General features: G+C 37.8%; 2 protein-coding genes across 2 annotated transcripts; one reads left to right on the plus strand and one right to left on the minus strand.

The window, feature by feature from the left end:
* Nucleotides 1–27470: 27470 nt before the first annotated feature.
* On the plus strand, nucleotides 27471–37258 carry JCHAIN (joining chain of multimeric IgA and IgM). Its single transcript, XM_049886097.1, has 4 exons — nucleotides 27471–27610; nucleotides 30837–30963; nucleotides 35539–35619; nucleotides 36299–37258. Exons 1-4 carry the CDS (start codon nucleotides 27547–27549, stop codon nucleotides 36501–36503), a joined length of 477 nt encoding a protein of 158 aa, XP_049742054.1. The 5' UTR covers nucleotides 27471–27546; the 3' UTR covers nucleotides 36504–37258.
* A 10594-nt stretch (nucleotides 37259–47852) lies between these two features.
* On the minus strand, nucleotides 47853–62976 carry ENAM (enamelin). Its single transcript, XM_049886075.1, has 8 exons — nucleotides 62923–62976; nucleotides 60356–60424; nucleotides 60174–60218; nucleotides 59377–59418; nucleotides 58496–58771; nucleotides 56867–56929; nucleotides 55378–55428; nucleotides 47853–50678 (listed from the first exon to the last, which is right to left on the minus strand). The coding sequence occupies exons 1-8, from the start codon at nucleotides 62974–62976 to the stop codon at nucleotides 47853–47855; spliced, it is 3426 nt and encodes a 1141-aa protein (XP_049742032.1).
* Nucleotides 62977–72089: the final 9113 nt, after the last annotated feature.

Genomic DNA, 72089 nt, shown 5'->3' on the forward strand with positions numbered 1-72089 from the left:
CTATAGGAGGAGAAAGTTTAGTTCCGGAAAGTCCTTTCTGGATACGTCTGTTCTTATTCTCGCGAGCCTGGGCGTGACTAGGGAGTGGGATTACGGCCGAACCGCAAGGTGGGAACGCGGAGGCCTGTAGAGGGCGCGCTACGACTACGCCTAGGCCTTCCCGGGGAGAGGAGGAGGCGGCCAAGTGAGTTGTACTGCGTATGAGAGAGGATCTTCCGACTATCTTCAGTGTGCTGTGGTGTATATAATTTACCTGCTTATTGGATTTGTTTTATTTCCTCCCCTGTCAGTCTTGAATTAATCAGGTTATTCCCCCTCTCCCCCGCACCGTCCAAGTACCACATTTCTGGGCACCACAGTTTGAGGCAGGGCGGCGCCGCTGGACCTCAGAATCCAGGCTTTGGCGTCCAGTTGTGAGCGCGTGGGTGGTCTTGGGGTGGTGGTAGCACATTTCCATCTCCCTAATTTTACTAAAAAAAAAAATTTTTTTTACTCAGTGACTCCCGGGAATTTGTATTTCCTAGGTGTCCTTGAGGGACAGCAGGGGCGGATTATCCAATAGGCAAGGTGAGCACGGTGCTTACCTTGCTTACCAGATCATCTGTAGTGAACAATTTCACCTTTTTTTCACCACATCGAAGATTCTGCTTCTAGGTATGGCTGACATCTGTCACTCTCCCAGCTGCACTGCACCTTCCTACAGAATTAAAGCCTCTTTTCAAATTTACAATCCCTGACAAGGAGGGATGACCCAGTAAGCAAGGTTTCCTCACTAATCCCTAGTGAACAATTTCACATGGGTTTCACTGGTAAAACCTACACGGTAGGTTCAGAAATTTTAGAAAAGTGGTATATTTGAACCAAGCTATATTTTCAAGATGCAAAAGCTTATCTTAAGTGTTTTAAAGCCGTCACAAGGTATTTAGCAAATACAATTTAATGAATTAAAAAAGGTGTTGGTGAAAATTTTAGGTTCTAATGCTAAGCATGTGATTCACTTCTGAATGTAAATTTTAATAGATTTCTTCACTCAGCAAATATTAACTTCTTACTACCCTGGTGGTGTAGTGGTTAAGTGTTACGGCTGCTAACCAAAGAGTCGGCAGTTCGAATCCACCAGGCGCTTCTTGGAAACCTGTGGGGCAGTTCTACTCTGTCCTATAGGATTGCTGTGAGTCGGAATTGACTCCACGGCACTGGGTTTGGTTTTGGTTATCTGTAGCAGGAAGCCCCTGGGGATTGCAAACAGCTAAGTGCTCAAACTACTAGCCAAAAGGTTCAAATCCACCCAGAGGCACTTCAGAAGAAAGGCCTGGTAATGTGTTTCTGAAAGGTCACAGCCTTGAAAAGCCTATGGAGGGAAGTGGTACTCTGCACACATGGGGTTGCCATGAGTTGGGATTGACTTGACAGCAACTAGTATATATATACATATGGTCTGAAAATACAGATTTTCATTTCTAACACTATGTGTAAATGTAACTGTAATTTTGTACCTTTATGAACTAGAGAAGATCTGACAGTCAGCCTCAGATAATTCCTCTTCTTTTTGACTCAGCAACTAACAGCAACAAAATCTGTAGCAGAATAGTACATGCTGTGGCGGATCAAAAGCTCACATCATGAAGCTTATCATCAGGTGAAAAAGAGAAAAGGTGCATACAGAGTATGAAAATACAAGATATAAATCTGGTGCTGTGACATGAGAGGAATAAGAACTCACTTCTTTATTGTTATTCTGGGAATATTTCTTTTTATTATGGTACATTAGATGAAGGTTTACAGAACAAACTAGCTTCTCATTAAACAGTTACTACAGATACTATTTTGTGACATCGGTTACCAACCCCATAACATGTCAACATTTTCCCTTCTTGACCTTGAGTTCCCTGTTCCCAGCTTTCCTGTCCCCTCCTGCCTTCTAGTCTGTCCCTGGGCTGGCGTGCCCCTTTAGTCTCGTTTTATTTTATGGGCCTGTCTAATCTTTAGTTGAAGGGAAAACTTCAGGAGTGACTTCATTACTGAGCTAAACGAGTGTCTGTGCACCATACTCTTGGGGTTTCTCCAGTGTCTGTCAGGCCAATAAGTCAGGTCTTTTTTTGTGAGTTAGAATTTTGTTCTACATTTTTCTTCAACTGTGTCCGGGACCCTCTATTGTGATCCCTGTCAGAGCAGTTGATGGTGGTAGCTGGCCACCATCTAGTTGTACTGAACTCAGTCAGGTGGAGGCTGTGGTAGTTGTAGTCCATGAGATATTCTGGGAATATTTCTTGACAAATGTTTCATCTAAGCTGGTACTGTAATTATATCTTTGCTTTAAATGTATTGTGTTTTCAATATCTAAATACTAAGTTTTATTTAGGTACAAAGCAAACACCAGTTATTCTGTTTGTGTTGATTGCATATGATTTGAAAGTTTATAGTCATACATACATACAAAATGCATATATTATTATAGATATATGAACATAATAGATATTTTTCAATGGTAATGATCGCATTGGTCTAATATTATTTTGTCAGTTTATCCTGATCATTGTATTTCGTATGTTCCTCTACCCTATTCATAATAGAGTTTCAACAGCGTGTGTGTATTCAGAGAGGGTTGTATTCTAACATTCTCAGATCTTGTTGATAAAGAACAGTTCAGAAGTTAATTCTCCAGTTCTAGCTTAGGTAAGGAAAATTTTTTGTTGAAACTTTGCATTGCTAAAATGATGGAGTAATAGCTTTATTTTATCATAAGCCTAGGCCAATTAAAAGGAAAAATACTGAGTCCCCAGAAAAAAACAACTGTTGGATAATATTTGACATTTAACTATCATTTTTGTCGAAACTCCAATTTATCATAAATTTGAAGCCTTATTACATTATTGTTATGTCTGTATCAGGAGTTAGCAAGCTACACATAAAAATGGCCGATAGGTTCCTTTAAGAATGTCCTTTCTGCCTCACTCAAAGCCTAGGACTGTAGGGCTAAGGTGCCCCTGACCCAAGCCATGGTGTTTTCAGTTACCTCTTGTGCATATAAAAACTGGAAAATGAACAAGGAAGATTGAAGGAAAATTGATTCCTTTGAATGATAGTGTTGGTGAAGTATATTGAATATACCATGGACTTCCAGAAGAATGAACAAATCTGACTTGGAAAAAGTACAGCCAGAATGCTGCTTAGAAGCGAGGATGGCAAGACTTTGTCTCACATACTTTGGGTATGTTATCAGGAGGGATCAGTCCCTGGAGAAGGACATCATACTTGGTAAAGTTGAGGGTCAGTGAAAAAGAGGAAGCTCCTCAATGAAATGGATTGACACAGTGGCTGCAACAGTGGGCTCAAACACAGCAACAATTGTGAGGATGGCACAGGACCAGGCAAGTGTTTCCTCCTGTTGTATATAGGTTTGCTAAGAGTCAGAGCTGACTCGAAGGCATCTAACAACAAGAAGCCTTTTAGGGAGTTTTCTTACTGTGGAAGTAGGGGTCTGCGAATGACACTCTAGGTGTTCTTAGGATGCTTACCTCAGGACCTGTTCTGGGTGATGAAGGTATTCTACTGCCACATTAGCTTAAACTGATCTGTATTTCTTCCTGGATTATTGCAAAAACAACAATAATAGTAGCTAGCTCTGAGAGTGGTTATTATACGCCAGGCGCTGTGAAAAACTCCTGACGTATGAGGAAGGTACTATAGTGATCCCTAATTTAGAGATGAGGAAACTGAGGCACACAGAGCTTAAATGAGGGCATAAGGCTAGTAAGTCATAGAAATAGCTTTGAATCCAGATAGCCTGGCTCCAGAGTTCACACTGTATTATAACTAACCTCTGTATCATATTGGCTTTCGTATTGTATCATATTGGCTTTCAAATATTCAAATAGTGCTTCTAGTTCATCTGTAATACATTTGATCCGGCATCATCAGATCTATTTTCCTAAAATATGCTTTCATCAACCCACACACCCTGGCTCAGAAACCTTCAGTGGCTCTTAGTTGAGTGAACTGTTAAGATAAAGTTCACAGCATACATGACTTCCCACTGTCTTGCCTCAAACAGTCTTTCCATCCATACGTTTCATTATTCATCTATTAAAACCTTTCCTTCTAACCTAAGCAGTGTACTACTCTTTATTGTCCAAACATTGCTTTGCAAATTCCTGCTCTGTCTCTTTGTTCATCTTTTCAGTGTTCACATAATTAACCTGTGTTGAAAAACTGCAAATCATTATAGATATCTTTTTTGGTAAACAGGCTTGCCGGTTCTACAAATATGGTTTAAGTCTATCCATTTTTTTCCATTTCTAGTACCCTTCATCAGTTTTCACCTGAACAATTGCAAGAGTCCAAAAATAGTCAATTTTTTCCTCCAGTCTTCTCCAACTCTCCCCTCAAGCTGATCTATAATATTTCAGCAAGAGTGGTGTTTTTAAAATACAAATGTGGTAATGTTGGATAAAGCCAAATGTTTTATGTGAGGCATTGGAACCTTCCTCTTGCTTGTGGGAGTATAGTTTAGTGCAACTATTCTTGAAAACATTCTGATACTAGTTAGGCAAATTAAGCATAACTTATGAACCAGGAATTTTGCTCCTGTGTATGTATCCAAAAGAAATTCTCACACAGGTTCTATAAGGGAATCTGTATGGAGGATGTTTGAAGAGTTACTTTTGGTGGTATGGGGTTGGAGAGAACCTGGATGCCCATCCCTGGAAGAGCAGATCGATAAAATGTAATGGGTAAACAGCATGGAGCTTAGGAGCACGGGGTGACCCACGGTGTCCTGTTTAACCTGTTATTTCAATGTAGTTATAAATAGGGCCTTTCACTCTTAAGATCCTGATTTAGATGATAAATTACATGATCATCTTAATTACACAGTAATTGAAAGCAGTGGATTGTATATACATATAAGGACATGAATGGATCTTAAAAACATTATGCTTAGGGAAAAAAGTAAAAAATAGAATGAGGTATGTAATACAATACCATTCACATAAAAATGCATGCACACAACACAACAAGACACATTTTGTAAGAACGTAAATGAAATAATATACATTAAATATAACAGCTGACTAGAGAGGGGAGAAACACTGGTGGCATAGTGGTTAGGAGCTACGGCTGCTAACCCAAAGGTCGGCAGTTCAGATCCACCGGGCGGTCCTTGGAAACCCCACGGGGCAGTTCTACTATGTCCTGTAGGGTTGTTATGAGTCAGAAATGACTCGATGGCAATGGGTTTTGTAGAGGGGAGGGGAATGGGATGAGGTTTGGAGATTAGAGGGAATAAGAGACCAATGATAACGTGTAGGGAAATGAGGAGAGTAATTAATTCTCTGTATCAGAGGTTCAGTTAAAGAACAAATACGCAACCAAAAGTGACTATATAAATCCCTGACTTAAAATCCTTCAAAAGATTCCCAACATCTAAAGAATCAAGTTCATATTCACTATAGTTTGTTTTATAAGGTCCATCAAGATCCTACCCTGCATGTACCTGGACCTTCATCTCTTACCACACTCTCACTCCCGCCATGTGAAGTAGCTGTGATAAAATATATAGTGACTGGTGCAGGCTGTGCTCTTTCTTGTTGCATTTTCTTTGCACATGACATTTCTTCTATACTTTCTCTTAAAGGGGGACCCTTATTCCTTAACACTAAATTTACATGTCACCTTAAAAGTCTTTCCTGGACCTTCCAGACAAGGTGAAGAACTTCTTTCTTTGCATTCCCATACACATCTCTATTATACTTAGCTACTTTCCTTCCACTAATTCTGTTGTGTGCTGTCCAGTTGATTCTGAGTCATAGCAACCCTATAGGACAGAGTAGAAATGCCCCATAGGGTTTCCTAGGCTGAAATTTTTATGGGAGCAGATCACCATGTACGTCTTTTTTCCTGTGAACTGGCTGGTGGGTTTGAACTGCTGATCTTTCAGTTAGTAGCCAAGCGCTTAACCAATGTGCCACCAGGGTTCTTTCGACTAAGTCCATAGACCTCAATAAGATTGGGTCATGTAGTCATTTTTTAAATCTCAGTATCTAGATCAGTACTTAAGGAATAAAGTATATACATCTTCTCTCTCCAAACAGGTTGTATACTTTTAGAATTTAGGGACCAAGTCATGTTAATTTATAAAATCGTTATATTACTTAGTGTTCTGTTAACTGCAGGTAATAGACAATCAATAACAATTTGTTTATCAAAGGTTTTCCTTATTCATTGTCCAGCTTTTGCAAGTGTATGAGGTGATTGAAAATACCATGGCTTGGGTCAGGTGCATCTTAGTCCTCAAAGTGACATCTTTGCTTTTTAATGCTTTAAAGAGGTCTTTTGCAGCAGATTGGCCCAATGCAATACGTTGTTTGATTTCTTGACTCCTTCTTCCATGGGTGTTGATTGTGGATCCAAGCAGAATGAAATCCTTGACAACCTCAATATTTTCTCCATTTATCATGATTTTTGTTATAATAGGACATCAGTTTTAAGCATTTTCTTGACATTTCTCTTTAAGAGACATCAATTCTTTTTTTTAAAAAAATTTTTATTGTACTTTAAGATTACAAGTCAAGTCAGTCTCTCATACAAAAATTTATGTATACCTTGCTATATACTCCTAGTCGCTGTCTCCCTAATGAGACAGCACACACCTTCTCTCCACCCTGTGTCCATTCAGCCAGCTTCTGACTGCCTCTGCCCTCTCATCTCCCTTCTAGACAGGAGTTGCCCACATAGTCTCATGTGTCTACTTGATCAAAGAAGTGCACTCCTTACCAGTATCATTTTCTATCCCATAGTCCAGTCCAATCCCTGTCTGAAGAGTTGGCTTTGAGAATGGTTCCTGTCTTGGGCTAACAGAAGGTCTGGGCACCATGACCTCCAGGGTTCTTCTAGCCTCAGTCAGACCATGAAGTCTGGTCTTTTTATGAGAATTTGAGGAAGAGACATCAATTCTTCCTGGTTATGTTTAAACATTAAAAAAATGGACAAATTATTTGTTGATTTATACCACTTCAGTTATTATATTAAGAAAAAAAAAAACTGTGTGTGGACAATCTGATTGACTACACAGAAAAACAAGAACCAAACAGTTGGTTCTGTTACCGTGTAATATAGGGTCACCCAACATACATTCACAGCACTTCCTGCCTGAATTATGTTGGTCAGGTGGACAGTGACTTTTTCCTGTGGTGTCTTTCCCAAGTTGAAGAGTGAGTCCATAGCCAAGTTCAAATTTGGACTCCAAAAGCTGTGATTTCTAAGATACACAGTATATATAATAATCTTTTTTTTTGGTGGGGGAATGGAGGTAGAAGATGCAACCAATCCAAGTAATAGGTTTCTATATTTAGCGTCAGCATCTCCCAACAGTAGCCTTTAAGAAATTACAATATCTTTTGTGCTAGAGTGGCATCAATGTGGATTTTTTTTTTAATTTAAAAGTAATAAACTTTTAAAAGAGAAAATATTTAATTTATAGCTTTTGTGAACTTAAGCTAATAGCTGAATGCATATTTGCTTTTTATCTTGGGCATTACAAACTAGGTTGGGTAACTGAAAATGTGAAAAAAAAAACTTTTCTATTGCTTCATGGCCTTTTGGATAAATAAGATCAAGTAAAGAAATAGCTTTTTTCTTTTTATGTTCAGAGAAGTGGTAAGTATAAGAATTATGAGAGTAATAGTGGGAAAGCGTATTTTTGGTATTGATAGCTATCAACTTATTTAGATGACTTAATATAATCACACAAACTTCCTGAACTATTTTGGGGTCCAGAAAGAAAGATTATTTTTAGATACAAGAAAGAAAATGGAAGCAATATAGTTGCCATCTGCTTTCATTTCTGTCAGAAACCACTTACTTTGATACCATTCAACGTGCTATTTTTATAAATAAGGTCAGTATCTAAAGTCACAAGACTTCTAAAAGTGATTTGGAAGTGAAATACAGAACTTTGCTATGAGTCAGAATCGACTCGACAGCCACAGGTTTGGTTTTGGTTTTATTGAAATATGGGGTGAATATATTAACTTTTCCAAGCTTTTAGTTACAAATGACTTGGTTTGGTAGCCTTAACTGCAAAAATGGAATGAAATTGTGACACTGCTTTCCCTTATATACTCTGATCCAATTGAAAGCTGTAATTATTTTCTAAGCATTATTTTAATCCTTTTTATTTTTCTTTGTTATGGGGAATCTTGTAGATACAATTGTTTATGTATTAACACTTGATGTGTTTGATTAAATGATAATTATAGCTTTGATGGTGAAAGTCTTTTGGAAAACAGCTTATGTAAGATATTTTTCGTTAGTCATTCATCATAGTCCTAACCTCTTAGCCTAATATTCAGGGCCTGCCTTAATTTGGCCCAGCATATTTTTCCAACTTCTTTCCTACTGTTTCTCTTCATAAATTCTACTTTCTAGCAAACTAAAATTCTCATTGTTCTTACTCTGTTTTTGAGATTTATTTCACTAGGTTTTCGCTTATGTTGCCTCACATCTCAGTTCTTGCATGTTCTTTAAAGCCTAGTTAAAATCATATCTTCTGTAGGTTATCTTCTCTGATAAGCTTCTTTCCATTAACATAAATAGTAGCTTTTTAACTCTTCCTATCGTAGGATTTCTAAACATCTTCTCCAGTGTGTTAAAAAAATTTATGTACCTGTCTTATCTATCCTGTCAGATATATTACCATTCATCTTTGTAACCCTTAAAATGTCTAATGCAGCTACTTATACATATTAAATGTTGATAAATTCCTGATCAAATAGTGAGAGTAAATTGAACTTTTGATTTTGATAAGGTGTTTGAAGTTATTAAAAATAACCAAAGAATTTAATAAGATGTTTACAAATGTGACATTGATATATATCTAGTTTTGGTTATGAAGAAATAATTTAGACTTAATGCTAAGAACAAAGGGAAGCATTGGAGGATTTGAGGGAAGGAACAAAGGGAAGCCATTGGTGAATTGAGGGAAGGAAGGAAGGGTACAGGTAGGGAGTTAGTATGAAGCTGTCACCATTATCTAGGTGATGCATTTTCAGAACCTAAACTAGGGCCGTGGGAGGAAGGATATAAAAAGTAGACAGATTCAGGAACTATTTAGGAGATGGTATTAATAGGACTTCCAGTTGCCGTCAAGTTGACTTCAACTCATGGTGACCTCTTGTGTGGTCAGAAGCTTGGGAGACAAATAGGTACTAGAGAGAAAAATTGGGGAAGGAGTCTTCCACATTAAGTTGGAACATGAGCCCATATTTTAACTAAAAACAAACAAAGTAAGTCTTTTTTTTACTGAAGTAGCTAGCACACATGAGCCTACTAGTTGTAGGCAGGTAGACTAGTACCTCCTGCCACTAGCGTTATGGTGCTTGTGGTGAAATGGGTTCCTTTATGTGGTCTTTGCCTTGGTTTTTGGAAAAACAATTTGAGAGATTTTCCCCCTAAGCCCTGAGGAGCTACTTTTGCCCTAGTTTTCTACCCCAAAAGGTCTGTTACTTTTGCCAGGTTGATTGACATTTCCTGAATAAGCTTTAAATAACTTGGTTTGATACTTTTGTCTAGTCCTGGGCTGCAGCTTGCACTGTGATTGGTATGTACCTTGCAGGGATTGGTCAATAGACTATGCAGATGAGGTGAGTTGTAGTCTACTATGCAAATGAAGTATCTGTAGCCTACTGAGAGGAGATTGGTCAGTTTGTGGCCCCTGCTAGAAGGGGCCATGCCTTGAAATTGATAAGGAGTTTCTGTATTTAAGCAGCCAGCCCCACAGAGGTTTTCTGGAGACAGAAGTTGGAAGAGAACCAGCAGGAAGAAGCAGAAGGAAGAAAGAAGAAGCAGAGAGAGTGAAAGAGAGAAGAGGCAAGGAGACTCCTAAAAGAGCTGTCACATGGGTCAAGGGCTATAACACTGAAGGCGGCGATAGGCCCAGAAGGGATCCTGTGGCAGAGTTGGTGGTGGCAGATGGCAGGGCCTAGAGGAGCCTGTCCTCAGGGGCCAAGAGGAGGCCTGCAAGGCCAAGAGGAGCGAGAGAGTTGTCCTGCATTGCAGAAGAGAGACTTTGCCTACGTGCTTCCTGATACTGATCCTGAGTTGTACTCTGTTCCTTAATAAACCACTTAACTGTAAGTGTGGTCTGTGAGTTCTGTGTGGCCATTGCAATGGATTATGAACCCAGAAGAGAAATAGAGCTGTGGGAGGCACAGCTGGTATCAGAATTGGTAAAAAGCTGGAGAGTGGAGGTATGTCTTAGGCTGATCTTGATTTGTATTATCCCCCTTGAAGTTAGACAAGTTCTTATTCTACTTCTGATGCTACTACTACTTCTGCCCTTTTACAGGGCTGCTGTTGTTAGGTGCGGTCAAGTCTATTTTCGATGAATAGTAACCCCATGTGACAAAGCACAACTGCCCCATAGGGTTTTCTGGGCTGTAATCTCTATGGGAGAGGATTACCAAATTTTTCTTCCACAGGGCTCCTGGGTGGGTTTGAAGTGCCAATCTTGGGTTAGCAGCGAAGCACTTTAACTGTTGCACTACCAGGGTTCCTTGTTATGAGGCGCTGTCTCTCTCCAAATGTCAAATGATAAAAAGGTTTGAATCAATAAATGAGCTGTATCTAATTAAATGTTTAACTTAAACCTATTTAAGTTTAAAATTATTCTAGGGAACTAAATCATGAAATCTTACTGCTAAAAACAATAGGATTGAATAAAGCATCCATGTGCACTTGACTCACATTTTCTTCATGTCCAATAGTTTTAATGTCTCTCTGGGCTTGTTATTGTGTCTGTCTCTACTTGTTAATAACATTTAACATTTAATAACATTTAATATTCTGGGAGTTACTAATTATGTATCAGGCACTGTGCTAGGTACTTTAAGTATATTATTCTTAGGACATACGTATGAGAAGGTTGCCATTATTATCTTCTTTTTTATAGATGAGGCTCAGAAATGTGAAGTAATTTGCTCAAGGTTATTTAACGGGTGATTGAACCTGTGCCTGTCTCACTCTGAAGTTGATTCTCTGAACCATTGTATTATATTGTTTCCTTATCTCTCTTTGTCATCAATGAGAAACTTATAAGGCCTATGTATTTCTGTTTCAAGGTCTATTGAAAAAATTTGAACTCTCATATTTACAGACTAAGAATACTCAGAGACATGGTATCAGTTTCAACCAACATAATGGCAGAAAAATAGGAGAATGAGGAAGTACCCAGAATATTACAGCTTTCTAGTTTTCTTTCGGAGCCTGAGAAAGCATGACCGTATTAGATATGTTTAGAGTACAGGCAAATAAAAAATATAATTAGAGATACCATTTAGAGATTGGTATGTTGTTCCTTCGTTGATTAATCTTGAGCAGATTTATTCTTGTTTGTATGTATGTGCTTCTGTGATTTAGATAAAATTGTGTGTTCTCTATAAATTATTTTTTAACTTACTTTTGTCTATGCTCTCTTCCATATCAGAACATTACTTCACACTGTGATTACTACTACAATTAATAGTTCTGTTATATTTAAAATAATAGCAAATGTATTAGGTGTTTCCTTTCAGATAAATGTAAATCATAAATAATATTTGATATTATATTTGAAAGCTTATCTCGTGTTGCTGAGAAACTGAAATGGATGAAGATATTCAGTAATCAAGTATAGCATAGCTATCTATACAAAATCACAACTGTACTGCAATATCATGTAATAATACCAAATTTATCCTCCATGTAAAATATTTTAATTTTTGCATAGCATACAGTACTGTATTAGGTACTTAAGGGTAGGTGTGTTGAAACATGTAAAATATATGGTCTCCAGACTCATGTTGCCATACTGAACTTTGATTTCTTCAAATGGTCATGTTTTTTCTCAACTCCAAAAATTCAGTGATGTTATATTTTCTACCTAGAATACATTTCACCCTTCTTTGCCTGACTTCTGCTCATTCTACAGTCTCAGTTTAGATATGACTTCTTTTGGTAAGCTTTCCTCAACCTTTTCTGCCCACCCCATCCCCCATGTCTGTGCTCCTGTGGCACACTGTACTTTACCATCATATAAATGCATGTTTTCATCTTCCACTAGACTGTAAACTCATCTGACTAAGTGAACCTACATAGTTCACTTGTATCTCTGCCATGTAGAGTATTGCAATTTATTGAAAGAAAGAATAAATGAATGAATGGCCATTTGAATTAAGGCCCATATAAGCAGCATTTACCTTGCAGGCCACACATGTGTAAATACTCTCTATAATGGAAATGTTATTTCAGTGAGCCTTAAAGAGAAATTCTTTTAAGTAAAATGCATGGTTGCTCCATGTATACAAGGAAATTATGAGCCAAAAAGATAGCTGTATTAGTTTCCTGTTGCTCCTGTAACAAATTATGTATCAATTAGTTTAAAACAACACAAATATATTATCTTTGTAGCTCTGTAGATTAGACAGCCCTACATGGTCTCACTAAACAAAGTGTCAGCAGGGCTGTGTTCCTTCTGGAGACTTTAGGGAAGACTCGTTCCCTTGCCTTTTTTAACTTCTAGAGAAAGCAGCATTCCTTGGCTTGTGGGCTCTTCATTCATCTTCAAAGCCAAAGGATAGGATCTTCAAATGACTGTGATTTTCACACTTAGTTTCCCATCTCACAGTTTCGATCGTAAGGAACCTTGTGATTATGTTAGACCCATCTGGATAATCCAGAATAATCTCTCCATCTGAGAGTCAGCTGATTAGCAATTTAATTCCAACTGCAATTTTAATTGTTCCCTGCCATATTACAACATATTCACAGGTTCTGGAGATTAGGAGCCGACATCTTTGGAGCTCATTATTTTGCCTAATAGCTTAACATTTATATCAGTCTGAAAGAAGATGCTTTGTCTCAATATACAATAATGATAATAAGGACTAGAAATAATTGAGTGTTTAGATGTTGCAACCATGTTCTAGGTGCTTTACATTTGTTAGTTTAATCCTCATCAGCCTTACGAAGTAAGTACTATGATCATGGCCATTTTACAGAGAAGGAAACTGAGGCACAGAAAGGTTAAATAACTTGCCAAAGTCCCATTTGGACCCAGACAACCTGCCTCTAGAGCCGTTGTTATTTACTCAGTAGAAAGACAGTAGATATGTCTGTCTTACGGTTCATCTTTAGAGTGTAAAGTATTATGTCGTTTGAGGTATTGTAAATTATTAGAATAGAAGACGCATTTATAACTATAATGTTGCAAAGTTGGTTGTGAAATAAGCAATTATTGGCCATCTTTTGGGGCAAAGCAACTTCTCTGAAACTCTGAGAGGGATGCCAGAGAATTGCTCTGATTGTATTAAAAGAATGCACCAGCTGATTTTAAAAATAATTCACTAGATACTCTCCACCATGGATTTATGTTTCTTCTTCTTGTTAGGGAAAACAGACTTAGTGTGGCAGTACATATGAAAATTGAATGGAAGAGTTAGAACAAGGAAAATTTTATTTTCTTACCCATTCTCCTAACTGTGTCTTTATAGTCCTGTTTTGGTGTCTCCACATAACCTTTTCTCTAGTGCCATTTGGTACTGCTCTTCATGAACGTCTCTCTGCATCTAGCATAGTGTAGGAGATCAATTATAACATATGCAGAAAAGCAATACAAATTGTCAAGTAATATGTCACCCAGTAAAAAATGATATATGGAGATGTAACATGAATTTATTAGCAATGAAGAAGTATAAAGGAATGAATGGAATAGAATGAATTAATGAGGGACAAGTTACTAGAATTTAGAGTTAGTTTTAAAGATTTTAGGATTGTTGACAAGGAATGGCAGGAAGGAAAGAGAAAGAAATTTATGGTGAGGAAAATGACAGAATAAAAAAAGATTCTGAAACAGGAATTAGCAAGTCCTTTTTTATACAGGAAGAGAAAAGCAGACATATTTGACTAGAGCAGAGACCTCCCTCTGAAAATAGATTAGAAGTTTTCTTAAAGCAGAGACGGGACAGACCATTCAAATTCATGAATTGAAAGGATCATATTGTTAGGTTTCCTAGGAACCTTGCTCTCATTTATTTTTGTGTTCCTAGAAAAATTATTATGAAATCTAAACAGTTGTTTTTCAAATGAATTTTTGGAAAGAGGATGTTTGTAAATTAGGTCCTGCCTAGAGGGTAGCATGATGAGGGGAAGAGTTCTGCATAAGGGTAAACAGCTGACATGTCATATCCCAAATAGCGTTTCTGTGAAAAGCCACTGCAGGTGCAGGTTTATTTAAAAACAGACCACAACACAGGTGCAATTCTCCTGACAAACATTTAACCACAAAAACTACCCTAAAAGTCTATGTGGAAAGCCGTTGGGGGCGGGGGGAGAGGAAGAGTTCAGTTTTTAATTTGTCTTAATTTATAATTTTTAAAAAGAATTTAGGATGAATTTTCTTCCTCATGTTCTCAGTTCTTTTTAAATTTAGTTTTTGCCTCCTGATACCTAAGTATAAATTTTGCACATACTGTGCCTGGATAGAAGTCAATATTTGAAGAAATTCCGCATGTACGGGCCAAAAAATTTAGGGTTAAATATGTCAGTTAGAAGAAGTGTCTCCATATAGATTTGAAAAATAATATTCATGGCTGTTTGATACAAGAGGAGGTGAAATGGACTGGAAGTTAGAAGGCCTATGTTCTACCGTTAGCTTTAGAATGAGTAAGATTGATTCTAAAATTTGAAATAGATTCTCAACTTCTACACTTCATCTGGGAAAAAAGTTACTCTTATAAAGAAGTGCATAGTGGTGTCATCTACTGTGGTTCTCCCCCTCGCTCTGATGTAGCCACAGAGGCCTTCCTTCTGCCCCTTGTGCTGTGCAGGCCAAGCTTTTTCCCATCTTGGGCCTTTGCACTTGCCATTTCCTTTCTGCCTGGAACAACCCTTGCCTGACTCTGAGATAGGCAGAATAATACTCCCCCAGCCCTAAATATCCATATTCTAATCCCTGAAACCTGTGAATATGTTGACTATTACATGCCAAAAAGGACTTTGCAGATGATTAAGGATATGGGCCTTATAATAGGTATATTATCCTGGATTGGAGCCCCTGAGTGGCACACATGGTTAAATACTGGGCTACTAACTGAAACACGTTGGTGGTTTGAATCCACCCAGAGGCACCTTGGAAGAAGGGCCTGGCAATTTGCTTCTGAAAGGTCACGACCATGAAACTCTATGGAGCACAGTTCTACCCTGAAACATATGGGGTCGCCATGAGTTGGAATTGACCTGATGGCAACTAGTTTTTATCCTGGATTATCTGGATGGGCCCCAAGTAATCCTTTGAGCCCTTAAAAGCAGAGAACTTTCTCTGGCTGGAAGCAGGAGAAATGAAGCAGAAGGAAGGGTCAGAGAGATTTGAAGCATGAGAAGGACATTACTGGCTTTGAAGATGAAGGGGGGTACTAGCCAGGGAATGTTTGCAGCCTCTGGAAGCTGAGTACCCCTACCTGACAACCAGCAAGGAGATGGAGACCTCAAACCAACAACCACAAAGAACTGAATTTTGCCAACAACCTGGATGATCTTGGAAGTGGATTCTTCCCCAGAGCCAGGCAGGCTAACACTTTGATTTCAGCCTTGTGAAACCTGAGCAGAGGAATTAACCTAGCCCACCTGGACTTCTGACTTACTGAACTGTGAGATAATAAATTTGTGTTGTGTCAAGCCAGTGAGTTTGTGGTAATTTGTTACGGCAGCATAGAAAACTAATAAAGGCTCTCTCTTATTTTTTCTGTTTTATCTTAGATGTTACCTCCTCAGAAAGGCCTTTCTAAAGTAGGTCTTTTAAAGTAGACTACCCCCCACCTTACAACAAATGGTGTCTGTCACATAATTGTTTATTTTCTTTGTAGCATTTAACACAAACTATAATTTTTTTGTTTATTTTTATCTTTTTTTTTTTCTTCCTTACCCACTGGAGTATAAGCTCGGGGAACGCAGGGCCTGGTTGTTCATGTCCATCACTGTATCTTAACATCAAGGGCATAAAATAACAGACATGTATTAGATCTTCAGTAAGTATTTGCTGAAAAATAGTTTTTGATATAATAGTAAAAAGTTGGAAATAACTTTAAAGTCCCCAAATGAAATAAAAGAGGCTCTGTGACAGACTATGATATATCAAAATGATGGACTACTGCATAATTACTTCAAAGGTTAACACGTATTCTGTAACAGTTTTTGAAAATTGGTATATAAAATATATAAGTGACAATGAACACAAAACAGTTTGCATGAAAGTATAATTGTGCAAAATTCATTTTCATTTTAAAGATTAAAAGTTAATTTCAGAAATAAAGTTTAGTATTCTTAATTATGAACTTAATTCAGAGCATTTGCTTGATCCGTTATACATCCTCTCCTCACTTATCGGCATGGCTAGGTTCCAAAGACCAAGTTGTTATGTGAAATTGGTGTTATGCAAAAATGCAGGATGACTACATTGTTGTTGTTAGGTGTGGTCGAGTCGGTTCCGACTCATAGCAACCCCATGCACAACAGAACGAAACACTGCCCACACCTGAGCCATCCTTACAATCATTGTTATGCTTGAGCTCATTGTTGCAGCCACTGTGTCAGTCCACCTCGTTGAGGGTCTTCCTCTTCTCCGCTGACCCTGTACTCTGCCAAGCATGATGTCCTTCTCCAGGGACTGATCCCTGGAGACTATATTGTTGCATAACTCCAAATTACATCATTATATAACTGCCAAGTTACATGCATACCTCATATTGTGCTTTGCTTTATTGCGCTTCACAGACACTGCACTTTTTTTTTTTTTTTTACAAATTGAAGGTTTGTGGCAACCCTGCATTGAACAAGCCTGTCAGCACCATTTTTCCAACAGTGTGCTCACTTCATGTCTCTGTCACATTTTGGTAATTCTCGCAATATTTCAGACTTTTTCATAATTATATCTGTTATGGTGATCTGTGATCAGTGATGTTTGATGTTACTGTTGTCAATGTTTTGGGGTGCCACACACCACACCCGTGTAAGACAGCAAGCTTAACAAATGTTATATGTGTCCTGGATGCCCCAACAACCAGCCGTTCCACCGTCTCTCTTCCTCTCCTCAGGCCTACCTATTCCCTGAAACACAATATTGAAATTAGGCCAATTAATAACCCTACAGCGGCCTCTAAGTGTTAAAGTGAAAGGAAGAGTCACATGTCTCTCACTTTAAATTAAAAGCTAGAAATGATTAAGGTTAGTGAGAAAGGCATGTTGATAGCTGAGTTAGGCCAAAAGCTAGGCCTGTTGTGCCAAACAGTTAGCCAAGTTGTGAATGCAAAGGAAAAGTTCTTAAATGAAATTAAAAGTTCTATTCCAGTGAAAACACTAATGATAAGAAAGTGAAAAAGCCTTATTGCTGATATGAAGAGTTTTAGTGGTCGGGATAGAAGATCAAACCAGCCACAACGTTCCCTTAAGCTGAAGCCCAATCCAGAGCAAAGCCCTAACTCCCTTCAATTCTGTGAAGGCTGAGAGGTGAGGAAGCTGCAGAAGAAAAGTTTGAAGCTAGCAGAGGTTGGTTCATGAGGTTTGTAGAAAAGAAGTCTCTATAACATAAAAGTGCAAGGTGAAGCAGCAAATGCTGATACAGAAGCTGCAGCAAGTTATCCAGACGATCTAGTTAAGATAACTGATGGAGAGGGCTTCACTAAAAAATACATTTTCAGTGTAGATGAAACAGCCTTATATTGAAGAAGATGCCATCTAGGACTTTCATAGTTAGAGAAAAGAAATCAATGCCTGGCTTCAAAGCTTCAAAGGACAGGCAGACTCTCTTGTTAGGGGCTAGTGCAGCTATTGACTTTAAGTTGAAGCGAATGTTCATTTACCATTCTGAAAATCCTACGGCCCTTAAGAATTATGCTAAATCTACTCTGCCTGTGCTCTATAAATGGAACAACAAAGCCTGGATGACAGCACATCAGTTTACAACATGGTTTACCAAATATTTTAAGCCCACTGTTGATACCTACTGCTCAGAATAAAAGATTCCTTTCAAAATATTACTGCTTATTGACAAATGCACCTGGTTACCCAAGAGCTCTGATGGAGATGTACAAGATTTGTATTGTTTTCATGCCTGCTAACACAACATCCATTCTGCTGTCCATGGATCAAGGAATAATTTCGACTTTCAAGTCTTACTGTGTAAGAAATACATTTCATAAGGCTGTAGTTGCCATAGTTCTGGACAGAGTAAATTGAAAACTTCCTGGAAAGATTCACTGTTGTAGATGCCATGAAGAACGTTGATTCATGGAAGGAGGTCAAAATATCAGCATTAACAGGAGTTTGGAAGACGTTGATTCCAGCCCTCATGGATGACTTTGAGGGGTTAAAGACTTGAGTGGAAGAAGTAACTGCAAATGTGGTGGAAATAGCAAGAAAATTAGAATTAAAAGGGGTGCTCCTGAAGATGTGACTGAATTGCTGCAATTTTAACGGATGAGGAGTTGCTTCTTATGGATGAGCAAAGAAAGTCGTTTTTTGAGATAGAATCTACTCCTGGTAAAGATGCCGTGAACACTGTTAAAATGACAACAAAGGATTTAGAATATTTCATAAACTTAGCTGATAAAGCAATGGCAGGGTTTGAGAGGAGTGACTCCAGTTTTGAGAGAATTTCTATCGTGGGTAAAATGCTATCAGACAGCATTGCATGCTACTGAGAAACCTTTCATGAACGGAAGAGGCAGTCTACGTGGCAAACTTCATTGTTGTCTTATCTTAAGAAATTGCCACAGCCACCCCAATCTTCAGCAACCACCACCCGGATCTGTCAGCAGCCATTAACATTGATTCAAAACCCTCCACCAGCAAAAAGATTATTACAACTCACTGAAGGCTCACTTGATGGTTAACACTTTTTAGCAATAAAGTATTTTTTAATTAAGTTATGTACATTTTGTTAAGACATAATGCTGTTGCACAGTTAATAGACTACTGTATAGTATAAACATAGCTTTTATAGGCACTGGGAAGCAAAAAAATCATGTGACTCACTTCATTGCAATATTCACTTTATTGCAGTGGTCTGGAGCCAAACTCTCAATATCTCCAAGGTATGCCTGTACATCATTACATGACTGCCAAATTACATCATTACATAACTGCCGAACCACTGAGGATCATGGCCTAGCCAAGTTGACACGTAACCTTAACCATCAAAGCCAGCTTTACATTGCCTCACACCTCAGCTTTTGTTAATGCCAGACCTACGTCTTAATGCACAAAATAATCCAATAGTAGATTTTTTACTATTGAATGAGAAATATCAGATAACGAGATAGTGGGTAAGTGAGGAGAATGTGTAATATGCAAACTATAGGGACATTATTGAATTCTTAAAATAGATCCAGGGTTAAGATTCTGAAAGAGAAAGGATAGGAGTGCTTTGTTTAATAATTTTTTTAGTAGTGATTCTTAATCATTTTTAATTTATTATGCATATACAAGTCATAAGGGGTAATAGCCCTGGTGGCACAGTGGTTAAGAGTTTGGCTGCTAATCAAGGTCGGCAGTTCAAATTCACAAGCTGCTCCTTAAAAACTCTACGGGGCAGTCCTGTAGGGTCACTATGAGTTGGAATTGACTTGACACCAGTGGATTTGGTTTGGTTTTTTGGTGAAGGATAATAATACAACAAACACCTATGTACTACTACTTAGTTTAAGAAATAAAATACCACAATATAGTTGTAGTTGCTTGTGTGTACCTTAACATTATGAAGCATACCTTTAGGCTCTTATTAATAATGATTCTTGATAAGCTATGTCTCTTCTTGTGGGTTTAGATGGAGAGTGCCCTACAAAGGGGGCACCAGAGAAATCCAGCAGGGATCTTGGTGGGAAGAACAGATTGCCAGTCAGATCAGGGGCTATGGCTCAATTTTGTCCTAGAAAAACTCTCTTTATCCTTTTTTAGTAACTTTATGTACAACAGAATTGTGGAACTTTGAGTGATTGTGAGATATTTGGGACTTGTAGAATGTTTAATATTAAAACGATAACAGTTGTAATATGTATCTGTATAGGTATGTGTATATTTATTATATATGTATATATACACATAGTAAATTCTCCACTTTTGAATGCTTTATCTTGCTTCATTTCTCTTCAAGATTTTTTTCAGTTGACCTGTCTTGGCAAAGAGTGTTCCTCCAGTGTTAGTAAGATCTTCCCTCTTTTTATTTTTCTGGGTTGATACAAAAATTATTTTTGTGCCGTCTAGTGCCTCAAAGGTATAGAAGGCAGAGAGATGGTATAGATGAAGAAGGTATAAAGGTGGTGTTTCTGATGACCCTATAGCATATTTTAGAAGTTGTGTTTTCAGAAAGGAAATCCGTATATCATTTCCCCCCGTGTATCTTCCTTGCAAGGGTGTCAGTTAATTCTGGGTTTCTGAGGTTGTGTAAGCAACCTAGTTGTATAAGCAGACATAGAGTTTCTTTATAATGGAATTTGTGAATTTGTCAGATAAAAAATCATTTTCTAAAGCATGGATGTTATAGTCTTATTTTAAAATTACTTATTTCCCTTCAGGAGCCTCTAGAATCTATTGATGAGATCACTGAGGAAATGAAAGAAGATAATTTTTAGGGGGATTCCAGACTGAAGATTCTCTTTCATTTTACTTATCCCTTATAATAACACTAAAGATGTTGCCAAATATGTTTAGAACATCATGAACAAAAATATATTTCCCATTTTCTTGGGCTTTGGGAGCCCTAAGAAATTATAATTTACAAATTGACGTTTAATTCAAGGTTGAGTATAGACTTCATTTTTCCTGATTTTTAGAGCTGATTTACACAATCCAAACTGTTTTTCATATAGTGTTCAAGGACCAATAGAAACTCTAAGTTATTATACTAAATGTGTGACTTAATCCATTAAAAAGAAATTTCACCTGTATCTTGGATTTAAAGCAAAAAAGGCAATTAAAAAATATCATCATCTCTTTTTAAGCGGCAAAATGCCAGGCTGCTATCAAAGAGCCTTTTCTATTCGGAAGGACGCTCAGAGGGAGGAATCAGATGGTATTAAAGATGGAGGTGAAGGAGAGATTTATCTTTTATGATAAGTATGCATGCTATTTTTATGGATAAAATGGAGAATTACAGTCTGTGTGATAGTGTGGTTTAAGAGTTAATTTAAAATAGACTACTGTACCCGCAATGTACTTATTAGTGGATTAGTGTTAGCTTAGAGGCAGGACTCTAGATATATGCCACAGAAATCTATTTTTACCACTATTCCACTGGACATTTTTCTTAATGAATTTAATGAGGATTCTGAAGACATACACATCAAGTTTGTAGATGCTGTGAAACTGAGAGAAGTAGCTAATGATTTAGGCTTCAGAATCTGGATTCATAAAGAATTTCACAGGTGGTAATATTGGCCTGAGTTTAGCAAAATAAAACTTAGGTAATAATGTTAAATCTTAGACCCAGATCCCAACTGTTTAAATATTAGATGTGGTGGAAGTTATTACTGTACAGGAACATTTAAAAAGGGGAGATTTTAGTTGTCTGTATGCTTAATAGGAGCCAATACTATAGCACAGCTTCCAGGAAGAGATGCTATAATCTTCAATGCCATGCACTGAAAAATGTTAAACTGTGTTTTGTACTGATCAGTTAACACTTGGACTGTTGTATACATATGTGGATATTGCATTTAAAAATGGACATGGACAATATGGTGCAGGTCTAACAAAGAGACTAATATTGTTAGAGGACTGAAACTTGGAGACAGATTTCAACTCCTCTTAAAAATGTTCTCTATTCATTAATACTTAATTCAATCAATATAACTGTACATTGCTGTGTTAGGTTCTTGAAACAGAAGAGCAAAAAGACAATGCTGCTTTCAAGGAGCTTTTATTCTAATAAGGAGGAGACAGATACTAAATAAACTAAATAAGAATTCCAAACATTGGTAAGTACTGTGAAGAAAATGAAACAGGATAATATGACAGTGACTGATGATTAATTAGGAGTATTAGCAATTAGAGAAGTTCTCTTTGAGTCAATGACATTTTACTTGAGACTTGAATGATGATAAGGGGCCAGGCATGCAAGGATATGGGAAGTGTTTCAGGCAAAGGGACCAGAAAATGGAAAGGCACTGAGCTGAAGTAGCCAACGAGTGATGAGTGAAAGGGAGAGTGATGGAAAATCAGGCAGGGTAGTGAGTTTGAGTTGGTCTAAGTGTAATGAAAAGCACATGGAGGGTTTTATGTCAGATATGATCTGATTTACCTTTTAAAAAATCATTGTGTCTGCTGAGTGGACAATGAGCTATGGGGGCAAGACTGATATAGAGAAACTTTGGAGCCGTGAACAGTTTAAGTATAAACATGAAACCATTTTCTTTTTTTTTTCGCTTATTGTTTCTCACTTACTATATTTAAATTTTTCTTTGTCCTCCCTTGACAATGTTTTGAGAAGGTTCCATAATATTCTCATAGTTTTCTACTATTAAAAACCTAGTTCAGCCTAAAAACTTATATCTCAAACTTTCTTTTAGTTTTTAACCTCTGACCTCCATTTCTGGACAAGATGGAATGACAGACCAGATTTACCCTCTTACATGAAACAACTGAAAAAACCTGACAAAATACATGAAACGGGTTTTTGAGATATTAGGCAATGAAGGACTGTGATCCCTGAGAAATGAGAAACAATGAGGAGAGCCCTACAATTGCTCCAGTTTATTGCTTTGAGCTTCCTGGCACAGGTAGGGGGAAAGTAGGTTGAGGCCAGAGAACTTCTTGGGTTGAAGAGAAAGAGCAGAGAGCCTGGGGAGACCAAAGATGCTAGAGTTCTTAGGGCCAAGTACTGGAGAGGAGACTGCTGTACAGAGAGAAAGTCCAAAGATTTGCAGAGGGTCTCTCTTGAATACTCAGGAGAGTATACTGATCAGTGCCTGTGAGTGAGGAAACTACTTGAAACCAGGGGAAGAACCACCTGAAAGGATTAGAGGAAATAGTGCATAGAGCTCACATAGGACTGGAAGTAGTGTCTGTTCCCACAAGCCACACTGGAAATCCTCGCAAATCCACATTAGGTAGTGTACTTAGTAGTGAGGAATAATTACCCTCGCGTAGTGGTTAAGCGCTACGGTTGCTAACCAAAGGGTTGGCAGTTTGAATCCGCCAGGCGCTCCTTGGAAACTCTATGGGGCAGTTCTACTCTGTCCTATAGGGTCTCTATGAGTCAGAATGGACTGGATGGCAGCTAACAACAGCAACACTACCAGGGATCCATAAACCATAAACCAGCCATTAAAATAACAAAAATAGTTATGGCTAATAAACCAACAAAAGAGTTAAAATTATAAAAATTTGAGTTGATTACTGGTTACTGAGTTAGTCTAAAAGAAAGCTGAAAAGAAGAGAAAGAGAAGAACAGATGGAACAAACAGAAAACAGTGGCAAGGTGGTAGATTTATACCTAACTAGGCAAAAAAAAAAAAAAAAAATAGTCACATTAAATGTAAGTGAAATATAAGTGGTCATTCAATAATGATAGAGGGAAGTTCATCAAGAGGGCATAGCAATCGTAAATGTTTATGTATCTAATAACAGAGCTTCAAAATTCATGAAGCAAAAACTGATAAAATGGCAGGGAGAAATGGACAAATCCACAATTATAGCTGGAGATTTCAATATCCTTCTCAATGTTTGATAAAACAAGTAGAATATCAGGAAGGATTTAGAAGAGTTGAACAGCACTAACCAAAAAAACCAAACCAAACCCATTGCCATCAAATCGATTCTGACTCATAGCGGCCCAGTAGGACAGAGTAGAACTGCCCCATAATTTCTAAGGCTATGAATCTTTATGGAAGTAGACTGCCATGTCTTTCTCCCAAGGAGCAGCTGGTGGATTCAAATTGCTCACCTTTCGGTTAGCAGCTGAACGCATTAACCACTGTGTCACCAGGACTCTTAGAAGAGCACTATCAAACAGTATAACCTAATTGACATTCATAGAACTCTCCACTTAATAGCAGAAGACATATATTTTGAAGTACATATACAACATATATCGTATTCTGTGTCATAAAACAAATCTTAAAAAATTCTGAAGGATGCAAGTCATACAAAAGTATGATTTCTGACCAAAAGGGAATTAAATTAGATATCAATATCAGATATTTGGAAAATCCCCAAATATTTGGAAACTAAATAACACACTTTTAAATGTTATTAACAGTTTTATGCCAATAAATTTGACAACTTAGATGAAATGGGCAAATTTCTTGAGAGACAAAAACTACTAAAACTTGCTCAAGAAGAAATATGTAACCCAAATAGCCCTATATCTATTAAAGAAATCAAATTTGTAGTTCAAAAATTTCTCACAAAGAGACTCCAGGCTCAGATGGCTTTACTGCTGAGATACACAATATTTAAGCAAAGAATAATACCAATTCTACATAAACTCTTCCAGAAAATTGGAGAGGAGGACTTCCAAACTCATTCTATTAGGCTAGCATTATCCTGACACCAAATCCAGACAAAGACATTAGAAGAAAATAGCATTTCACATCAGTATCTCTCAAGAACATAAATGCAGAATTTCTAAGCAAAATCGAATCCAACAGGATATTATATCCAATAGGATATTATATCATGATTAAGTGGGGTTTATGCCAGGAATGCAAGTTTAGTTTAACTTTAAAAAATAAATGTTCATCATATTAACACACTAAAAAAGGAAAACCATTGTTATCATCTCCATAGACAAAGAAAAAGCATTTGAAAAAGTCCAACATCCGTTCCTGATAAAAACTCCCAGCCAACAAGAAATAGAAGGGAACTTCCTCAACTTGATAAAGGGCATCCAAGAAAAACCTAACATCACACTTAAAAATTGAATGCTATGGATATTTTTTTTTTTTTTTGGATATAACATTTTATGGGTATAACATTTTTTAACCTATTTATTGTGGTGTAATTGACGTATAATGAACCTTACACATTTAAAATACACAATTTGATAAGTTTTGACATATACACACATCCATGAATTTATTACCACCAAGATAATGTATCCACCACCCCTGAAAGTTTCTTCATGTCCTTTTATAACCCCTCCATCCCTCCTCTCTCCATCCCCCTTCCCAGGCAAATGCTGATCTGTTTTCTGTCTCCATAGATTTGCTTGCATTTTCTAATGGTTTTCTTGATACTTTTTCTTGCTTGATTTTGGGGAGAGGAAAGTGCTCTTTCTTTCCCTCTTCCAAAGGCTGTTGTTAGGTGCCTTAAAGTTGGTTCCGACTCATAGTGACATTGTGCATACCTTGTGTACAACAGAATGAAACGTTGCCTGGTTCTGTGCCGTCCTCACAATTGTTACTATATTTGTGCCTATTGGTGTAGCCACTGTGTTAATCTATCTCACTGAGGATCTTCCTCTTTTTCACTGACCCTCTACTTTACCAAGCATGATGTCCTTCTCAAGGGATTGGTCCCTCCTGATAACATGTCCATCTTGCTTATAAGGAGCATTCTGGCTATACTTCTTCCAAGACAGGTTTGTTCATTTTCTGGCAGCCCATGGCATAGTCAGTATTCTTTGCCAACACTATGATTCAAATATATCAATTCTTCCTTGGTTTTCCTTATTCATTGTCCAACTTTTGCATGCATATAAGGTGATTGAAAATATTATGGCTTGGGTCAGGTGCACCTTGGTCATCAAAGTGACATCTTTGCTTTTTAACACTTTAAAGAGATCTTTTGCAACAGATTTGCTTAATTCAATACGCTGTTTGATTTCTTGACTGCTGCTTCCATGGGTGTTGATTGTTGGATCAACAATCCCAAGGGTAAAAGGGGGAAAAGTATCTTATCACGAACACTACTATTTCCACAAGGCCAACAGCTCCTATGATGACACCACACCACACCTTTCCCCTCCGTAATCCTTTAAAGACTGAAGGAGAAGTATGGCAGTGGTGGGGTGTGGCTGATGGCAGTAATTTGAGTTCTGTTGCCTCTTGTTAAGCCTTGGAGAATGTTATCTGGCCTTTTTTTTTTTTTTGGATTTTGGAGTAACTGTTCCTGTTTGTTAGCTGTGAGCACTAGTCATCAACCCTGGGGCAAAGAAAAAATTTCATTTTATTACAGAGGCTGTTCTAGTAGTCCAAGAAAGAGGATGGGGGCTTGGAATAGGGTGGTAGTAAAAATGAAAAGAATTAGATGAATTTGAGATACATTTTGGAGATAAAGCCAATAGGACATGGCAGTAGACTGGATGTGAGGGAGAAGAAAAGAAAGGAAATCCTAGCATGTTGGAGAGGGGATAGAATGATGCTCTGTCCAAATACTCAGATTTAAAAAAAAAAAAATTGACACCAATTAAATGAAAAAAAAATTGCAAGAAATATGTAATGCAACATAAAAAAAAAAACAGTTTTATGTTGAGGCATCTGAAATGAAAATCATCTCATGGGTTTACGTTTCTGAATAGTGTTAATGGATTGGCAAACACAAGGTCTGCCTTAATTAAGGTTGCCATCAAATTAAAAGGTGGCAACTGATACATTTAATATTTATCAATTTCTAATTCCAGTTCCATGTTGTTGTTGTCAGGTGCTGTGGAGTCACTTCTGACTCACAGGAACCGTATGTACAACAGAACAAACACTGCCCGGTCCTGCCATTCTCAAAATCGTTCTGCTTGAGCTCACTGTTGCAGCCACTGTGTCAGTCCATCTCGTTGAGGGTCTTCCTCTTTTTTGCTGACCCTCAACTTTACCAAACATGATGTCCTCCACCAGGGACTGATTCCTCCTGATAACACGTCCCAAGTATGTGAAACGAAGTTGCCATTTCCATATTGAACTTATAAATTAAAATAAAATAAAATAATTGAAAGTAATATTCTGATTACGTTTATTGAAAGTAATCAGAACATTAGAATACATACACACACACATATATACACGCCTTCATTCATCTGTCAGCTCGGTTAATTAAGGAGTAGTAGAAAAAAAATGATGTAAGATACAATTAAGACCTTAAAGGATTTTAATTCATTCTTCCTCCTTCCCTCCCCTTCATTTATTGTTCCAGGCATGACAAGCCTCAGACATTTGATTTGAAGATAGGTATGAATCTATCTAGGTAATAAAGTTGATTTTTTTTTTTTAGTGAACTCCTGCTTTGAAATTATTATTAGCTTCTGATTTAATTATATAGAGTAAATGCAAAATAAAGAAGGATTACATCAAAGCATAGGTTATCGGGGGTTGCTTTGGAAGAAAATACTGAAATGTAAGCAATGCATTTCTTTCCAAAGCAGCATTTAAATTTCAGACTTCAACCGCAGTTGTGATTGTTTTTAGTTTGTTAGTTGCCTGGAGCGTTATTTTAAGAAAGCAGAAGCACCATCATTTGCACATTCCTTATAGATCGCACACCTTAACCCTGACCTCTCAGCTCCAGTGTTTCAAAAGAAGTGAAGGCAAGATGAAGAATCGTTTGCTTTTCTGGGGAGTCCTGGCCATTTTTGTTAAAGCTGTTCTTGTGACAGGTATGTGGTATTTAGAAAATGAACCTAGAAAAAAGGAAAAATATAGTACAGATTCTTCAGATTCAAGCATTTATGTTTATGCTTTGCTTGACCAGCTAGTCAGCCACTGTTTTCTAGCATGTCTTAATCTTTATATGGGCAGTGATCTTTATACAAACATGACTCAGTGTGATTCTTTTTTTATTCCTTTTTTCTCTTATTTGCCTACTACATCCTGGAGAATAAGGAAATAGGTATTTCTGGATAACTATATAAAAAAAAATAGATAGCCATATTTATAAGTCTCCATCTTGAGTCTTGAAAATCAGTAATTCTCCCCTGGGGTCTCTTAAATTAGTACTCTGGAGAAATGAATAATTACAGTAGATAAGATATAATGCATTGAGATTTTATATCCCCAGAGAGACTGACATTAATTCTAACAATTTTCCTGGATCTGAGCCTACAGATTTATTATGTCCCTTTAACATTGTTTGATGTTATACAAGTTGTCTATAACGTGATGGCTGAATTTTGCTTTTTTTGTGTACAAAACTTTCAAACAACTATAGAAAGTAGTATACACCCTGAATATAGAGGTACCGTATTAAATAATTTCTATTTAGAAGACACATAAGTTAGAGGAGATATAATTTGGCTGGATTAACCATTTCTAATACTGAGGTTATAGTTCTTATTCAAACATCCCCAAACCACCACCAGGATTTCCTATTTAAACATAGAACATGAAAAGAATGTAATTTAGAATAGTTATTATACATTTTTATTATACATATATATTTATATTAGCTTAGCATTAAGTCATAGCTTTCTAATAAGATTTAAAAAGTATTAGTAGTAGAACATGTATATATTCATATATAAACATATATTATAAATCTGCTTATAGTATATAAATATATTTGTTAGGAAAAAGTATGTAACTGCATATATAATAGCCAGCATTCATCGAATACATATTATATTCTAGGCACTGTGCTAACTGTTCTACATATACTATTCCATTTAATTCTCACAGTAGCTATGTGAGGATAGGTACTTTTACTATGTCCGGCGTATAGCTGAGCCAGTTAAGAGACTTCTTGACTTAACAAAGGTCACATAGCAAGGAAGTGGTAGGTAGAACTGAAGCAAGCTGAGTTTATCGCACCTATTCCTAACCACTATCCTGTTCTGCCTACCTAAGAGAATCATCTTTCAATAAATTCATTACAGTCATATCTAGCATGTGTTAAGTCTATTTTCTTATTTGACCTGAATGAAATATTTATTGAGCACCTACTATGTCTGAGGTTCTCTGGGAATAAAGTAAGGCACAGTCCATAATAATAGGTTTATTAGGGAAAATACTGGCCATCTGTGAGAGAGAATGTCAGAGTCCTATAAATCCTGGTGAATTGAAAGCAGTTGTACATTTTCCAGGAGCTATATTAGGCCACCTAATTTTATATAATATCAGTAATGATAGTTTCTCTCTAGGGTCCTGGTAAGGAAGTACATTATGTGTCATAATAAACAGAGACATTTTCTGTTTAAGACTTTATAGTCAAGTCACTTACTCAGCTATTAATATCAGGTTTTGGTTAGATAGTATATATTCATTTCTATTTTATTGAGAAAAATATTTAATAAGAGTCATGGATACAGGAGGAAGAAGACACATTTAAGTCATCTTACTGCTTTCAGAACATTAATAAGATTTATATCATTATCTTGAATTGACTTTATAGTATTTCTTCTCCAATACCATAAGGACTTTTGTCAGAAGATTTATTAAGAACTTATGAATAATGGCATAGTAATGCTTTATAAAGTTCTTTATAAGCACAATAACAGTGGTTTTAAAATGTCTTTGTAATGGCTGTTATCATTAAGACGGAAATATTGCAATTAGTTTCTCTCTGCTTTGGGAATCATCTCAGGAATAATTGGACTTCCAGTTAAGAACAATTTTTCCTATCCTGACTATTTAACCTTTATAACTTGAATGTATGTGCTAAATCTTTATTTTATTAGTTGAGGCTTGATGAGAGAAATTTTTAAAGGTCATTTAGCTAAAGCTATAAGAACAGATAAAGATATTTAACATCAGTATAATTGTTTAATTAATACTATTATTGTAAAGGTATTATTAACTTCAAATATCTAAGTATTAACTGATCTAAGTCAGATAATAAGGAATTTTGTTTGTTTATTCTTTGATAATCAAATTTGTCAATAAAAAGACACTCAAAGTTAAGGTTTTAAATGGTCATCTATATATTCTTTCACTTATTAATTTTTTCTGTATACAGGCATATTATATTAAATAGAGCTTGTTCCTCACAATGTTTTCTAAGTTTTCTTTTGCAAATTTATAATACTTTACATCTATATATACTACATCTTTTAAAATAATTCTCATAAGCATTATTAATAAATATAGCACTTATTTTTTATTTGATTGAATGATTATACCATGATAACCTGATTGGTACTATGAAAAAGAAGAATATAATTCAGTTTAGGAAAATTGTGTTGGAGACTATTTAAGTCATATAAAAAATAAGGTTATCTTTTGAAACTGGGTTTATAAAGGCTAAAGCTATTTTTGTTTACTTTTTAATGAATTTGCTTTGGTATGGGAGAAATCAATGTAGATTTCTGTTTTCTCTCTCACTTTGGTATTTGGAAGTGATTTTTACAGGGCTACATTAATCAGAAGCTATACCTCAATTAGAAACATCAGGTGAAAAGCAGAATTCACCCAGCCTAGGTTTCCATAGACTACATAAAAGGGGTGGGGGCGGGGGCCGGGGGTGCGAAGAAAATTCTTGGTAGAGTTCATTTGGATTTCTTTCACTATGAGATCCCACTTTATTTTTTTATTGTGGTGAGATATGTTAACAAGATAATTCCCATTTAAACCATTTTTACATGTACAATTCAAGTGACATTATTTACGTTCCTCATCACCCTTTAACAGAAACTCAGTACCCCTTAAGAAATACCTCCCCATTTCCTCCTCCCGCCTGCCTGCCCCTTGTAATCACTAATGAACTTTTGGTCTCTATGCATTTGAAATTCCACTTTTAGCTATTTTAGATTAGGAAAGAGAACATGAGAAGAAAGCTGAGACTGAACAACTGTATAACCTTCTTTTTCTGAAGGCAAGAAAGAAATTAATACAGATTTATATAAATAAAGTTTTGTTTCCCTTTCTTCTTAATATGTTTTACCTTTCAAGCCCAAGACAAAGATGAAAGGACCCTTCTTGTTGACAACAAGTGTAAGTGTGTCCGGATTACTTCCAGGATCATCCCTTCTAAAGAAGATCCTAGCCAGGATATTGTGGAAAGAAACATCCGAATTATGTATGTGGCATTCCATAGTTCCCTTTTTTCATGCTGTAAGCAGGGATACTTTATAATATTAAGCATTGAATGTAATATCTATATTTTTCCTACCTTTCTGGGGGTGTTGTACTTTATATGAGGTTGAGTCATGTTAATGGAGGTGAGACAACTCTACAGAAGTTGGGGGTGGGGGTGGGGCAGGCATTGGGTGGTGGTGCCAGGAACAAAGTTTCCTAGACCAGGGACTTTCAGGCAGTCTCAAATCAGCCAGCCAGATCAGTAATAACTGAAGGTTCTGATCTAGCCGTTGACATGTCCTATTTATATGGAGTGATTTTAATTTGAATCAGAACTTTCAGTTGCCCTTGATCAGTTCAAACTGAAATTTCTGATAACCCTAAAAGCGTTATTTTGTACCATATATGGTATACACTGTACTGAATTCTACACTGTACTTAAATGTCTGCATAAAGATAAGGTAGGCTGTTCAAATTGACTAATTTGATTCAGTCTTCACTTTTAGATTGAACTTCAGATATTCATTTCATTTCACACATAGACCAGAGTTATATGCTATGTGATTCGTATTCAGTGTTAATAATATTTGAGAAATGAAATTTCTGTTGTATCCAGTCTGTAATGTCTTCCTTATGAACCACTCCTACCATGAATAGTTTTCCTACAGTCAAATACTTCCAATAGCAAAAGAATCTAGCATTCAATCCCCTTCAGTCAGTAGGATAAATATGTGGTTAAGAATCTTGTTTCAAGTCCTCACCGGTTCGCTTAATATCTGTGTGATCTTGTATGCAAGTTACTTATCCATTCTAAACTTCAACTTTCTCATCTCTGGATGGGGGAAAAATAATGTCTACCTCAGAGAGTTATTGTAAATATAAATTGATAATATCTATTCCTTTGAGAGCTTGGCATAGTTCTTGACACAGAGCCAACAAAATATTGACATTTATTTATTCACTTAACCTGTGTGCCTGTGTAGCCTATCATTATCACTGTCCTGCTTAAAACTGCTTTGATGGTATTCCCAACATTGTTCTTAGGATAAATTACAAATGCCTCAACTAACCTACAAAGCTCAGCATAAGGCTCGAGCTCATCTACTGCCACTGTTCTTTCACTTTAAGTTTGAAAATCCAGCAATATTTCAGTACCTTTATTTCCTCAAACTCACAGTACTCTCTTCCTCTTCTGTTTTTATACATACTAGTCCTGCTTGAAGTACTCTTCCTTTCACCCATCTTAGCCTGCTTCACTCCTGCTCAACCTACATGTCCTAGTTTAGACATAACTTCCTCTAGCAGGTTTTCTTTGACTAAGCCTTTCTCCACAACAACTTCCTATTGTTGGCTGCCACTGAGTTAGCCCCTGACTCATGAAGGCCCCATTCACAACCACTTTTGTACCATCCCCATGATTGGTTGGGGATCACACTGTTGTGATGCATCGGGTTTTCACTGGCTGATTTTCAGAAGTAGACCTCCAGGCCTTTCTTCCTAGTCAGTCTCAGCCTTAGTCTGGTAGCTCTGCAGAAACCTGATGCTTCCTTGGTCTCATTTCTAAAAATTCTATTAGTATTGAAGTTTACATCTGCTGCTATGTCATTATGGCAGCTCTTCTGACTCCATTACTCAACATGACTCCTAGGGTAAAATAGTGTATACTAAATAAAATATAATGTGAATATATGCATGCAAATACTTTATAGGATTGTGAGGCTTAAATACAAAAATGTATTAAAGCATCTAGAGCAGTGTCTGGCCCACAATAAGCCAAAAAGACCAAACCTGTTGCTATGGAGTTGATTCTGACTCATCATGACCCTATAGAACAGGGTAGAACTGCTTCACAGGGTTTCCAAGGCTGTAATCCTTACAGAAGCAGAATTCCACATCTTTGTCCCATGGAGCGGCAGGTGGGTTCAAACCACTGACCTTTCTGTTAGCAGCCAAGCACTTAACCACTGTATCACCAGGGCTTCTTTTTGGCTCACAGTGTTGTTGTTGTTAGGTGCCATTGAGTTGGTTCTGATTCATAGTGACCCTAGGTACAACAGAATGAAACACCGTCTGGTCCTATGCCATCCTCACAATCATTGTTATGCTTAAGTCCATTGTTGCAGCCACTGTGTCAGTCCATCTCATTGAGGGTCCTCCTCTTTTTTGCTGTCCCTCTACTTTACCAAACATGATTTCCTTCTCCAGGAACTGATCCCTCCTGACAACACGTCCAAAGTATGTGAGACGTAGTCTCGCCATCCTGGCTTCTAAGGAGCATTGTACTTCTTCCGAGACAGATTTGTCCGTTCTTTGGGCAGTCCATGGTATAGTCAATATTCTTCTCCAACATCATAATTCAAAGGTGTCAGTTCTTTGGTCTTCCTTTTTCATCGTCCAGCTTTCACATGCATAGGAGGTGATTGAAAGCACCGTGGCTTGGGTCAGGTGCACCTTAGCCTTCAAAGTGACATCTTTGCTTTTCAACACTTTAAAGAGGTCTTTTGCAGCACATTTGCCCAATGCAATGCCTCATAGTAGGCACACATAAATGTTTTCACTTATCTTTCTCACCATTTAAAGCCTTCATGGTATTATTAGATCCTTTACAGTTTATAAGGAATAGATTCATTCCTTCAACAAATATTTATTTTGTACTAATGAATGCCAAATACTGAGGGTTAGAGTTGAGTGTGCAGTAATTTATATAAAACACAGCCCATGTCCTCAAAGAGTCTACACTCTAGTAGGGAACTTTAAACAAGTAAAAAGGCAATTACAATACAGTATTTTAAGTGCTATGATGGATAAAAACCAAACCCCTTGCCGTCTAGTTGATTGTGACACATAGTGACTCATACAGAGTAAAACTGCCCGATAGGATTTCCAGAGAGCAGCTGGTAGATTTGAACTGCTGACCTTTTGATTAGCAGCCAAGCTCTTAACCATTGTGCCACCAGGGGTCCATGACAGGAATAGGCACAGGATACTGGAGAAGCGTGGAAACCCTGGTGGTGCAGTGGTTAAGAGTTCGACTGCTAACGAAAAAGTTGGGAGTTCGAATCCACGATGTACTCTTTGGAAACCCTATGGGGTAGTTCTGCTCTGTCCTGTAGGCTCGCTATCAGTTGGAATCAATTCAAGGGCAACGGGTATTGTAGGAGCACTGTGGAAGGGTACCCAATCCAATCCTGGATGGAGTGGCAGTGGGAGGCAGGAAAGGTGTTTGGAGTAAATGATGGACATGAAGGATAATGGCTATTGCTGGGTGAATGGTAGTTAACTGTATAAATATGTGTGTGATGAGTGACAGGATTGATAGGTGGGGCAAGTCGTTCCAAGGAAAGGAAACAGGCTTATTGTGAGAATTACATGAAATCATCATGTAACATGCTGTACATAGTACCACACCCACAGTAAGTACTTAGTAAATGTTAGAACTGTTATTATTTTTAAGAATTGGAGGTGAAAAAAGCATTGCAAGTGTGTGGAGTGGCAAAAAGTTGTTTACAGATGGCATGTAGTGTGAAGAGGATGGTGTGGTGAGAGATGAGGCTGGAGAGTTGGGGGCATATGATGAAGTGCATTCTATCCCATGTTAAGGACACCCTGTTATCTGGGGAGACACTAGTTTTTAAGCAGAGGAGGAAATTAGATTTGTATTTTAGAAAGGCTATTTTGACTACAATGTGACTAATGTGTTGGAAGGGTCAGAGAGGGAAGATTCAGGGATGATATCCAGGTTTTGGCTGGATGCCTTTGTGGGTGATATTGCTACATATGGAGTTAGGAAACACATTTTTTGTTTGATTCTTTCTTTCTTTTGGTAGGGAGGGGTGCATAGGGGGAGAACAGCATCATAAATGAAAGCATTTAAAAGATAATGAAATCACCTGAATTGGTTGATAAGTGTTATCTAATTTTTCATGGGATATCACCAAATCAAGAGATTCTAGTTATAGCTTTGCTGCTTATTAGTTGTATGAACTTGGATAGGTCACCTAGTCTCTTTGATTTCTAATCTCAGTGTCCCTAAAATAATATGTCTGTCCATTCATTCAACAAATATTGAACATATTACATATGTCACACATCCAGCGAGGCGCTGAGAAAACATTAATGAAAAGATTTTTTTTTTTTTTTGCCTCAAGGAATGTATACTCTGGAGAAACAGTCATTCTATAGGCAAGAAATTATGACATGACATTTATTGTAATAAAGATACATAAGCTTCAATGAGACTACAGAAGAAGGAGTTTATTGGTGAGGTTGAGGTAATCACAGAGGACGCATAACTTGACCTGATTCTTAAAGGAAAAGTAGGGATTGGCCAAGTAAGCAGGTGGTTGACGGAGGAGGTGCCTGAGTTTTATTTTGAAAGGGAAATGTTTAAAATGCAGCAAATTACCGTGAAAATCTGAGTTATAGCATTACTATAGAGTGTTCATAGTGTGCTAACGTAATGGTAAGTACTGTTCTAATGAAATATTAAGTTCAGTTCTGGCAATACAGCTATTACCAAACCTATTAATATCTGCTAGTTTAATTATTTTGCTTTATTTTCTTTCTTTTTTTTTAGTGTTCCTCTGAACAACAGGGAGAATATCTCTGATCCCACCTCGCCACTGAGAACCAAATTTGTGTACCATTTGTCTGACCTGTAAGAAATTTTCCTTCATAGTAGTATAGACATGGAAGTTAATAACTTTTGATGAACCTCATTAGTAAGAATGTTTCTGAAAATATGTTGATGTATCAACATTACAGATATAATTGGAACTTTCGAATAATTCATTCCTGTTTTAATTATTAAAAAAATTATCAGGTATTATAAATTCATAAATTTTTATCACAGGTTTATTCTAAAGAAGAAATTGTTGTCATTAGTATAGAAAGGGCCAATTTATCTTAATCGTTCAGTAAGTGGATTTCAGATATATGCACATGCAGGTGTTTCTTTGGCAACTATACAAGCAAGCCAGCATCGAACAGTTTTTTTTTTTTTTTAATTCTGCCTGCCTTGTCACTATAAATTTTACTATGTATACAGTTGTGAATAAAACTAACACAATAGAAGTTGCTGTGTATGTATAGACAAATCAGTATCATATTACTAGTTATATTGCTTACTTTTTAGCTAAGTGTTACATATTAAAGTTTGAAAAATCTTATAAATGATTCTGTATCGTAGAGCTGCTGAGGTCTGAAAGGAGTCACCTTTTGTCAGTTGTCAGGTCAGAGCTGGAAGAGCTAATTGATTTTAGGTAGAAATGTGTAGTCACTCAGATTTTGAGACAGCATTTGACAGGGAGTGTCTAATGCAGATACTTGTTTTTCAGCTGTAAAAAATGTGATCCCGTAGAAGTGGAGCTGGACAATCAGGTGGTTACTGCCACCCAGAGCAATATCTGTGATGAAGACAGTGAGACCTGCTATACTTACGACAGAAACAAGTGCTACACTAATACGGTCCCACTGATCTATGGTGGTAAGACCAAAATGGTGACAACGGCCCTGACACCGGATTCCTGCTATCGTGATTAATTTACGCCATTGCTGACTGCACAGCTCCTTATGTTGAAAGGCTCTCCATTTCAATCCAGAAAGCTAATACGTTTACTACCAAGGAAATAAAATCAGGTTTTTGGATAATGTGAAACTACCTTTTCCCCAAAGTAATTGACATAGTAACATTATTCTTATGTTTGTTGGTTAATTCTTTCTTCATAGTATATTCACACTTATCAAGCTTGCCTGAAGGGGTACACTTCCTTAAAAATGGAATTTCTACCATTTAAAAAAACAGACAAGGGGAGAAAATAAAACTCAAAGAGTGAAAATAAGGCGACATAATTAAATTTTGCCTTTTTTTTTTTTTTGGCTTTGACTTGGAGAGCCACCGCTTTTACACATTCTTTTCTCTTTTAAAATAGTATTACTGTGTAGAGAAAATTTATGTATAAAACATAGATTAGCCTATGTCTTCATTAGAAAGATAATAATTGGAGAACATATTTGGAACTACTTATAAAAATAATTTAAAATAGGGGCTCTAATATTTATGAAACTGATCAGAAATTGACATCTTTAAATGCATAATTGAAAAATATATTTTGCTGTGACACAGACTGGGCAGCAGATGATACAGATTTTTCTTTTTTTTTGATAAAAATTTAATTTTGATAATCAGGCTAGTATAAGAAAAACCATCCATGTTGTGACTGAATCTAATGAAATCTGTATTCCAAAATATGTATTCTCTAGCACAGTTTGACCAATTAAATAGATTCATAAGCATATACCTGTGTGGAATAGTTCATTCGAAAAGAGTTTGTGTTAACTTTCTTGTATGTAAGTTAAAATATAATTTATTATTGGTGAACAGTTTGAAGTATGTACAAGTATATATATGAGGTGCATTTGTCATTTTAGACCTAAAATTAAATAAAAAGGCAAGGCCCCTCCTGATAAACACAGTATCAATCATGGCAGGTAAAATTTTTTCTTGGCAGGACTCAAGTGCAGTTGATAACACATATCTGTGGGCAGTAAATGCTGACTCTGGGTTTAAAGTAGAGAGTAAAAGTTGGTTTCTTGAGGCATTGTTCTATGTTTTCTTTTTTTAATGGTAATAATCATTTTGAATAACTTCCACTGTGTTTATATGGATTAATTCAGTGTTTCTTGAGGAATAATCATAGGATATTCTGGGACTTTAGTAGGAATCATAACTTTGACATACCAAGGATACATCCATTCTTAAATGGTCTTCAGTCTAGCGTGTGGTTTTGGCCAAGTCTTTGACTTCTACTTAATCTGTAGACATTCATTGAATTTTTACCATGCACAAAGAACTATGCTGGATTCTTTAGTGATTAAGTTGTCTCATAAAAAAGTCACTATCACACCTCACACCCTATAACTCTGCTTAGTTGTCATCTTCTCCGTGAGTTCTATCCTGACCACTTAAAAAAAACTGCAAACCTCATTTGCTTGTCTTGTTCCCCCCTCCCAAGTACCTATCACCGTCTAGCAGACTATATATTTTACTTATTTATTATGTTTATGATCGGTCTTCCCCACAAGAATGTAAGCTCCACAAGGGCAGATGTCTTTCAGTCTACTAATGTATCCCCAGGACTGAGAACAGTGCCTGGCATATAACCAAACCAATTGCTCTTGAGTTGATTCTGACTCGTGGTAACCCCACTGTGCTCCACAGGATTTTCAGTGGCTGAAAATAGAAGTAGATTGCCAGGCCTTTCTTCTGAGGCACCTGTGGGTAGACTCAAACCACTAACCTTTTGATTGGGACCTGAGTATATTAACTGTTTGTACCACCCAGGGACTCTACCTGGCACACACAAAAAAAAAAAAATAGAGGCATTAAATATTTGACCAAATGAACATGAGGAGACAGATATATGTATAAATAATTATAATTATTTGGTAGAATGTGTTAAAGGCCAAGAAAGTTACAAAGTGTTACAAGAATTTATGAGAGGCTGCTTCTGAACAGAACCCTCTCTCTCCCCATCTTTGCCCTAGTTTCTCTGTGAACCCAATAGAGAGAAATGCAGGTCTTTTTCCAAAAGTTCAGTTAAATTCTGAGCTCATCATGGTAATAATAGTAAAAAAAAAAAAAAAAAACCCAAACCCATTGTCATTGAGTAAATTCCAACTCATGGTGACCCCGTGTGTTACTGAGTAGAACTGCTCCATAGGGTTTTCTTGGCTGTAATCTTTACAGAAGCAGATCACCAAGCCTTTCTTCTGCAGAGTTGTTGGGTGGGTTTGAACCACCAACCCTGAGCTTATTGGTCAAGTGCAAACCATATGCACCACCCAGGGACCTTATAACTTAGTTGCCATTGAGTTCATTCTGACTCATGGCGACCCCATACGTTTCAGAGTAGAATTGTGCTCCACAGGGTTTTCAAGGCTTTGACCTTTCAGAAGTAGATTGCCAAAACTTCCTTCTTTCAAGGCACCCCCTAGGTGGGTTCAGACTGCCAACATTTTGGGTTAGTAGCCCAGCACTTAACTGTTTGTGCACACAAGGACTTCTTTTATCAATAATAATAATTGAAACTATTGTACAGCCAGCACTTACTGAGCACTTATTATGTGCTAGGCACCAACATAAGGGTTTTTGTAAGTGTGCATTTAATATAAATCCAGAGTAGTCGATTGCTGTTAAATGAGGACCTTCCAGTTAGTTTCATTCATACATTTGCTTATATTATTGGAGAGTTTATCAGATACAGTAAGAATTTAGGGATACAATAGGATTCTGTGGCAGCCATGAAAGGGGGCCTTTCAGATGCCTACAGGGAGTGTAATTGACCTATGGCTCTGATAATCAACACTGAGGTCTCGATTCCCATGGGCCATTCCCAGCCAGCAGTGACTGAGTATGGGAGAGTTATGAAGACAGACCTGTTCCTAGAGACACAGGACTCCTCTGATGGATGACTGGCTTGAGGACTGCCTGTTGGCTTTGCTGAAAATTTCTTAGCACTGCACTACATCAGACATCACTACCCAGCCTTCCTTCCCTCTCTCCTTGGAGGGTTCAGACCTGCAACGCGGTCTCCTGGTTCTCCCAGCCTCCTTCAGTTCCCACCCCGTTTTCCCTTAATAAATCTTAATAAATCTCTTGCACCTTTACTCTCAGCTTATGCTTCTGGAGAACCCGAATCCACACAGTAGCCAATTATATTCTATCTGATTTAATGATGATGATGATAAATTGAATACCTTTCACGTGCCAGGTGACTTACCTCTGCCATTGCATTTAATCTTTAACTCTTTGGGCATTACTGTCATATTATAAATGAGAAAACCAACTCAGTGGGTAATTAGCAATTTGACTGATGCACTCCTGTAGCAAATGGCAGTGAAAACCCTTAACCATTCTGCTGTAGTCTTAACATATATGTAAAAATGGTATGGGGGCAGTGTCTTACCTTCTCTAACTTCTCAGGGGGAAAGGAGAATCAAGATCAACAGCCCAGGGCTTATTCTTATAAGGTGGTGGTCAGATGGCCTTCCCCTTTTGCCATCTTTACCAACTCTGACACCAATCATCCCTCCCAAAACACTCTGTACTTCTTTACTGGGTTTGATAATTCATTACAATGGCCATACAGAACTCGTAAACCGTATTTAGGATTATGGTGTTTATTAGGAAAATAACAGGTTACAATTCAGGCTCACAGTTCTTCCACCGGGCCAGCCTCTTCCCAGTCGTGCTCACAGGCACCCTTCTCCTTGGTCCTAGATCTCTGCCCAAAGGCCCTCAGCTTTCTCTCTTTGTGTTCTGGGAAGCCCACCGCACCCTCTCCTGCTGCTGGATCTCTGCTGCCACTTCTCGAGCTCTCTCTTGCTCTCTTTCTGTCTCCTGTTTCCAGAAGCTTTTCAGTGCAGGGACCCTGGATCCAAAGGATGCTCTGGCTCTTCTTCTGTGGCGGTGGTGGGGGCCTTTTTTTTTTTTTTGCCTCTGGCGTGGCTCGTTTCAAGCCCAGTGGGATGGCAAACTGACCAATCTTGTAGTGTTTTTGTCTGGTTTTGGTATCAGGGTTATGTTTGCTTCATAGAATGAATTAGGGAGTATTCCTTCTTTCTCTATCTTTTGTAAGATTTTAAATTGTATTGGTGTCAATTCTTCTCTAAATGGTAGAGTTTCCCAGGGAAGCCATCTAGGCCAGGACTTTTTCTTGTGGGGAGGTTTTTGATCACTGATTTGATGTCTTCACTTTTTGTGGGTCTGTTGAAACTTTCTATTTTCTTTTGAGTCAGTTTAGGTAGATTGTGTGCTTCCGAGAATTTGTTCATTTCATCTAGGTTATCCAGTTTGTTGCCATATAACTGTTAATAATATTCTGTCATATTCTCTTTATTTCTATTGGGTCAGTTGTAATGTCCCCACTTTCATTTTTATTTTGATTATTTGTATCTTTTTTCTTTTATCCTTTGTCAATCTGGTTAAAGGTTTGTCAATTTTATTTTTTGATCTTTTCAAAGAACTAACTTTTGGTTTTATTGATTCTATTGTTTTTCTGTTTTCAATTTTATTTATTTCTGCTTTGATCTTTGTTATTTCCTTCTTCTGTAAGGTTTAGGCTTAGTTTACTCTTCTCTTTCTAGTTCCTGGAGTTGTCAAGTAAGGCTGTTGATTTGAGATCTTTCATCTTTTTTCATGTAGGCACTTATTAGTATATAAGTTTCCCTCTGAGTACTACCTTCACTGCATCCTATTTTGATATGTTACGCTTTTTATTTGACTCTAGGAAATTTATGATTTCTTTCTTTGACTTATTGATAATAGTGTTATTTAATTTTCCATATGTTTGTGTATTTTCTAGTTTTTTTTTTTTCTGTTATTGATTTCTAGCTTCACTCCATTGTGGTCAGAGAAAATACTTTGTATGATTTCAATATTTTTAAACTTATCAAGACTTGCTTTGTGACCTAACATGTGGTTTATATCCTAGAGAATGATTCATATGCACTGGAGTAAAATATATATTGTGCTAAGACTATTGTCATTTTTAATGGCTTTACACAATTTGATATTCAAAATGAACCATAATTACACTTCTGCAATCACAAATGAACAGATACATGCACACTTATAAACAGATACGCACACACTCCCTCACCTGGGAGCAGTGGGATGTGACAATTACCCTTTAGTGGACTTTCCAGGTCTTGGCTTTGAGGTAGCAGTGTGTATAGTGGGTAAACCCAAGAGATATCTATGAGATAGATCATTTTATGCCCATTTTTCAAATGAGGAAACAATCTTAGAGAGATTAAACTAATTTGCCCAGCGTCATTTAGCTACTAAGTATAAAGTCTGAATTCAAAACTAGCCCACCAGGGCTCCACAGGCTTATATTAGATCAGTAATTCTCAGACTTTAGTGTGCATCAGAATCACCTGGAGGACTCCTTAAAACGCATTGCTGAGCTCTGCCCTAGATGTGCTAATTAAGTAGTTCTGGCGTGTGGCTGGAGAAATTGCCTGTCTCACAAATTCCCAGGTGCTGTTTGGGTTGTGGGAGGAGCCCTGGTGATGCAGTGGTTAAGAGCTGGGCTGCTAACCGAGAGGTTGGCAGTTAGAATCCACCAGGCTCTCCTTGGAAATTCTATGGGGCAGTTCTACCGTGTCCTGTAGGGTCGCTTTGAGTTGGAATCGAGAGGGTGGGCAGTGAGTTTGGTTGTTGGGGGGATTGCTCGAGAACCATTTGCTTTAGACTCGTAAACCTCTATCCCCATCTAGTGGTTCAAGTAGGAAATACAATGAATATGAATTTTATATGTTTCATTTAATCCTCATAACTGCCCTAATGAAATGAAAACTGTCTTCATTTTGAAAAGGATGCAACTGAGATGATAAGAGGTGAAGTAATCTGCTCAAGATGATAATTAATATATGGAGAACTGGTGACTGGATCCCAGACCGTCAAACTCCAAAGCTAATGCTCCCATTGTATGTGTTATCTTGTCTAAAACACATCTTTAGACCATCTTCCCTAGTAGTTACACTTTTAAGGAAATGATCAGAAACATGGAGAAACGGTTAGGCAAAAAGATGTTTATCACAACATTATGATATTGAAAATTCCTAAGAAACTTTAAGGTCATCATCAACAGGATGATGAAATAGCTACACCTCAGAATATTTCAGGAACAACAAAATGATGTTAAATGCCTATTTTTATTCTTATAATTTTAGCTAGATTACCTTTAAAAATTCCTCCCATCAAGCCTCAACTAATAAACAAAGAGTTAGCAAGTGCATTCAAGTTATTAAGTATTTTAATTTTATGGAAATTGCCTATATAATATGAGGAAGAAAATGTAAGCTATTGTGTAAAAGAATGAATTTAAGAACATTCCCCCCCCAACACGCATAAAAGACTCATTAACATTGGATGTGTTATTTGTGACTCATTTTACTTTTCAATATTTGCCAAATATTCTATAGTGAGTATGTATTTTATAATTAGAAGAATATTAGTATTTTTTAAAGAAAGAGCAACTAAGCCTTTCAACCTTCTGACAAACTTTCTTACACTCTTCTTTTTGGAAATTCTAAATTTCTATCCATTTACAAAACATATTTAAAGAGAAAGTAACAATTTTTGAGCATCTACTCTGTGCTCAGCATAATGTGAGTTGGTATGAGGAATATGTAAGAAGAATAAAGACCGTTCCATTTTTTAGGAGTTTTCCTAAAACTCCCAAAGGCAGAACTAGTGCAGGAAAAAATTGCATATGATATAAGACAAGGTGTGATAAAATGTAAATGATGTGTGCTGTAAGCCTTCAGGGGAGCTGGGGATATGAGGGATGTGTAATGTTAGAGGAGATGTTAAGTAAATAGGGCTTCACTGATGGAGAGTAGAACCTTCTAGAACCATATGAGCTGGACAAAGAGACAGGAAGAAGCATAACATAAATATAGGAACAGGGACTGGATCAGCCTGCTCCTCTTTCTTTTTTTGTTCTCTATCCAGCCTTTCACTTACATGCTTCATTTATAACCATCCCCTCAAATTGGTGATATTGCCTTTTTCAGTGGTCAAGACTGTCTTGTTTCTTCCCTGGTGAGTGTACAGCTGTCCCTTATTTGCAGGAAATAACCTTGTACTTTGCCACTCCTAGTTTGGCTCACCAACTGACTGCATCATCATCATCACCTGGGAGCTTATACATACTACAGAATCACAGGCCTTGCTCCAGACCCACTGAATCAAAATCATTGCTTTTACAAGATTCATATGCACAGTAACGTTTGAGAAACGCTGGCATAGTGTGCAACACTGTCATACAGCCTGAATCACAGGTAAAGGAGGCAGCCACAGTGTAGTATGACAACTGAAGGGCTGACGAGGCTCTCCCCAAACAAAATTTTTTACTTCCCCAGCAATACCATGATAGGACTCACTCTTTGAAGGGATGGTGGATGATCTGGGAGGGCTATGTATTAGCCAACACTTGAGCAAGAATCTTTTTGCCAGGCTAACCACAGCAAATACCTGTTTAGTAGCATGCAAAAAGGAGTGAGATGTGGTTGCTTGGATAAGCCCAGAGTTTATGTTCAAACTCTGGTGAAGCACAGAAATGGAGGGTGCTGGTCCCCAGAAAAATGAAATGGGGCACTACGAGAGCAGAGGACCCTTGACTGGGAAGTTGAGGAGCAATGAGGGCAGCTTCATCTTCATAATTATGTCTGTGTCACATTACAGCTCAGCCTCCTCCTCGCTTCTTCGTTTGAAGAATTCTCCTTTGCCAGCATAGAATTTTGCTTGTTAGCAGGCGAGTCTTGTTTCTAAATCTTATTGGCTATCAATTCAAAGTGAACGTAAAAGCTCAGTGGCTGATGCTATTGGGTTAGGGGTGAGGTGGGGAGGCAAGAAACACCAGGTGGACAAAATCAAATCCAATATCTGTTGTGAGATGGTGGCCATCCATTTTCCATCAAGTGCGATTTTTTTCAGAGTTTTAATTAGGCGCTTGGCCTGAGTCACAGTGAAACCTTTGAGGATTTGTGAAGGAAGGACAGAGTTGTTGATTTTAAATCCAACATTTTTGGTTCCCTTCTTGGTTTTCTGAAATGAAGTTTGGTTTCCTGAGAGCAAGGTGAATCTTTTTTAGGTTCCTTAAAGTACTGACTGAAGGGAACAGGGTCAAGTGCGGAAAGAGAAAACAAGTGGGCAGAGATATGTCTAAAAAAGTAAGAAGAATGACTCCAAGCTCATGTCTTGTGAGTTTCCTTTTTCTTTCTTTTTAACAGTACATAAAGATAAGACATTAATGTGAGTGACTGAAGTATAGCCTGTTATCAATGGCTTCAGGCACTCCAAAAATCCAGAAGAAGAATCCCCATGATAATTTAGGCCACTAGGCTGAGTTTCAGAGGTGGCTGTCCCCCACATTTCATCATCCTAGTTTGCTTCCCACTGAAAGTAAGAAAATATAAGATCTCCCCTTGCCAATGGGACTGGAACTATCCCCTTGAGAAGTCTATCCTAGGCCATGAGACAGAAAAGCTTATAAGGAAAGTGTGTGCTAGCTTTGCTGCATTATCTCGTTTGTCATCCTTAGGTATTATTCTTTATACACTTTATCAACTAAAGACATGATAGGATACATCCAGCCATTTTAGAATCAGCAGGTGATGACCACTAGACATAGAAACTTGTGAGAAGTGGGGCAGTGGTGGTGGGATGGGGATGACAGAGACAAGGGGGGGGGGATCACTTTTAGAGCCTCCTGTCTCTACCTGTGTGTACCTTAACCATTAGAGTAGACTTTCAAAGCGTTATCAATAACTTAGCAAGGGCACACAGAATAATTAAACATCCTTACTGTAAGGAACTCAGATCTGGTATTCAGGCTTCCAGACAGATACTGGTGCTGATGAGATGAATAGTTCTTTTGCTATTCCATTCTCAAATTCAGTAGATGTTTTTGTCACAGTGTACTCACAGATTCAGATGTGTCAACATATATGCCACTATGTGACCTATATATTTTGATGCAAAGTGAATGAATATCTCTGCAATGAAAGTACTCATATCTAGATTAAAAAAAAAAAATCATTTGAAAAAGAAGTAGTGAAACATAACAATGTAGTTTTATTTTGATGAGGATAATTCTTAAACTACAGTTTTATACAGAATAAGTTAATGGTTTTTTCCATGTGCAATTAAAATATAAAACTGCCAGGGGTGGGGTGTTTCGGCAACTAGTGCATGGCTTAAACACTTGCGTCTCAGATCCCTTCTTACCTTGAGATTCTATGATAAAAATGATGCTGAGTACATAAAGCTACAGAGTGTGGTGGCTCACTCCATATCCCAGACAGTTCACCTGCAGGAGAAGCAGACTACAGAATTTTCATGGGAGTTTTGGCAGCCATTTTTAAATCAGTCAATAAATATTTTTTGGATACCTTCTATTTGCAAGACACTGTGCCTAGCACTTTAGAGGATTCAAAGAATAGGGGTGTTTTCCTGAAGAAGTTTTCAAAATTGTGTTTTCCCATATTTCCAAGATCTTCTTACGAAGTTGTCCTCAGCAGATTTTCTTCTAAGAAACTCCTTAGCGTTAGGAGGTAATTTTTTAGATAATTCTGAGAATTTTTCCACTTCAGGCAAGGAATATCAAGATAATAGGTTAATAATAAATGCCATTAAAACAAACAAAAAACCAACGCGATATATATCCTAAACAAGGCAATATAGAAATATCTACTTTACAAAATAATTTACACTATTTAATCCATATACCAAGAAAGTGTGTCTGTCGAATAATTCTACCAGGACATGAAGAGTAAGTCTTTGTGTTAGTAGTAGTGATTCTATGCCAGTAGAACCACTTACACTGTATTAGCAAAGAAAACTAACCATTCAGTGTTTGTCTTATTTGTTTAGGACAGTGTTTCCCAAAATATACTTTCCAGATCCTGCAGATTATGAGTTTGTGACAGGGTGTGGCAAGTCCTAGTCTCTTTTTATGAATTCTCAATCCCAGAGTGGCAATTTCTTCAGTCCTTCACTCCCCACTTTCCTAAGCCTTGTCCCCAGGCTGCTAATTCTGGGTAAGTAGACTGTCTTCCCTCCATATTCCTCCTTGAATGTATTCCTCTTGCTGAGCTGTGTCTACCTGGTAAAGGCCATAAGAAAATTAAAAACAAAAGGAGGTATCAGTGTCTAATATTTCTGAAATATATTCTACAGCGATGGTTAGGCTGGGTCAAGAAAAAATTAGGGTAGAATTTAGAGAGTGGATACAAAAGAGGGGAGAGAGACAAGGCATGTTAATGTATATAAATTTTGTAGCAGGAAAAAAGGAGAAGGAGCCCCAGTGGTGCAACAGTTAAATGCTCAACTGCTAACTGAAAGATTGGTGGTTTGAACCCACCTGGCAGCTCCATGGGAGAAAGACCTGGTGATCTGCTCCTGTAAAGATTACGGCCTAGAAAACCCTATGGGGCAGTTCTACTCTGTCATATGGGGTCACTATGAGTTGAAATCGACTTGACAGTACTTAACAACAACAACAACAACAACAAGGGAAAAGGATAAATTAAAGAGAAGAGAGGAGTCAGAGAAGAGAAGGAATGATTGACAAGTGATATATTAGGAGACAGAATAGAAAGGTGGGAAGAGAGATATTAGAGAAAGTAGATATAGTGAAAAAACTAGTGATGGTCAAAACTTAGTATGTAAGGAGTGATAGAGAGGAAGAAAGATGGGGAATAAAAATGGAAAGCTAGACAAAGAAGAGTAGAGAGAGAGGAAAAAAAAGAAGCAAGGAAGTTAAGAAAAGAAATAATAAAGGAAAAGAGAGAGGAAGTGGAAGAAAATATGTCAAAAGAGAATGTTAACTGTGTGTTGGGTGGGGGACCTCTGACAAAGACCAACAAAAGAAAAAAAAAATGTGCAACAGTTAACGACTATACTGATGTATAGACTTCCATACATAAAACGGAAAGTTCATTTGCCTTTCAGTCTTGCAAAACTAGATAATTTTGCAAGAATGGGATTTTGAGAGAAAAAGGAAGAATCAGCAAGTAAAGGGAAACTAACCTAGAAAAGTGGCTTCCAAGTTTTAAGGCAGTGGTGGTCACGGGTTTCCTGCTTTTAAATTCTGTACTAATTTATGACAATGGCAAATCCAATGACCCCCAGAGGTCCAACCTCATTAGCACCACCTGGGCCACTACTGTTAATTCCCTGGGACAAAGAAAAACTTAGAGGATCACCAAGAAGAGGGTCAAGTACTTAATGGAGTTTTAGGGGAAAAAGTTTTGGAACCAGTGGTATAGAATATCAGTTATTTTCCTTCCCTAAAAAATGCTTGGTTGAGATGATCCCTAAGCCTGAAGTAATAAGCAGTCTTGTACCTGGTCCTGTGGATTGGATTCAAATGGAGTGTGTTCACCTGCATTAAGTGTATTTACATCCACACTATTAAACTGTGCCTCAGTAGCTACCTCAGCCAATTCAGTAGGAATAATTGGATCCCCATCAAATGGGCCTTGTCTTCCATTGCTAGATGGAGTCCCAGTGCCAGAGAAGTGATGCTTTGCTAATTTGCCAAAGCATGGTAACTGTAGGATGCTAGGTGCCCTCTGTGGCTGCCTGTCACCCTCGTTTCCTAGGACTTCGCTTTGGATTGCTTCTGGTTTAGGATCTTCGTCAGGGGTACCTATAACAAGTTGCTCAGGAATAAGGTCAACAGTTCTTTCATTGGGTTGGTTGTCTTCAAACATTTGTTCCTTAACATTGTTCTCATCTCCGCCAAGATCACTTTTGAGACATGGTGCATTCAACTGAAGGGAGCTGGTTTCAGGAAGAGGCATCATTCCCCTTTGGCCCAGTTGATTCTTTATAGAACATGGTGCATTCCTCCTTAGAGTGGACACATCATCTCTAAAAGGACTTGGGTTTTGGCTTTCCCCAGGCAGCGTCTTCTCTGAGCTGTTCCTTGGGTCAGGTAGGATGCTTGTAGGGGAGATGATATGTCTTGCATGCTTAGTATGACTACCTTCTGTATATAGAGGGCTGGTGTCTTGGTTCTCCCCTGGTGCAAGACCAAAGGATGGAGTGTAGTCTTGTAGAGCAAGTGGATTGTCCTTGGGCCCTGTGGGACCACCAGCACAGCAAGGACCTCTTTGACTTAGGTGAAATAAATTTGCTTCTTCTTGATCAGCTGGGTAACTTTGAGGAATTAAGTCTGGGAAAGCCAAATGATCCCCCTCTGGTGAATTTAACCTAGTAATTTGCATGCCATAGTTCAAATTCTCACTGTCATGCCAGGTTGGATTTTTCTGAAGCCCAGCTGGGGAGTTACTGGAATAGGGCTGGCTCTCTTTATAGTCTGGTAGGCTAGCTGGAGCTTTGTGTAAATTTGTTGTCTGGTCCCAGAAATTTCTGTTAAAATATGGCCCTCTTTCATTCAGTCCTTGAGCTTGAATCCTGTGGTCCCAGGAGTTCCAAGAAGGAAATAGAGTGCTTTCTTCTCGTTCATCAGCATTATCAACAAAATAGCCCCTGCTCTCCACAGGTGGTGGTATAGTAGGAGCCGTATTATATGGTGGAAAATTCTCATCTGGGCCCCAGGGGTAAAATTCACCATATGGAAAATCTTCCTTGGGTTTCGAAGGATTATCTAAGGAATAGGGAAGGTATTCTTTTGGCTGATTTGAGGCATATTGTTGGCCTTCGTAGTGCCTAACTGTTGGGCTTACTTTAAAGCTGGACTCCTCCTTAGCCCATCTCCCTGGTCCTGGGAAATGTTCATCTCCAGTTGGGTCAATTGGGTCCTCTTCATCATAAGGGACTGTCTCTTTCTGGTTTGGAGTATTCACGGGGTACAATGGATTTTCTGGTTGCCTCATGGTATTGAGAGAATCACCTCTCTCATCCCATGTATTGCTTCTAAGGTATGGTGAGTTTTCCCTGGGATCATAGGGGTTATATTCAGAGTAGAAAACACTTCCTCTAGAGCCATGGGAAGGATGAGGCAAAGGTTCTTCCTGTCTTCCAGGGTCTTCCTCAAGAGTTGGAGAGAGTTCCTGTTTGTTCCAATGGTTTCTTCCAGCAGGAAAATGTTCTCTTGCAGGGGAAGGAATTTCCTCAGGGTATACGGGATGATACGTACCGTGCTTTAATTCTGGCCGATTAGTTTGTGATTCATATGGAATTCTCCTTGGTTCTAAAACAATCCCTTTGGGCAAATACTTGTTGTGGGTTTGTCCATCAGAATTTTGAACTGTCCTGGGATCTCCTCTTGGGTAATAGGAGTTTTCTCGTTGATTGATAGAATTAAAGCTTGGAACTTGAATGTTGCCCTCAGAATGAGGCAACTTGTAATTTGATTTATTCAGTCCATAATCTTGAGAGTTTTTCCAGGGGCCAGGTGGATCCCTTGTAGGAACAACTACTCTTTCTTTGTGACCTAGTGTCTTCTCTCTTGGATTTTGGATTTTTTCAGAGCGCCCAGCAGTACTATGTTTGGTTCCCAATGGGGCAACATTGGCTCCCACAGGGTATTTATTTGGCCACTGAGGCTTTCTTCTGAAATTTGCTGGGTTTCCTGCATGATTAAGATAATTACCTCTTGAAATGGAAGGGTAAGCTTTGCGATAAGCTGGATTTCCTGGACGAGCTGCTTGTTTGCCTTCCAAAGTAAAGGAGTTCCACCGAGCACCCCTTTGAACTTGTTGATTTCGGTAAAAAGGCCCATTTTGTCTGTGACCCATGGCAGTACCAGTAGGACGCCATTGTCGTCCTGTAGGAAAACCTCGGACACTAGGATGTGGATAATTTTCATGAATATTTGGGTGACTTTGTCTCCATGGAATTTGACTTCTTGCTACTCCCTGGTTTGAAACATTAACCGTAGGGGGAGAAATCCCATTTTGAGATGTAGGGTCGTTTCCTGGGTTTGGACCTTGACTGTTTCCTGTTGGGGTGGTGTCATTTCCTCCCTTACTCCCTCCAGGACCAGGCACATTTGCTTGGGTTGAATTAGTCTCAGGAGCAGTTGAATTAACTGTGGGTTCTGTAGCTGGACTCTCTGCTTTAGGGGGATCTTTTTCTTTGGGTTTTTCAAAATCTTGTTCAAACATCTCTTCTGAATAATAAGGTGGGCGACCCCCAAATCCATGATATCCAAAATATCCAAAGTAAGGATTCTGTAGGAAAGAAGACAGAAATCAATAATTACTCTTTTTTCCCACCATGGTATCGTTTGGAATTTTTTAGTGTGATAGGGAAATCCTATCAACACATATTTCTTTTACACTATTGGCTATGCTTTCTCTCTTGAAATCTGATGCTTCCTTGGTTTCCATGACCCTACTCCCCTCTGGTTCTCTAACTTTCTGACCACTTTTTCTCAGCCTTCTCTTCCTATGCCTGGCTCCTAAATCCAAGATTTTAATTTTTTTAAAGGGGTTGTATTCTCCATCCTCCTCATTCTTCTGTTATCATTTACACACCTGCTTTAGCCGTCTATTGCAGGCTCATACCTTCAATTTCAACACATGCCAGTGACTCAGAAAGGCATATGTCTGGTTCAGGACATCCTCTCCTAAAGGTTGAGGCAACAAGACTGCTCTGCTAAAGCTCTTATAAGTACCTGCAACTGAATGTATCCAGAACTGGGCTTATGTCCCCCCAAACCTTTGTCTCCAATATTCAATATCTAATCAACATTTACCACTATCTATCCAGTGTCTCAAGTTTCTGATCTCTCCTTTATTTTCCCTAGACAACCAATGAACAAGTCCTATAAATCCCAAACTTTCAGCTTTGTCCCCTCCCTCTTCCTTTATCCTTAGTACCCTTGAACCAAAATGGATGTCAGAAGAGACTCTGAAACTTGCTCTTGAATGTTGAGTAGCTAAAGTGAAAGGAAGAAATGATGAAGTAAAAGAGCTGAACAGAAGATTTCAAAGGGCAACTTAAGAAGGCAGTAAATTATTATAACGACATGTGCAAAGACCTGGAGATAGAAAACCAAAAGGGAAGAACATGCTCTGCATTTCTCAAGCTGAAAGAACTGAAGAAAAAATTCAAGCCTCAAGTTGCAATACTGAAGGATTCTCTGGGGAAAATATTAAACGATGCAGGAAGCATCAAAAGAAGATGGAAGCAATACACAGAGTCACTATACCAAAAAGAATTAGTCGATGTTCGACCATTTCAGGAGGTAGCATATGATCAAGAACTGATGGTACTGAAGGAAGAAGTCCAACCTGCACTGAAGGCATTGGCAAAAAACAAGGCTCCAGGAACTGACAGAATACCAGTTGAAATGTTTCAACAAACAGATATAGCACTGGAAGTACTCACTTATCTATGCCAAGAAATTTGGAAGACAGATACCTGGCCAACCGATTGGAAGAGATCCATATTTATGCCCACTCCCAAAAAAGGTGGTCCAACCAAATGTGGAAATTGTCAAATAATGTCATTAATATCAATGCATGTAAAATTTTGCTGAAGATCGTTCAAAAGCGACTGCAGCAGTATATCGACAAGTAACTGCCAGAAATTCAAGCCGGATTCAGAAGAGGATGTGGAACCAGGGATATCATTGCTGATGTCATACGGATCCTGGCTGAAAGCAGAGAATACCAGAAAGATGTTTACTTGTGTTTTATTGACTGTGCAGAGGCATTCGACTCTGTGGATCATAATAAATTATGAAGAACATTGCAAAGAATGGGAGCTCCAGAATACTTAATTATGCTCATGAGGAACCTGTACATAGATCAAGAGGCAGTCATTTGAATAGAACAAGAGAATACTGCGTGGTTTAAAGTCAGGAAGGGTGTGCGTCGGGGTTGTATCCTTTCACCATACTTATTGAATCTGTATGCTTAGCAAATAATCCGAGAAGCTGGACTATATGAAGAAGAGCAGGGCATCAGGATTGGTGAAAGACTCATTAACAACCTGCGTTATGCAGATGACACAGCTTTGCTTGCTGAAAGTGAAGAGGACTTGAAGCACTTACCGATGACGATCAAAGAGCACAGCCTTCAGTATGGATTACAACTCAACATAAAGAAAACAAAAATCCTCACAACTGAACAAATAAGTAACATCATGATAAACAGAGAAGAGATTGAAGTTGTCAAAGATTTCATTTTACTTGGATCCATGATCAACATCCATGGAAGCAGTAGTTAAGAAATCAAAAGACGCATTGCATTAGGCAAATCCGCTGCAAAAGACCTCTTTAAAGTGCTGAAAAGCGAAGATGTCATCTTGAAGATTAAGGTGTGCCTGACCTAAGCCATGGTGTTTTCAGTTGGCCTTATATGCATGTGAAAGCTGGACAATGAATAAGGAAGACCACAAAAGAATTGATGCCTTTGAATTGTGGTGTTGTTGAAGAATATTGAATATACCATGGACTACCAAAAGAAGGAACAAATCTGTCTTGGAAGAAGTGCGGCCAGAATGCTCCTTAGAGGCAAGGATGGCGAGACTGCATCTTACATACTTTAGACATGTTGTCTGGAGGGATCAGTCCCTGGAGAAGGACATCATGCTTGGCAGAGTACAAGGTCAGCGGAAAAGAGGAAGACCCTCAACGAGGTGGATTGACACAGTGGCTGCAACAATGGGCTCAAACATAGGAAGGATAGTGAGGATGGTGCAGGACTGGGCAGTGTTTCATTCTGTTGTACGTAGGGTTGCTATGAATTGGAACCAAGTCGACGGCACCTAACAACAACAACCCCTGAACTGTTGCAATAGCTTCCTTACTGGTTGCTGTCTATGTAGTCTTACTTTCCTCTGATCCTGCCTCCACACTGGCTATTAGATTAGTGGAGGTTGAGGATGGGTGGGTGGGAATTTTGTCACTTTCCTCTTTAATTATGTCTTTAAGTAGTTCTTACCTGATAGGATAAACTCTAAACCCTCTAGCATAACATATAAATTAGTACAGCATGATGCTAAGGAGTGGGGATCTAGACAGACCTGGGTTAAAATCCTTGTTCCACTAGTATTAGTAGTATGACACTGGGCTAACCTAAGTTTATTCATTTGTAAAATGGAGATAATAAAAATAATGTCAACTTCATAATTATTCTCAGGGTCAAATGCGGTAACATATAGAGGGCTTAGCTCACTGCTGCATACTTAGTAAGTGCCAAATAAGTGTTACACATTATAAAATCATCATCACCATCATCATCATATGGCCCATGGCTAATATATCCAACTTCATTTCCTCCCCCTTGCACTTTATGCAGTTGCAAATCACAATTACTTCTAGTTCTCTGAGTATTTATTCTGTGTTACAATTTCTTTGCTCATGGTTTCTTCACACTGAGCCTTCCCCCATCTACACATTTATCCTTCCTGGCAAACCTGACTCATTCTTCAGGACTCAGCTTCGATGATACACTCTCTGTGAGGCTTCCCTTTCTTCCATGGGCCAAACTAGGCTCTACTCCCAGGTGTCTACAACAGTACAGACATCTGTTACAACAGCTATGCTTTTTGATTTCAGTTGTCTACTTTCCTAGGAGTTCCCACTTGATTCTGCAGTTTTTGTGTGAAAACATCATGCTTCTCATTTTTGCCCAGCACCTAGCACAGTGGGAAGCGTTTAATAAATTTTTGTTTAATAAATGATTTAATTCTCCTGAGCTTTGCCATTCAGTAGGTTTTTAAGACATTTGTGAGGCATTTAAGTCATCTAGCCTTTTTTTTTTTTTAAATACAGAGAAAAAGTATTTTTAGTCCCATTTGTGGATGGAGATGAGATAGACAGGTGAAAAGATATCTCCATGACCATGCAGGAAATCGGGTAGTGTCCTCAGGAGGGGGAATACAGACTTCTTAATGCCTACGCTAACTGCTTGAGTCATCCTGCTTCACTTGCTCATGTTATGTTTGTAAAAATTTGAGCTGCCAGTTTCCAGCCTGAATGCAACTATCTTAATCATTTTTATTTAGGATTATTTCACCATGCAGTTTTAAAAAGCCACTTATGCCATTACTGACATAGAAATCTTTAATGTCATTATTTTAAGAACAATAACCTCCAGCATTATTGGATTTCTGTATTTCATTGAGAACATATCACATATTTAGGGAAAAAGGGAGAGTAACACCATGGTGGGGTATTGTGCCACAATCACAAAAGTGACTTTTTTGATGACGTAGAACCCATACCCGTTGCTATTGAGTCAATTCCAACTCATAGTGACCCCATAAGACTGAATAGAACTGCCCCATAGAGTTTCCAAAGAGCACATGGTGGATTTGAACTGCCGACCTTTTGGTTAGCAGCCAGAGCACTTAACCACTATGCCACCAGGTGATGAGATAGAGCTAGGATAATTCCACAGTAGATCACTTTGTGACATATACATTTGGCTCTTCTAGTGTGATGTAGTAAAAAAGCCATTGGATAGGGAGTCAGAAGACAAGTTTTACCTACCAAGTTAGATAAGCCACTAAATTAGTAGGTGAAACTTGTTTGGGCTTCACTTTGAATGAAGTTAGATGAAGGAGTTAGATGATCACTAAATTCCCTCCCAGGGATAATATCCCAAGATGCTCTTACTTCTTTCTCTGTTTAGTAATTGCTTCATCACTGTCTAGCAGTGTCAGCATCAACCTGGAGCAAAGCTTATTAGCGTTCTTTGAGGGAGAGATTTCCATACATGTAGAGCATAATAATATATCACATTTTATTTTAGGTTCCTGGCTTGATTTGTTTTGCCTCTTTTTTTTTTTTTAAATCTTGGGTTCTTGAGCTACAAATTTATATGCTGGGTTTTAACTTTCTTAATAAATGGGGATCAAAAAAGCAGAGATTAAAGGGTTGTAATTCCTAATGGGGAAATGTAGCTTTATACTTACTCCTCCTTCTTCATTGCTGATTGGTGGGCGTCCATAACCTGGTGGTACCCTCTGAAAGATGAAAAAACCCAATAAATACAAGAGCAAACCACCTTCTATGCTGCCATTTATTTGTAAGACTCGAGGTGTCTTAAAATAGCCAAAACCAGGGCTTGGGTGTTAGCAATGTTAGCTTTTAGCTTCTGAGTCATTAGCTCCTACAGTCTAGCTATTAATAGCTGTAACATAATTCATCAGTGAGTACTGGTAAGTACAAAGGCCTCAGCTGGATCTTAGATTATCCTATTCAAAAGACCATGTATGGCAGCATCTTCTAACAATTGTCCCACGCTACCATTTCCAGCACACACACACACACACGCAGTGCCAACTCGCACATGCAAACAGAGATTTGGGTGTCATGGGAACCCAAACATCCATATTAAGACATCGAATAATGGAAATTAAATACTGATGTTATTTTTAGATGTGTACTTCACACTCAGAGTGATAAACTGACAATTCTTCTTTGGTTATTACTATAATATTTTTGTTTGACCAAGGTTAGTTTTCCCAATCAAGGTCAGAGACTGAGTTTCTGCTAAGGAATTGCTATGTAGTAGATGGGCTTATAAAGCAGCTCCAGCTCCCACAGACTTTCAAGGTGTTCTAGCTACTTTCCATGAGAATCATGTTCATATGCTTTGAAAATCTTTTCCTGGCACTGCCTTGGTTTCCTTAATTCAGTCAGTATGGCCAGTAAAACAAAGTCCTTTTTTTAAGGAAAAAAGAAGTAAAGAAATAAAGAAACTGTTATACCCTGAAATGAATTGTTAATGAGAAGCCTTCTTGCTAACAAGAAGCCTTCTTGGTTGTAAACCAGAGAAAGTAATGCCATAGCTGAATGAACAGTCTTTGAATATTTGTTGTTGTTATTGGCTTTTAATATTTATTTAATTCAAATAGTTTATTTTGCTATTCATATTTTTTAATGCCTATGATGCAACCTCAACATTATGTTTTATTTTAATGATTTTAAACTGAGGATTCTTACAAATACTGTTTTGCAAGATTCTTTATAACAACCTATTTGTGGCTAAAAATAATAAGATATGATGAAAAGATCTTAGTCTAACCATAGCTTACCTTATGATTTTCAAACTCCGTTTTGTCTCAATTCCCCATTAAACATAATCTTTGTGTTTTCTAAGCTCTCAGAGAAGTGGGAAATAGTAAAGAGGTATTAAGCACAAGTTTTTAAAGTTAATGAATTAAGTATTAGCAGTGATTTGGTGACTTAGGCTGTGTTCATGTCACCGATCTGAGTGAAAAATTTGTTTAAAAAATACCTTTACTTTTTCTGCATGATTATTGATATGAAGAGTTTGTTTCTCGCTCTCTTCTGATTGCTATATGGCATTCCATTAGAGCATATGTACTCATATTAGTTTGAGATATATAACATGATAATATTGTTTTTCACATCTGGTTTAAAGAAAATAATTCTCACCTGTCCAACTTGCCATGGTGGTTGTTGATAGGGAAATAGCCCATTCTGGAATGGTGGAAATGCCTACAGAGAAAGAAAGAATCAAAGAGATATGAAGTACAAAGAGTTAGTGAAAAATGAATCAACTGAACATAATTATTTGAAACCTGGTAGCCTACATATCCCTTTCCATTAAACTGATTTTTTTTTTTTTACCTAGAGCAGAGACAATAATAATAATAGCATTATTGAACGTTTATTTGCTAGCACTGTGCTCATCATTTTACACTGGTAAACTCATTTAATCCTCACGCAATCCTAGAAACTATATACTATTATTATTCACATTTTACTTAAAACTGTGACTTTCAGAGAAGTTAAGTCACTTGCCCAAAATCTCATAGCTGGTAAATGATTGAAGCTAGGATTCAAATCCAGGAGTGTCTTTTATTTAATTTTCTATTTCCTACATCTGGAATAGTGTTTGGTAATAATTGTTAACTGACTGAAAGCCAGTATCTTAGAAGCTCCACACTGGATGAAATCTTGAGAAACTATTCGTGCTTCCCCTTGTTTTAAGTCAGGACTACACTTACGTCATCCTCAAGTATCTTCCAGCGTTAACTTTTCAGAACAATATTTAGATCGTCAAACTATAGATCTGAAAGGGACTTAGAAACTGTTTAATTTACTACTCACAGGGAAACTTTAGTCTGGAAAGATGAAGTGACTTGCTTAAAGTCATACAACCAATAAGGGCTGGGGGTAGATCTTGCATCGTTGTTCCCCAACTCTCAGATTACAGTAGTGCTCATGTTACTGTATCAAGTTGCCTGTGTATTTTAAAAGGAGCACAGTTCTAATCTGACATACATGGAATTGTCATGAGTCAGAATCAACTTGACAACAGTTGGTCCTCATCTTTAAGGTAATAGTATTTGTGTAATTTTTAGCCAAACGGTGGCTAGAATTGACTCACCAGGCAGTTTTGTTTAGGTGGTTGCAGCATTACATTGAAAGAATTTGTCATACCTAAAGGTGGTATTGTGTACGTAAAAAAACAAAACTAAACTGGTTGCCATTGTGTTGATTGCAACTCGTGGCAAACCCATGTGTTATGAGTAGAACTGCTCTATAGGATTTTCTTAGCTATAATTTTTATGGAAGCATTTCTTCAGGCTTTTGTTCCATGGAGCCACTGGGTGGGTTTGAACCTTTAGGCTAACAGCCAGTTGCAAACCACTTGTGCCACCCAGGTTCTTGCCATCTGGTTGATTCCTTATAGTGACCCTATAGGACATATGAGAACTGCCCCATAGGGTTTGCAAGGCTGTAATCTTTATGGAGGAGCCCTGGTGGTGCAGTGGGACAGCCCAGGAAACCCTATGGGGCAGTTCTACCGAACCCTCAGGGTTGCTGTGAGTCAGAATCTTCATGGAAGCTGGAAGCTGGAGTGTCTGCTGGGTTTGAACTGCTCACCTTTTGGTTAGCAGCCAAGTGCTTAACCACAGGGCAACCAGAGCTCTTTGGTTCTTGCATAGCATATTGAGGAGCTTTGGGCAAAGTGTGTATGTAGGGGTGACGACCCTCCAAAGCCTTCTGAGGTACTATTTATTACTCTGACTTGGAGTGTTTCTGGGCAAGCCTCACCCGAGCTGGCTGGGTTTCTTCTGTGGGCTGAGGTGGGTCCTGTGTAGGCTGCTTTAAAGGCTGCTTTGGTGATGGCATTTTTGGCTGAGGCTGGTTCGGTTTCGGAGTCTCCTGGATTTGATTAGTCTTGCTCTGGCGTTTGAGTCCTGAGGGACCTGAGGGTTTCTTTGGGCGCCATGTATTTGGTGGTGGCTGAGGCCACGTGGGCATCTGGTACTGCGGGAAGGGCTGAGGGTGTTGCAGGCCATTTCCATACAAGGGGCCCAGTTGTGACATCTGAAAGGGAAGCAAATAACAGTAAACTCACACCAGGGGATGAGATTCAGGCTCTCCCCACAATAATGTCAGCCTGTAGGACTCAGCCAAGGGACTTGAAAATCCTATGAAATTTGACTCAACAATGGAAGCTAAAAAATGTTTAGCTAGAATTTAACTTGTTATCTTACAGAAATGAATTTTAGACCTCTACTTTTCTCCACTAGAACACCAACTAACCAAACTAACCACAAAGTAGAGTAGGCAAGAAATAGTAGTTTAAGAATTTGACTGACGGTTTTCTAAATCTGCAGCCCTGCCTTTTTCGCTCTACTTTGTTTGTTCTCATTATTTGTGAGTAATCTTGTATAATGTCTTTCCAGAACCAATTTCTGTTGTCTATAAAGAACACTTGAATTAGTGAATGATTTCAATTTATGTGAAAGAACAATAGTAAAGAATAAGGAGAAAATGTGGACTGTGGGGACAGTGAGATGAGCCCCTCACCCCTTGACACTCTTTTAAGGATGATATTGTAATCAAAGCATGTGGCTAGATAAACCTTTATAATGTAGCTATCTGGATATAAACAAGGGATCACCAGAAATAATATAAAGAGAACTTACATGCGGGGAGTTCATAAAGTGGAATTGACCATACCGCATCATCTGTGATCAAAAGAACCATTAATGTGACATAAAGTAAAGCATTTTATATGCAATAGACCCACAAATCATAAAAAATGTATTGAGTTTCTGATTTCAAAGTACAACATTCAAAGTTATTTTTTAATCAGTTATGCATGAATTTAAAATAAATATGCAATAAAAAAAAAAACTCCCAAGGCACTTTAATTTTTAACCCAGAATTATATTTTGAGAAGAAACAAAATAAAACAATAGAGAAAAAAGTTCTGGTCTGCTTTGAAGTTTTTGAATATTCCAGTTCTGGAATTCAGGATTTGAGAATGCAGTAATTACATGAAAAGATAATTCTTTTTTCTGGTGTGTATTGGATTTGGCTCATGATCCTGGGTGGGAGTCATATGAAGTATATTTACATGCACCAGCATCTACCTTCTAACAATCCTCAGTACAAATGGCTGCCTTCGCTAGCTAGCGAACTCAGGAAAGGAGCTAACCTCAACTAGATTTTAACACAAATCCACATTTACCTTAAAAAGAATCACTGAAGCACACAGATAGGATGACATGGAGGAGGGGAATTGCTACTTTGCCTTGATTTGAGAGTATAAACCTTTCAATTCTCCCTCCCTCTACCTTTTTCATAAGAAATTTTCTAAATCAGAATGTTTTCTGAGAGTCTTCTTTATGAACTTTCAGGTGAGGGCTCTGGAATGCTTCCGCCTTAATCCTCCTTGTACTCAGAAGATGCGCTTTAAGAAGAGACCGAACATACATACCTCTTCACTTTTACTGCTAAATCCAGGCATTCGGGGCATTGGCATCTGGAAGTGAGAGAGCATCAGTGACAAATGCAGAATATCTACTGAAATGAGCTAACTTATTATCCCCAAGTTATGCAATGATAGACCACAAAGAAAAGGCCTAGTTTTTTTTTTTTGTATTTTTTTTTAATACTCACTGGCATAGCAACGGAATTACCAAGCAGACCTAGAAAGACCAGGAGAATCTTCATTTTTCCATTTGATGCCTGGAATACAAAGTTGAATTTTATTTTCCGACTGGCAGGTAATTATGTTTAGGGCACTGTACACTTTTTTCGGCACTAGCCTACTTGTCTGTCAAGGAGAGTATAGAGATAGAGAGCTATGGGGGCCTCTGCTGGGAGTTACTTAGTTATTACCTGGTACTCTTCCAACCTGCCAAAAGGGCTGTATTAAAGAGGCAAGGTTAGAGAGAGACAAAGACAGACAAGGATTGAGAAAGAGAGATGTCACTAATGCTTGTGAAGACGGTACTGGAATGAGGAAATTAGAGCAAATTTAGGATACCCAAAAAATAGAAATACAATATGGACAGTTTTGAGTTTCTAGTTGCTAGGTTGGTTTAGAAAGGCATAGTGATGTTCAACTACATTTACCATAGAGAATAATCTTAGTTTTAATGAGGGTATACTTCAAAATCAGAACTTTGCACTTATTTCTAAGATTTGTAGACAACATTCCATTATACAGAGGCTAATTAGATAAATTGAAATATTCTGTAATCCCGTAACGCAGGACCAGACAATATTTTGTCCTGTTGTACGTGAGGTCGCCATCAGTCAGAGCCGACTTGACGGCAACTGACAACAAAATCTTTCCTTCTAGATCCTCCGTTGTTGTTGCTGTCATTATCATTACATATCATTATTATTTCACCTTTAAAAAAATCACTTTTGCTCCAGGGCTAGTCAGGAAAATAGGAAGAAATAGGCAGAAATGTAAATTTATCTCTTTGTTAGATACTTTGATTAAATACATACAGGAAAAAGTTGAAATTATAGACTTACATGGGAAGTTTTTATGAATTTCGTTACCTCACTCTAGTTAATTTTGCAAGTCTTGTATAATTAAGACTTTTATTTACATCTTTGAACAAGGTTTACTCTGAAGCAATTATTTGGGTAATTTCTTAAGAAAAATCTGTTCCTATTTGCATATACAATAGAAGAAAATGAAGGTTATAATCCGAATGATTCATTTTCATGGTATGTCGGATACAACCCAATTCTTAGCACAGTAACCAGCATATAAACCCAAAACCAAACCTGTTGCCCTCCAGTCGATTCTGACTCAGAGTAACCCAGTAGGACAGAGTGGAAACATAGGTTTCCAAAGCTGTAATCTTTATGGAAGCAGACTGCCACATCTTTCTCCTGCAGAGCAGCTGGTGGGTTTGAACCTCTGATCTTTTGGTTAGCAGTTGTGTGCTTAACCACTGAGCTAGCAGGGCTCAACCAGTATATAAAAACAACAATAATATCCATTGCCGTCGAGTCAATTCTGACTCATAGGGACCCTATAGATCAGAGTAGAGCTGCCCCACAAGATTTCTAAAGCTGTAATCTTTATGGAACCAGACTGCCGCATCTTTTTCCCGACAAGCGGCTGAGATTCAAACCACCAATCTTTTGGTTAGCAGCCGAGCACTTAACCACTGCACCCCCAGGGTTCCGAACTAGCATATAGATACCCGGTTTTTGTTCATTCCTTTTGTTCCTTCCTCCTTTTTTCTGGGTATGAAATACATCTAGTAGTGATTTGAGCCAAGGCTCATACTTGCTTGCTTCCCATGGAAGCATATAATTAAATGACACTCCCTCATTTTTATAATCTACTTTTTCCTAAATTTGTTTTCTGAATAACATAAGTAGATGCAATCAATTATCTTTTGTACATCAAAGAAATTGAGAGTGTAATTAGACAAAGGAAGCAGTAGTATGTAATGTCTTTCTTGCTAATTAAAGATTTTCAGAATTGTAATGTCATAAGAAACCCAAAACCCATTGCCATTGAGTCGATTCCAACTCACAAGAACCCTATTGGACAGAGTAGAACTGCCCCATAGGGTTTCCAAGGCTGTAATCTAGCAGCCGAGCTCTTAACCGTTGCAATGCCAGGGCTCCTTTTAACATCCTAGAGAATAAAAAATAACAACAATTGAAACTAGTGGGTTTAGTATAGGCTTATAACAACGCAAGAAAGCCAATAAAGAGAATATTGGTGAAGGCTTTCCTTCCTGCTTTCCAAAATTATGGATCAAGTTTTTTGGCATTCAATTTTTCTCTTGCTTACTGAGCCATTGCATCTCTATAGTAGCAATGCCGTAGGGATTCTCGATAATGTTTCTATGATCGTACACACGTAGGAGTATATGGTTTTTATTTTGCAAATATGAAATGCCAATCATTTTCTCTTTTGTAAATTTAATATATATTATGTTGGATGACTTCTAAAAGTCAAACAATTAGATGGCAATCTATGACTAATAATTTTTTTTCAGTTGAAAATAACACTCATAATGATTGTTTATGGGTTATAATAATTATCTACATTCTAACTTCCATTCCATCTGTGAACTCAGGGGCTTTGTGGTTCTTTTTGCATATTTAAATAGTGTTTTTTCCTCTCAAATATGCTTCTGATGACATTTAGCTTAATATGAGGCCCTTAAGTATTGAGAAAAAAAATGAATGAAAATACTCACCAAGTTATCTAGCTTAGAAAAAGAGGCTCCAGGCCTGCACTGCAGCAGCAGCATTTTTTCACCAAAATAGTCATAAGCCTTTAACAAATATATAGATTTAGCAGAATGAGAAACTCAAATATAGAAATCAAACAAATAAATAAAATGAATAACAAAATTTAGCTCTAAGGAAGCACATGTCATGTAAATCATTTTATCTGTACTTGTGAGTCGCCTAAATCAACCTTAACCTTCTGTTGCTTTAAGAGTTGAGGGAAAGCTAAACCAAGGAGAAAATGATCCAGCAGGCACAGTATTTTGAGATCCTTCTAGTACAATGTTGAGAAAACATGACTGCTCTGTGGGGAAATGCACAGAACATAGTATGCAATGATTTCTCAGTAGGTTATAAGAAAACGTGTAAGAAAAACAAATACAGCACATAAGCAAAGGAGTATAAAGTTTTATCAGAAGATTAGTCTGAAAATAATTATTACACAACTATTATCAAGGAATGTAATAAGGAAATCCAGAATCTATGAAATTAAATTCATTGTTTGTTAATTTATAATTTATGTGGATAATCTCTAATACTCACCCAATGCCAGTTAGTAGCTGCAATATACATAAAATAACTTGAACTTTGTTAGCCTGTCTTTGAAATATATTCCTAATGGTCTACGGTAGAAATGACTATGAATTTCAGAAGTCAGGGAGATCTCGAGGAAAAAGACACATTTATTTCTTAATAATGAAACAAAAATTCTTCATGCGGGTGTCACGTTCAGAACTAAAAAGTCTTAAAATAAAAGGATTCCTCCTTGTCAGAAAGCTTGGGATAGCAAGGTCCCATTTAAGTACTGTTGTAGACCTGTACAACCAATCAGGTTTGAGGAAAATGGTTTTGCCATCACAAGAGTTTAAGGTAAAAAAAAAAAAAAATCCAATGTAAAATTTGTAATGTGTTATTATAGGAGCTGTCAAATCAAGTCTCTTATTACGTATAATAACAGTTCAGGAAAATGAGCTTACAGCAGTAAGATTTAGAAGATGCTTTGCCTGGTAAATCTGGGGCTTTTGAAATGAAGGAATTTTGTTTATACAAAGATATTTAGGGAACAAAGGTGAATATTAAGTATATGCTATTGTCGTAAGTCTTTGACCATCAGCAAGAGGCAGGTAATATATACATTTTTCATTTAATATTATATAATTAAAATTAACCAGAATGTCATATCATGGGCAATTCAGTGATTTGCTTTCATTTGGGTTACATAAGACCACCCAAACATAGCATTTTTTTTTTATTTAAGTCAAACGTAGTTGAGACACTGGAGACTGAGAGTTTTGCAAGAACTGGGTAAAATGGCAAACTCTCATGCTAGCTTGACCTTATGAAAATATGAGCTGACAACTCACTAAAGGGGTCGTGATAAGGATTTTTTCCCTGAAATCTGACTTTCCATAATAAAGGTGTTCACTTCTAAATGAGTGGGAAAATTATACTTTCATTGACAAGAGCAAGCTTTGCTATCTTTCTGAACTTGGATTCTCTTGTTTTCTTACAGCTTCACAAGAGAAAACGCTTGTAGTAGTACTGTTTGCTTATTTTAACGTTGGCATTTTAAAATGAAGAGTGTTAGAATTTGATGAGAAACGTTGGTTCCTACTTGGTTTGACTTTGTACATCAGATCAGCCAGGGTTACACAGCGTGCAGCTCTTCCCAGGTGATGAAAGCTGCCGTGCCCTTCCTCCTGGGCCAAGTAACCCTGTTTCTTAGTCTTTCCCTCCATTTAGTATCAAGAAGAATAAAATTGCACCAGAATTTAATATGAATTTAAATTAAGCTAGAAATACCTCTTAAGTGTATATATCTTAAGATGTTCAGAGGTACGAATGCTCAAAATGCCTGGCTATCTTTGTCTGATTTTGTAGAAAATGAGTAACAATTATAATAACACTGTGTGTAGTTACACTGTGTGTATGTGGAGATGAATTTCCAAGTAGTAACGCACCTAGGAAACAATGTATGCTGGAGGCGAAATGGGAGTTATGATGCTGCCCTATGCCTGTGACAATTCAGGTAGAAGCTGGATGTTTGATTTTGGCCTTGGCCACGCAGGTTATTGGGAGTTGCCACTAACCCTCGTTTTTGATCTCTTTCTCTGTTTACCAGTGTTCCCTCTGCCACAAGAGTGGTTAGTGGTCATGGAATAATCCAAACTAAAGCCATTGAATTAGTGAACTCTTAGAGGTGGTGGATTATGATTGGGAAAAAAACCAAACAAACTCAAGTCTTTTTTTCTTAAACCACTAAAAAAGTGCTTAACTCCATAAAATCTTTTGAAACCAGTCCTTTGTGGCTTTTCCCCCTTTACTCCAATCATTTCTACTTATTTCATCAATTCTTTTTCCCTCCAAGCAATTACAACATGTTTATGATTTGGCCTTTTTAAAATATGTTTTTAACTTTACCTCTTTTTTTTTTTTTTTCTCTTCCTTTATATTCCCCTTCTAGTTCCTAAAACATACCATCTAAACTTGGGATTTGCCAAACCGTTAAATTATACATTAGAATCTGTGTGTTTCTTTGTAAGTGCATTCTTTTTTTCCTTTCCCGAAAGAGAATCCATATCCTCCAGGATCTGTGACCTTTCCTCTTCTGCCTGCCTCCAATAGGTATGATTCGTTCAGTGCCCTAGATTTTACATGCTATGGAGCAGTTCACTCTGTAGCACATGGGGGTGTCTTGAGTGGGAATAGACTCTTCAGGTGACATTTTTTTTTTTTTTAAGGGTCTTCTAAGGAGTAAATTAATTAATGTGTGGAAATTGCCTGGTGCCTCATAGGCACTGAATCAATAGCTGACTGATCAATATATGAAGGTCCTTTTATGGTTCTACATTGCACCTTATAGGGATTTACTAAGGATTTAAGAGTAAAAATGCAGTCATGGTGCCCAGAGCAAAAAGATCCTCTTCTCTGCAAAGGTGTCCATTTGAAGTCCTAGGAATTATTACTAGCACAGCACTCCAGTGCTGCAGGGCCATTGAATGAAGCACTTGAAATACAGTAATGTCTAAAGGCTCTGTTATTGGTGGTCAAATAGTGTCTAAGAATCCACAACCTTGACTTCTCTCTGAAACCACTGGCATAACATATTCTCAGGCCCTAAATGTAAAAAACTTTCACAGCATAATCTGTGCAGTTTAGTCCCCCTCAAATTAAAAGGTTGATAATGTTTCATTCCACAAACATTTCTTAAATGGCTTCTTCATATGAAACCCTGGTTTAGGTGCCCATCCAAGATATAAGGATAGGAATTTTTCTGAGTCAAAACTCAGTAGTGGCTTCAAATTCTGGATTCCACAATTTACTTGTTTGAAGATCTTGGTGAAATGGCTTAATCTCTTTAAGCCTCAGCTTCCTCGTTTGTAAAATGTTGATACTAATAGTATTTCCTTTGTGAATTTGTTGAAACTTTAATGAGATAATTCACTTAAAGCTATCTTAGCACATAGCTCAAAATTAAATAAACATTATCTGTTATTATTAGAGCTTCCTCAATAGCTGCTTCATTATGGGCCACTGACTATTTTCTAAAGATTTCTGAGGAATGTTTCACCTAATTGTTATTGTTTGTGAAAAAACAGCAGAAAACAAACGAAGAAAAAAAAAATGCCCAGAGATGTAATCAAAGTTCTAAATAAATAATAAAAAAAATAGAATATAGAAAAAACAAACTGGGTCATGTCGCTTAACTGCTTCTGTTTGGTTTAAATCCAGTTTTTGATTTACTGATACCAAAGTTACTTTGTGAAGTCAGTGAGTAGTTAGCTATCAGTGGATGGTTATTTATCTCTACCACCCTCAGAGGCAGGTTTACTTCCTGGAGCTTTGAGCTATAGGAACTCTCTTATGCATATTCGAGATCAGTTTATGTATGGAGCCTTTGTCTGCAGTGGTTAAACACTCGGTTGCTAACCAAAAGGTCAGTGGTTTGAACCCACCAATTGCTCCATGGGAGAAAGACGTGGCGGTAGGCTTCCATAAAGATTTACAGGTTTCGAAACCCTATGGGGAAGTCCTACTCTGTCCTATAGGGTCACTATGAGTCGTCGGGATTCAACAGCAACGGCAAAGATGTCCAGAATGGCTGGAGAAAAGAACTCAGGGGTAGAGAGTGGTAAAAGATGCAGATGAAGAGATGGTCAGAGCTAGTCACACAGAATCTCAGGCCAGGTAAAGGACCTTTCCATAAGACATTTTTGAAGGCTGCGCTTCATCAGTTAATATTTATTATGTAAAACTATACAGAGGAAATTTCTTCTAGAATTTCACTTCAGAAAAAAACTTGCTATCCTTGATGTGTATTATTTTCCTAGAGTCATGTTGGGGCATTGGAAGTTTAGCGGTAGATTTCGCCCCTTCCATGTGGGAGACCTGTGTTCAGTTCCTTATCAAGGCATCTCATGAGCAGCCACCACCTGTCTGTCAGTGGAAGTTTGTGTGTTGCTATGATGCTGAACAGGTTTCAGAAAGGCCTGGCAATCTACTTCTGAAAATTAGCCAGTGAAAACCCTCTGCATCTCAAAGTCTAATCCGCAATTATGGGGATGATGCTGAATTAAACAGCATTTTGTCCATTGTGCATGGGGTCGCCACACGCTGGGGGCCAATTCGACGTCAGTTAACAACGAGTCACGTTGCTAGTTGGGAGGACCCAGACCAGGGATTTTTCCATCCTTGATCTTGTTTCTAGGAAATTTCAATTATTTTCCTACAATCATTGTTATGGTTTATTTTCTCCTTTGCCATAACAAGAAGTATATATCATTCTGTGTTTCCTTATCCCTCTGGTCATTAGGAACTCAGAGCTAAATTTGATGCTTACTTCTAGCAGGTGTTTTTACCCTTACAACACTGAATTCAGGTTATATGAAGCCTAAGATAATACAACGACAGGGGCCCCTTTTAAGAAAAGTAGTACAAATTAGGTAAGAAAGTAATATTTGTTTAGATAAGAAATTGCAACAAATTTCAGAATTGAAAAAGCTGATAAACGGCATAATCATTGTGAAATCCAGAAAAATAATAATATTTTTAGTAACCGCCTGATACACCTGTACAGTAGCTTCTGATTCTGTACATTTTAAGCCTTGCTTCCCTTCCATTACCCACATATTTATAGTGCCAGGTGCCAAAGACACATTCATATTGCAATATGAATTCTGATCCTACACCTTTGGGTAACAATGTCAGAGTAGTAGGCACTGGGAGTTAGGCGTGAGAGGTAGGAATATTCCTGAAACCACCCTTACACGGGAATGGCAAGCAATATTTTGACTTATACACAGAGGTGACAGTGAATTAAATAAATACATTCCACTAAACCTAAATAAATGTATCCCCACCTCAACTTCCCAAAAGTGCCCATGACTATCCAGTGCCATTTGATTATAGGAGAATTATGATAGAGGGAACACAGGAGTGGAAAGAGACAACTGTCTTAACCAATTGTGGGTAAATTATGCCAAGACTTATGGCCATGGAAACACATTGCCTGTACTCCTCCTAGGGTGTGGAATATAGAGTCCTGAAGTTAAAGCTTCATTAGTATCTTTGCCTCTGATCTTACACTGAGTCTATCTGTGAACTTTCTTTCTGCTTGTACTCAACCTTCTAATTTTATTAACCGTATTACAGTTTCTTGCTATAAATTGCCTAAAATTCTTTTTGAAAAGAGATAGTTTAAGCAATTCAATTAATAAAACAAAAGAGTGAGGATAAACCCTACCTACTGTTTTTTTTTTTTTACTGTTTACATTACTATACTCATACAATATAAGAACCTTGAAACGTATAACAGTAATAGCTTCATTTACTATGTGCCAGGTACTGTCCTATACATGATTTATCTCATTTAATATTCACAAAAACCCTGTGAGGTAGGTACCATGATTTCTTCACCATCATTGAAGAAATGGAATCTTAAAGAAGTTAAATAACTTGCCCGAAGCCAAATGGTAGAATGAGGATTAGAACCTAGGTTAGGCTGTAGGTTAACCATTACATTACAATAGTTTAAATGTTTACAGTATGTATGTTTGTACCATGGGTATCAGGACACCAGAACCAGCATTTTATAAAGTCCTTATCTGTTAAAATAAAGTGGAATGTGGACGTAAATGAGATGGCTTTGTGACACTTCAGTTCCAAATACTTACACGAATTACGATTTTTTAAAACCCAATTGCATGGAAATGAAAAAAAAAAAAAAGTTCTGTTCCTCTTGAAAACACCAATGCCCCAACATCTAGGTCTTGGGAGTGTAGTGCATCCTGGGCAGTATGAATCAACTTTTAAATGAACAGTTAGTGCAGACTAGATAATTGAGTGAGTCAAAGCTTGTTAAGTCTATCACATCGTTTCTTACCAGACATCATCTAATCACTTTTTCCAGAAATGCTACCTTTTACACTGGCACGCCTACATTGAAATGATGCATACATTTTAAATCTCTATTCCTAAATAGGTCCGTATATGAGGATACAGAGTTCTGCTTATGGATTTTGTATTGTGTGGATTCCCGTTCCCATCAGTCACCACTCAAATTCATTGATCCATTCACTGGGACTGGGTCTCATGAGCCCACCCTGAGGATGTTTACCCTGTCATTAGTATGTCCTTGTACTCCAAGGTGCTGCTAACTATTTGTTTGGCACGTGTTCTAGGAATGGAGTTGCATACTTGAGATATGTTGTCTTTCCTCACAACTCTGAACAGTAAGTATTTAGCAGATGTGGAAACAGAGGCTCAGGCTGATAAAGTAACAAACTTGGGTTCATGATACACAGACAGAGCCTGGGTTGACACCGAGGTCTGCCTGATTCCACATCCCATTTGCCATAGTATCTTTATCGCAGGGCTAGGCAAAACGAGCAGAAGGAGTCCTGTGTGACCAGGGAACCAGAATTAATAGTTAGAGTCTGCATTTTGGCCCATTTTGGTTCTTTGGCCTTCCTGTGGTGAGAACATCCCTCGCCCATCAGCAATTCAATAGCTGCCGTATCTACAAGAAATTTAGGAATCCAACACAATTTAATGTTTAGCCAAGAGATTATTATTGTTTTTTAAACAAATGTATATTTTTCTTTCAGTGAAGTTTTTTAAAAAGAGGTTTCTGACATAGACTTTATTTTAAAGTTGTTTGGAGAGAGAAAAGAATTTAAAAGAGATAGCACACAATAAAACCAAAAACCAAATCCGTTGCTGTCCAGTTTTTTGAGAACTAGTTTCTAAATAAGTGGAAGGTTTCATTACGAAGAAAGAAAAAAGCTTCTCCAAGTCATAGACTCTCATAGTCAGAAGAGACCTTAATCATCTAAAGGGATATGCCTCTGTCCTCCTTGTCCCACAGACTTAAAACCTTGGAGCTGTGCTTGCCTCTTCTCTTCTCTCACATCTGGGCAAATTTTGTCAGCTATACCTTCAAGATACATCCAGAATTGGACTACTTCGTCACACCTCCACCTACCTGGATCCAAACCATCTTCACAATCTTATCTTCTTTTTGGTCCTCCTGCTTCTTGCTTTTCTTCAGTTTATTCTCAAATCAGAAGCGAGTGATATTTTACAAACATGCCAGATCGCATTCCTCCTCCAGTGGCTCCTCACCTCAGCTCGAGTTAAAGCCAGTTCCTACAGTGACACAAGACCCTATGCGATCAGATCCTCTCTGATATCAGGCAGGTCTTGAACAAATATTACACAAATAATTTATTCCAACTGTAATGACAGGTGATATTATACATCAGTAGCTCTAAAAAGCACAGCAATGCCTAGTATTTATTGAGCACTTAATGTGTACCAAGTCCCTGCTCTAAGTTCCTTATGCATTGGATTTTATTCCTCGCTTACCCTGAGTGTTGAATTCTATTGTTAGTACTTTCTGTTTTCAGATAAAGAAGACTGAGCACAAGATTAACCGAGTCACAAACAAGGAAGTGCAGAATGGAGATTTAGACTACTATGCTATATTGCTAGATGGTATTAGAGCAAGAAGGAATATATCTAAGTTTTAATGAAATCCAGGCTTGGGGCTGGGATCTATTTTACATATTCTTTTCTCACCTGTATAACACCATGACCAAGATGGAGCTTCTGACCATTAGTCTCCTTATCTATAAAGAAGCAGTTTGAATTAAATCAGAGTTCCCCCCAGATACTGACTGGCAACATTTCCATCAGGGTGGAATCAAGCCAGCTTCTTGTCATGGGTCCTTTCTGGGTAACCTCAAGCAAGTTATTTAGCCTATTTAGTATTCAGTTTTTATTTGTTTATTTTTTAATGTATATGCTTAACTAGATGTTCTCTAGGGACCTTTCTGTTTTGAAATAATCACATTCAAATGTCACCTCCTTAGAGAGCGCTCCTTGAATACTCCAGCTTCCCTCTCTCCCTTACCCTGCTTTATGTCTTCACAGGGCTTATCATTACCTGGCATGTTTTGTTTCCTCCTGTTTTTCCAATGCCTAGAACAGCGCTTAGTGCATAGTGTTCGTTTGATGAATCTTTTGTTGAACAATGTGTTTTCCAGGAGACCTGGATAGGTAACAACCCTTGAACCAGCATGGATCTTTCACAAAAATATGTGCTTCACACTACCATTTCTGAAATTGCAAAAAAGGAGGCAAAGACTATGTCTTTTAGAATCTATTGTTAAAGGAACGGCTACTTTTCATAAATTTGGCTTGAAAGTAGTTGACTTGGCATAATTGGACATTGGGTGGATATGAAAGAAAGCCTGAGCAATAGGTTTATTTCTTCCTTCCATTTTTTTTTTTTAAAACAAGCTACAAGTCACAGTAGCTTGCCACCCATGGAAATATTGCAGCCTCTCTTTCCTGGGAATTTGCCTTCTTTGCTTTATGGAGGTAGCAAAGCCCTGGACATCCAAGTTGAAACAGTGCCCAGTGTGTGCTAGATAAATAACCCCAGGGTTGACTTTTTTAAATATTAGTTTTTCTAAAACACATCTTTAAATAATACCTATGCTCTTCTACTTTCTGAATAAATTAGAATGCAAATCCCCATCCCCTCTGGAAAACCCACAGTCATTTCCTTTACTGTGTTCACTACAGCTTGTCTTTAAGTCATTACCAAACTGGTTGTTAGGTGGGCCTC

Source organism: Elephas maximus, chromosome 5 (assembly GCF_024166365.1).
Source record: "Elephas maximus indicus isolate mEleMax1 chromosome 5, mEleMax1 primary haplotype, whole genome shotgun sequence".
NCBI classification, from domain to species: Eukaryota; Metazoa; Chordata; class Mammalia; order Proboscidea; family Elephantidae; genus Elephas; species Elephas maximus.

Coding starts and splice junctions, on each gene's coding strand:
- JCHAIN (XM_049886097.1), top strand. CDS start 27,547: ATGAAGAATCGTTTGCTTTTCTGGGGAGTCCTGGCCATTTTTGTTAAA. Junction 27,611..30,836: donor TAAAGCTGTTCTTGTGACAG/GTATGTGGTATT, acceptor TTACCTTTCAAG/CCCAAGACAAAGATGAAAGG. Junction 35,620..36,298: donor GTGTACCATTTGTCTGACCT/GTAAGAAATTTT, acceptor CTTGTTTTTCAG/CTGTAAAAAATGTGATCCCG.
- ENAM (XM_049886075.1), bottom strand. CDS start 62,976: ATGCTGCTGCTGCAGTGCAGGCCTGGAGCCTCTTTTTCTAAGCTAGAT. Junction 60,425..62,922: donor TTTCTAAGCTAGATAACTTG/GTGAGTATTTTC, acceptor TTTGTATTCCAG/GCATCAAATGGAAAAATGAA. Junction 55,429..56,866: donor CACCATGGCAAGTTGGACAG/GTGAGAATTATT, acceptor TTCATCTTTCAG/AGGGTACCACCAGGTTATGG.